The sequence below is a fragment of the Dreissena polymorpha genome, chromosome 3 (assembly GCF_020536995.1).
Source record: "Dreissena polymorpha isolate Duluth1 chromosome 3, UMN_Dpol_1.0, whole genome shotgun sequence".
Classification (NCBI taxonomy): domain Eukaryota; kingdom Metazoa; phylum Mollusca; class Bivalvia; order Myida; family Dreissenidae; genus Dreissena; species Dreissena polymorpha.
In genome coordinates, this window is record NC_068357.1 from 65,140,248 (window position 1) to 65,206,929 (window position 66,682).

The following is a 66,682-nucleotide window of genomic DNA, read 5'->3' on the forward strand; positions in this document are numbered from 1 at the left end:
TATTACCAGAAATTGAATACCGCCGGAAACAACAATGAGCTCACTTCGATTAAATATAAATACACTATATTCATTGCGTCCTAAGCAATCAAACATATCAACCGAAAATACCAGCGAATACAGTATTATATATGACATCGGTCTTATATATCGCCTCAGACATGCGAGAGCGCCACGATGAGTGAAGAGTGTGTGTATGAGAGTTTGTTTACAGGTCCTACTGGCCTCTTCACGAGATTTGTGTAGCCCGACCTGAATGTTGAATGATATGGATGTAGTAAGAGTTATATGAACACGATATATCCGTACCAATATCCATGCGAGCACATACTAATAATAATTAATTTTTTAATCGCCATTAACTTGAAAATAAACGTAAATAGATACAACAAAGACCAATTCGGAGACTTTAAAAAATTTAAATTACCTCCCCTGCAATAGAAAATATATATGGAGACTCGCATTCTATGGAATATCAAAATCTCAATATATCTTTCTCCGAATTTTTTTTCTTGTAAAAATCATCTTAAATTTAGCTGTATATTCGTATGTAATTAATTAAACAAGAGTTATAAAAAGGCATCGCAAAAAATATCGCGTTTTACTTGAATAAGTTACCTCCCTTAAGCCTATCGGAATATCAAAAATACGTATATAAACAAAACGCGTTCCTTGCATAAGTGATTATAAAGCGCGTGCCCGTGCCACTCGTCCTCCAAATACTTACTAAATATAGTACAACGTATCTACAATCATTGCGACTAACTCAAACCTCAGTAAATAAGTAACCATGATAAATATACGTTTAGGTAATTAAGATATAAAACATACATATAAAAATTTACATGTTCCCTGTCTGCCGAACCCGATCCATGGACTATAGCCACAAGAGGTTCCTATGTACCTATGTAGCCGGATTGCGCCCTCAGAGCGCCCAACACCGACACAGATCACGCTACTCTCCGGTCAAACACACTACTACATAGGACTGCTGCCTTTGTCACCATATTATCAGAATCATTAACGTGCAAAATGGAAACTTTCAACTGTCCTTTCACTTCATACATAAGCCATTGCCGATCTTCAATGATCGCTTATTTCCGAGAGATGCATTTTATTTTTTTCGAACTTCGAATTTTGATATATGTTTAACTTATTCATTTAGATTACATTATTTTCACTATAAATATTGACTTTGATCCAATTATCATCTAAAAAATACGATTTCGCGATTTCTTCAAAGATCGAGCGAGCCTTTTTACCTGTTTACTTATATATATATCTAATTTAAGGTTACACATATGTGAAGTACTCGTGGCCGAGTGGGTAAGGCGATGAATTAGAGATCTTTTGGGATTTTCCCGCGCAGGTTCGATTCCTGCCGACATCGCATACTTTTTGCGACGCGTTTTATTTCTTTTCCAACGTTATTTGATTTAATATAGCACATAAGCTATGTTTATTGTTAAATATGTTGAAAATTATATGCACATCCTTCAATTTTAAAATTAAAACAACGTTATGGCTAAATTGATTAATTTACTGCTGAAAATACGAATGATGCATGTTGCATTTTTATTTTTATTTCAAAAAGTAAACGGTAAATCTGTCTATTTTTTGGTATTTTTGCTGTATATAGTGTTTCTATGAAAACTTAGTTTAAAATATAACTTAAATGATACTATTTTGAATTTTATGACACTTTGTTTTTAACCGACCCAATTTTTACTTGGCTGAAATCACTTACATTTCATGGCGCTATTCCATAGATTAAAATTTGTAAAAAATAAATATCTGTAAAAGAATACTTATTTCATCTTGTTTAAACTTTAAACACCTTTACTGCATCTGTACACACCAACTGCATGCCCATATTTGGAAATTTGAATGAATTATGGAACTTTTATATACCCCAGGGGTGAAAATAAACTAGACAAAAGCCGAGCGTGAGGGTGGTTTTGAAAAAATCGGTTTATTTTTTTTTAAGCATGGAAAGCCTACCTACAAATTTGCATGTAGTTTAGTGAAATGATGCTGATTAGGAAATTAATTAATTAAATTATATTGGATAATTGCCCATTAGAGGTGCGCAAGCTTAAAAAGGTAGAATTACCGAAATTCCCGTTCTTACACGTTGTAGCATGGATCGGGTATTGAACACGATACACGTGTGTATTAGCACCCTACTGTAGTCCCGGCGGGGTTATCAACTGCACCAATACACCGGTAAGCAACCAGGGGAATATCATATGAAAAAAGAACTATCATGCATGTTTGATTTGTTAAAGTGTGTCACAAAATTTCCCTAACTGCCGATGTCGGCTATAATTTCGGTATAAACATGCAGAGAAATTAACATATATATAATGTTATTGCCGATATGTTATTGGACATTTTGTATGTCAAATGTTCATTATTTGTATTAAAATTAAGACGATTGTATTGAACACGATACACGTGTGTATTAGCACCCTACTGTAGTCCCGGCGGGGTTATCAACTGCACCAATACACCGGTAAGCAACCAGGGGAATATCATATGAAAAAAGAACTATCATGCATGTTTGATGTGTTAAAGTGTGTCACAAAATTTCCCTAACTGCCGATGTCGGCTATAATTTCGGTATAAACATGCAAAGAAATTAACATATATGTAATGTTATTGCCGGTATGTTATTGGACATTTTGTATGTCAAATGTTCATTATTTGTATTAAAATTAAGACGATGCTTATTTGCCAGAAAGCGTTTATTTCAAATTCAAAACAAGCAATAATCATACATAATACCAAAATATAAAACTAACAAAATGACAACACTCTCGCTTAACGCAACGTTCAGAAGCACGCGCACTTAACAACATTATTGCAACTAATGCAAGCTGTAATTAATATGTGACTACTTGCTATACAACCAGAATCATGCGAAAATTGATCTTATTTAATTGTGGTTCCCTCTTTGAATTTATGTTGCCTGTCGACTTTTAAAATAATGTGTCAGTAAGAAATGTATTGCTTGCTCTACAACCAGCATCATGCGAAAATGGATCTTATTAAATTGTAAATCCCTCTTTGAACTTAAGTTGTCAGTCGACTTTTAGAATAATGTGTCAGTAATAAATGTTTTTCTTCAGTTTTACATGTTTTTTTTAAGAAAATTTAGTGAAAGATGCAAATGTGTCTTTTTTTTCTGTGTCTTCAATGTATCTTATTTATATGTGACTGCGTGCTTATTTTTTTTTCAAGAAATGAAAGATGCAAATGTGTCTTATTTTAATTTTATCCATGTCTTAAATGTGGCTTATTTATATAAGATAAAATGATATACTGCCAGTGTCATGCAAAAAAGGATCTAATTTCTTAATATCCACATTCACGCTTCTTTATTAGCACCGTCTTTAATTAGGCTATCTATTTAAAGTACAGATTACTGTGAACTTAATAATTGTGCAACGGTGATGTTGATCCATTATCGTTGTTAATTTAAAATGTAGACAACAAGTAAGCAATTAATGAAATCAGTTATTTTGGAAGTAAATCTAATTTTTTCTGTACAGTAGCCAGGTGGATGTGTATTTAGCGGATAAGATAGGGATCAACACAACAAGTTTCTAATACACAGTATAGACTTCCCCTATTATTGTATTTGTTATTTACCTGATTGGAATAAATAAAGTGTTAAAGATCATTTCATGTGAAAAGCAGGATTTCTGACATAATTTCAATCGTTTTGCTTTTATACACAATTTCATGGAACAATGAATATATTGGCGCGATGGAACACAATTTATAAATCAAGCTGACAGTATAGTATCAGTTTTTAATTATGTGTAATTTAATTCGCATCTCTCCCTTAACTCGTTCAATGACACGTGAACTTATATCAATTATAAAACATCACGTGCATCATTAAATATTTTTTTTAATTATGAAAACATATTATATGTTCTACATGGTTTTGTTTAGTTTTTTTCTCAACCAGAGAGACATTATAAAACATTGTTATATATAAAGCGCTTTACTTTTCTACATTACATAAAGATATATCGATTTTTTTGTTAAGTGTACGTGCTTGACATATTTATAAAAAGGCAGTGTTTATTTTTGTAATAAAATCGAAAATTGACATTTAATTTGATGCAATCTACATGGTTCAGCGGCCAAGCGCAGTATTCCGCTCTCGGCGGCCGATGGTGTATTGCAATATATACAATGAACAGCTGGGTTTCTGACATAATTTCAATCGTTTTGTTGACGCGGAAGTGCTTTTTGGTGGCCAAAAATACTATTGTTCCCTTTATTTAAACCTAAATCAGTATTTTTTTACACTTGAAGGTTTGTACAGCGTGGATTTCGGTACCGGCGCGGGTTTATGTGCTTGTTAAGAATTACCAAAATCCCCGCTAAGAGGCAACATATGCTGATTTATGCTTTGATTAAACATTGATAACTAAATTGCAAAAGTGTATAGCATATTGTAAATAAGGTAGCACGATATCATTTGTTTCATCAGATTTGTTTGGAAAATACTTTCTGAAGACTTATTATTACTATGTCATGTTATATTTACATATACTTTTGTGTAACCAATGTTTTAAATGTACATTTTACCTTTTTTACATTCGTTTACACATTTTTCACATTAATAAACTATTTAATAATGGAAAAAATATTCTGATAAGAGTGTTTAAATGATTAACACTAATATGATTGTGTACAAATCAACATTAATGCAAAGCCAAAACCCAAACATAATGACATATAGACCCTTTAAGGCGTAATATGGGGGATTGGCGTAAACATGGGTGATTTCGGCTCTGGGCGTACGAATGTAGCAGTACCGAAATCCCCGCTAATTATTTTCCAAAAGAAGTAACCGAATGGGAGATAATACATGTCACTGGTTGCTAATGAAAAAAAACACTATAATAATTTTGTTGACACTTGAAGGTTTGTACAGCAGGATTTCGGTACCGGCGCGCGTTTAAGTTCTAGTGTAGAATTACCGAAATCCCCACTGAGCGGCAACTTAATGCTGTCAATAGTGCTTAATAATTAAAATTAATATCATTTTTTTGCACCTTAACATTCATGTGAAGTCAAAAACCATTCATACCGATGACCTATTGACCCTTTAAGGCGTAAATATGGGGATTTCGGTACTAGGCGGGAGAATGTAGAATTACCGAAATCCCCTTTTCATCATCGCACATTAGTGTAACATAAATTTTAACACAATATATGTAGGGAAACTCATATGATTCGCGTAATGTGAAAATGATTATTATGCTATAATTCGACCACGAAACTTGACGTGACTTAATACCGGACATTATGGAATGGAGCTACGCTGGCCGTATTTGACATAAGACCCATTTTCGCATATTATCTTATCAATGCTTATATGAATTTGATTGCTATAATCTAATGCGTATTCGACACGGAATTATTGTCAAGGTTTTTCATTTTGTCAATATTTATCATAGCAGGGGACATTGCTGACATCAATATGGATACTGTTTTCATTTTCTGTCGAGAAATGATATGACTTATTATCAAGATTATTTTATAGTACGATAGCGTTCTCTACACATGTGAGATTTATTTGTACTGGTAAATTGCTCTTATACTCACCATTCGGACTCGACGATCGGCTCGAATAAAAATGTTAGTCGCTTAAAAGTACAAATTCATCATATTTAGCACGATTATTATTATTATTATTATTATTATTATTATTATTATTATTATTATTATTATTATTATTATATAGCTTTTAGAAACTTATACCTTAAAAAAAATCCCATTGGAAAAAAAAATCCCATGGGAAAAAAATCCCATGGGACAAAAAAATCCCATGGCAAAAAAAATCCCATGGGATTTTTTTATTTTTTTTTAAACACGATTTAACGCGTTGAAATCGCGAGAAATGCTCATCATTTGTTAAAAGGTAGTGTTTCTGAAGGTTACATGAATAAATCTCTAAAAATCAGAAAAAAATGGGATTTTTTTTCCCATAAAAAAATGGGATTTTTTTTCTATCAAAGTAAATTGAACGAAAATAAGCACAAATGCTTTAACAATGCTTAAAATCGATAACTAAGCACAAACGAACGTGTTTTATGTTTTTGAAAATCCCATGGGATTTTTTCTCCCATAAAAAAAGCTGGAGAAAAATCCCATGGGAGAAACCGTAATTCCCATGGGATAATGAAAAATCCCATGGGATAATACAAAAATCCCATGGGAACCCCAACTTTGCAAATTTATCACAAATAAGCAAACCTTCAAGAAAAAGGGTACTTAAGTTTGCAAAATTTCGGTTTCGCAAAGTTTTTCCGGTGGCCGTTGCATGAAAAAAACGTGTATCGCTCATCTACACTCCACAGGCACTGTGATTACACATATTTGAAGCTTCACTTCAATAGCTTCAGAAATCACAGAAGTTTGATCTGTAAAATAAGAACAGTTATGCTTCGGTCGTAAAAATGGCCATGCTCAGAGCACTTAACTAAGGATCATCGGGAATGAAAAGTGTATTACATATAAAAAACCAAGGTGATGCATATATACACTCACAGGTGATGTCCACACACTTATGAGCAGACTATCGGTAACCGACAAACCATCCAACTGACCGATATAATTCCGTCTAAAACGGCGTTTGCAGCGGATGGGGTTGGGGCAACAAAAACACCACATACATGTATTTTTAATACAAAATAACAAATAGAAATATGATTGCACCACTTGATACACTAAGTAATGAATTGAAAGATATACGTGTCCTATTCTTGTAATATAAAGATTATACAAAATTACCAACAGTGTAGAAATAACAAGAAAAATCTCAAAGGAAAACATAATTAATTGTATACATAATTGTATGTCATTCATGTATACAGAAATTTCGTGTTGGATAAATATGATTAAGATTCATAGTTTCAATCCCAAACTCCCTCAATGAATGAACACATACAATTTCTTTCAGAATAACGTTAACTGTGAACATATCAGCATGACCATGTATATACTATAGCTGAACAATATTTTATTGTATTGAAAGATGGATTTTCTATAGATTTAATGTATTGAAATATGCTTTTCAAGTTTCATGCTTTACGGAAATATATGGTTACATATTTGATTCTCCAGGATTTCGTTATTACTCCCAAAGATAACACATTTTCACATATAATTGTTGCCTAAAGTAAGCTAATATAACTTACAATATAACATAAATACTGAGTTATTTGAACAAAGAATTTTAATGACGAACTATTACATATTATGTTTTATTTAACAATCTTAGTTTTAACAATCTCAGCATTGACAAAATGTAAACTAACGACATAAGCCATTTTATTTATTTCAATAGATAGCAATTATATAGCAATATATTGTTATTTCCTTATTGAAGCAGCCTTGGTAGAGATAAACATATTGTGGCTTTACGAGTTCTAACATAAGTATTACTTTTATATCAATTCATTAATACATATAATATGACACAACTTAGATATTATACGTTTTTGTAACATAATCAATAAACTCTACAAAAACATGTTTTTCGCTGGAGTTTATGTAAACCTGAAATATATTAAACATAATATTGTACTGCTAAATTGTTTAATTCTGAAAAAAAGTGATAAATGTTAGAAATACTGGAACATAAAAAATCTCTGATATTTTAGCATTTTGGTACTGCGTTAATTTGATTGTACTTAGTTTTTTAAAGTGTAATATATATCGGAGGTATCTAAAAAAAGCACCATATGCCAACAACAAGTAATACTATTTCTTGAAAAAATGGTCTCTAGACCAGGAAATATATATCGTTCCATTAAAATCTGTGTGAGTAATACCTGTATTGATCATCACATATTTCAAAGTGTTCAACATCAATATATTTTAAAGTTGTATCCCATGAAGACAAGTTTACAAGAAGAAGAGGATTTCCGAAAAGACATCCCTTTGTGCTAAACATGGGAACGTTTACATCAAATATACACTCTATTTTATACTATGAGAAAAAGAATAACATTATCACATTCGAACAACACTCTAATATACTACTTAACAAATAATTATTATAAATTACAAATTGCGCTTTATTAAACAAAATTATTATAATAGCTTCTTTTTTATTAATCTGTCTAGCTTTCGGCCAGTTATAACTGCTATGGGATGATATAAACAAAAGTTAGATATCAAATGTATAACTTCTGGGTCTTATACATCAAAATTTTTGCTGCATTATATTTTATACGATCAGGCAATATATATCCATATCACATTAAAGTACCTCTGTATCAGTTACAAGATTGTAAATATGTATAATCTACACTGCACTAAAAAAATATAATATCGCTCACCTCAAAGTCACTGCTAGTTAAGTTTGTATTAAACAACTATGTACATGTTTTGACCAGTTTTTACCCAATTGTATAATAAAAAAAAGAAAGACATCAATGTCCAAATATATAACTTATGAGTCTTAATGTTCATGTAGAGGCTTCATTTTGAAAAATGTGGGACCCCTAGCATTGAACTCAAATTTGACTAAACAAAGAGTGCCACATTGAAAATATATACATATATGCTTAAAACGATGTTTGTCCTTCAAACTGCTACCAATTTTGTACAGCAACGTCTCATACCATCGACAAAATCAATCAAAATACAAAGCGATTTGAACACAAAAATTTTTTTTTTTTTCAAAAATCTGAATAATGTTTATTCAACGTATTTCGGCGGAAAATTATATAACTAGTGAATAATATCGACATTGATGAGGGCAAGTTACGCTTAAATAGTAAACAAAAGTTTACATATCTAGAAATATCAAAACTCGAGCACATGTCATTTCATCACCATGGGGGCAGCCATTTTTAAATTAATAAAATATAAAGAAACATGCTAAAAACTCACTCATCGCCTGATTGACATTCCAAACGGTTGACGATGACAAATGCATTGGATTGTAATCTTTCCGTTATGTGTGCAAACTGCATGATCAGACCTCATAAACACTCAAAAAAAAATATAACTTTGTAAGAAGCATTTCACCAATGTTTACAATTGTTGTCGAATCACATGTACTTGTATTATTGCGCATAAAATAGTACGCTTACAGACTGACAGAAAGATCGATACGCAACTCCGTTCAAATCATCACGGTATACTATTTTATTGATAAAAATAATAATACATCGCTTCAACAACCTAAAAGTAAAAATAATTCTTTTAAACGGGGTTTTTAATAACGAAGTGAAAACAACGGAAATTGGATGAATATTCTGTGAGATGCACTTCGGCTCCAGAAAAACAATACAAAAACACTAAAAAAAACGTGTGGGGGACAATTTTCAGCTGGAAAATATTTGAAATGGGGTAAGTAATTATATATATGCGTGGTCATTTCTGTTATTTAGTGCGATCTCTTCCTGATTAATTTTAATAGTTGTTTTACTAGTTGCGACCCAACTGTCAAAATAATGATGTGTTTTCTCAGGTATGTGTATACACATACCCGGTTTTCTCACCACTTCACGTGATTTCGACCGATTTGTTTTGCACGTTTTTCTACGGAGCATAGCGAGTGCCACGCTTTCAAAATGGGTAGAAGGATTCGAAATATAAAATCAATCGGTTTGCCAATTTCTTTATATTCCTTTACAATTGTATATGTCGTCTGCAATCTATTTCAATTTGAGATGGTTTAAAATTTGCAATTTGGTTGAGAGGTATATAGCAAAATTGTAAAGCCTTTGAAATAGAATGGTGACTCTTATTATCCACCATACCTGGATTTTTAAAAAGTAGTTACGTTTTCGTTATTTTTAGAACTTTGTTTAGGAAATTTATCCAAAAATGAAGTTGAATAAAAACTCATTTGTTGTATTCTGACAATAATTTTCTGTAAAATGTTGCTAACTTGACCGTGTATATGTATATAGCTTTGTATTGATTCAACTTAAGGTAGTGCATATCCTTCCTAACTTTAGATTGAGATTTTGTAAATTAGTGTAAAAATGTATTGGTTTTTAACCAAAATATGAATATAGCACAAAAATATTGAATGTCAAAAATGTGTTTATGTTATTCTATCCGTCTTTAGCTTTAAAATGATATATAGTTTGACCATGTTGTACCACATTGAATGAAGAAAAACCAAAGCGAAGTTGTAATGAATTTTATTCCTCCCATGAACCTTAAAGTATGACAATTTAAATCAACATATACCAGATATTTGTGTAATACAGGGGCATCATATAAGAATCTTACAAGAGAACCTCTTTAAAGAGTACATATAAAAAAAGGTGCCAAAGGCACAACTTAAAAATATGCTTGAACAAACCCTGTGTATTGCACTGTTGAGCTCAAGCATGCGGTTAAAGCTAGAATCAATATGTATATATACATTTATGAAGCCATGGGAGTGTTGGGCTGAGTGTCGTACTTTATCATTCTGTCAATGCTGTATGACTGAAGTCAATCATTACTGAGCCAAGGGTGAACTTAGCCCCAAGGTGTCCTGCCCAGAACTGCATGTCCTTCCCCTTGTGAAAGAAGCCAATGTACCGCACACCTACCGGGTAGTCTTTGAAAACGTGCTCAGCCTAAAAACAACAACAATAAATAACAATATTTCAATTTAAAAAATATTATATGATAAAATATGCAATAGAAAGGACTAGGATTGTGTAGAATTCCCCATACGGCAGCTTACTACTTTATACTAATATTTGTTGGCAAGTATACAACTCAGACCACTTGTTTATTTCATCCTCATACCAATTGCAGTGGTCGAAGATGCATATGAAAACTACACATTTGTCTGTAGCATAAATAACAATAATTTATTGTAAGGCCACATTCCTCTTTTTCTTAGAATTTTGCTCCTGTTGAAATAAATGCGCCAAAATACCAAGGAGCGAAAGTGTACATGCAGATTTATATAAAGTTTCATCACTCTATCAGCTTTACTTCAGAATTCAATTCAGCATAACATTAGTTTTAAAATGTCATAACAATGTAAATAAGACTTTCTCTATGGTGGCCATGTTTTAACAGTGGGCAATCATTCCCAAATTCACACAGGATACCATCGAGACAAATAATCTAAGCAAATTTCATGTTGTTTGGGTAAATAGTGTCTTTAAGTGTTTTTGTTTTTACCTTGACCTAGTGACCATGTTTGCAACCCAAGTTGATCCAGTTTCGAAATCAGTTGAGTTCACATTGGGACAAATGTTCAAACAAAGATTGTATATAAATTTAAACGCTACAGTACTTTTGCTCACAATCTATTTAAAGATTTCAAAAAAAGCCTGATGTGGAACAGCTCTAACCCCTGGTGACCTGGTTTACAATATAGCCGAATCAGTTTCTAACTCTGTTCAGATATCTTTAATGATAAATGTTTTGATTTAGTTTCATGATCATTGGCCACAAAATCCGCCAAAGCATGCTTATTCTAAAGCCATATAGGAAAACTGCCCCACTCCCTTCGTGCAATGTTTATTTCTAAATGGAACAATTTCTCACATCTATTGAGATATTTCTGAGAAGTATATTTGTATAGTTTTATTTTTTTAGGCATAACATGTGACTACTAGATTGTTCATGTAATTTTCTTAAGCCATATAGGGAAAACTGCTAAGACACCTGGCAGCAATAAATTACAAATGAATGGATAACTTTTAAACTGCCCAGTCGGAGACAAAAGCCCGCCCAAACAGGACCTTGACACAGGATTTTTTGCAACAAAACTGACCATAAGAGTTAATCTTATCATATAAGTGTGACTTAGCCACTTAAATAGGTTTTGAATTGACACATAATTATGCACTTCTGTTTAATCAACCATATAGTAAATGGGTTGCGAATATTATAGTATTATAACTAGGAGTCATCTACTGTCCAAGACCAATGCACATGTGAAGCATCAAGCCAATCAGTCAAGTCGTTGACAAGTTATTGATTGGAAAAGATTTTCACATTTATTGTGACATTGACCTTGACTTTTGACCTAGTTTACCCAATTTCAATAAGAGCCATCTACTGTCCAATGCCAATGCACATCGGAAGTATCAAGCCAATCGGTCCCTCCGTTCACAAGTTCTTAATCGGAAACTATTTTTTCTCTTAGTCTGACAGTGACTTTGACAGAGTGACACCAATTTCAATAGGGGTCGTCTACTGTTTAAAGCCAATGCACATGGAAAGTATCAAGCAAAATGATCAATACATTCACAAGTTATTGATCGGAAACAATTTTCACTCTTAGTGTGACAGTGACCTTGACCTTTGACCTAGTGACCCCAATTGGTCAATCCGTATACAATTTATTGATCGGAAACGAACTGGTCTACCGACAGACCGACCGACCGACCTCTTCTTTGAAAGGGGCATGCATGTAATAATATTACGACAAATGTCTCAACTACATTTCATGTTTTTTGGACAAATATTTGTTGCTCACAAACCTTATATAAAGCCAAACTATGACAATGGCCATTTAATGTTAAATGTTCACAAGCTTTTCTTAAAGTCATTTAACTTGATAATGACAATAGACCCGTCCCAGGATTTTGTCAATGTATAAGCTGATTTTATTGCATATTTGGTAAAATATATAATGAAGGTAAGATAAATGTAAAATTGTATCAGATAAAAGTGCATCAAACCTCTCTTTTTAAAGCCCATTAATCAACAGCAATACATTAGCAACAAAGAACAGGCGGTTAGTAACAAACAGGCGGTGAGTTACTGCGGCTTACTTTGAACCAGTCTCCACCTGCGGAAAGAATTTCTTTGGCAACATATAAGCAGTTTTCTGGTATTGTCTGATTCCAAAACAACTTCTTATTGTCTTTAAACAAGGCTACTTTCTGCGCAGTCAACCCTTGCTGCATACCTAGAAATAGGAAAAACAACTATGGTATATTACAAGTAAATATAAAGCATATGAGGTTACCAAATTGCATGTGAAAAATGGTTAAAGGTTAATTCATAGGATCAATTAAATGTAAAACAAGAAACAAATGTGGATACAGTCTCCTATACTAATTTTTATAGTAGACATTATGAGTTATCAAACATTCCCTATGCCCTTGACTGTCCAGGATTTTCCGAGAATTTAATGACCCTCACGCAGTCCTAGAATTAGATATAATATCTCTGTGAATACAAAGTCTCTTATGCACAGCGCAATTTCAATTATAAATCAAGTGCAGCTAATAAAATCATCCACTTACACTAATATCTCACACCAGTAGCTCCAATTAAAACCATCATTAAAATAGTAAACAAATTTGTCAATCATATTATGCTGATACTGTAACAACAGTGACAGCGCCTATAATTATCTAAGGCCTCTAAAATCTGCATGCTGTTGCCCATAGCAACAGTGATTGTCAGGCCAAATTAGGACCAGGAGATGTCGCTTTGAATATGAGTAGAACTATTATCACGTATTTGTTGAAAAAACCTTCATACATATTAATTTCCTCGCCAAACCAAGAGAAGTTGATAACACATTAATAATTAATTTTCTCTAAAAATGTACAGTGTGTGAAAGAGTACCTGTAACAGTTTACCAATGTCAGTCAAAACAATTATTTTTAATTGTCAAAGAATGATATTGAAATTGCAAGCACTTCATGCTAGTATGGTAACATACCGGTACTAGCTACATATGATGCATTGATGTTTAACAGAAATGATCCCAGTAGTTCTACACCTTTTCAGTCTTATAAAACTGAAACAAGATGGCCATAGTTATCCTAGAGCGCTCACCTAAGTTCAAGGTATAACAATGTTTGACAACTTGACCTGGTGAACTTTTACCACATATGATCTATATTCAAACAAGGCATTTATATTCTAAACTCTACCCATGTGTTAAAAAATTGAGAAATTTTAGGGTGGTTTTATGTTTTTTTTTAATGATTTTACCCGGTGACCTAGTTTTTGGATGCACAGGATCCAGTTTTGAACTTAGCCTAGATATTGTTAAGATAAAAATTTTGTTAACAAAATGAAGTCATAAAAAAGAGGCTTCTTAAATGGTGACAATGTTTTCATAAGTTTTGAACAGGTGACTTAGTCTTTGTAGTTGTTCCCCAGATTCAACCTTGGTCTAGATATTTTAAAGATTAACATTCTGAACAAGCTTCATAAACAAGAGGGCCTGAAAGGCCCAAAGTCGCTCACCTGAGATAACAAGATGTCATTGGTACAAATCTTCTGACCAAGTTTCATGAAGATCGGAAAATAAATGTGGCCTCTAGAGTGTAAACAAGGTTTTACTATAGCAATTTAAAGAAAATGCCCCACCCTCTGGCAGCCATGTTTTTCAACCAACCGGCATCATTTTTTAAGTCGTCCAAGATATTATCGGGATAAATATTCTGACCAAGTTTTATGAAGATCGGACAGTAAATGTGGCCTCTAGAGTGTTAACAAGAATTTACTATAGCCATATAAGGAAAAATGCCCCGCCCCCTGGCGGCCATGTTTTTCAAGCAAACACAACCCTTTTGGAACTCATCCAAGATATCAATAAGACAACTCTTCTGACCATATTTTATGAAGATTGGAAATAAATGTGGCCTAAAGAGTGTTAACAAGGTTTTACAAAAGCCATCTTTAGCCTTATAAGGAAAAATGCCCCGCCCCCTGGTGGCCATGTTTTTAAAGAAACCAAAACCATTTTCCAACTCATACAAGATATCATTGGGACAAATCTTCTGACCAAGTTTCATGAAGATCGGAAAATAAATATGTGGCCTCTCGAGTGTTAACAAGGTTTTACTATAGCCATATAAGGAAAAATGTTCGGCCCCCTGGCGGCCATGTTTTTTAACCAAAGGGCATCATTTTTTAACTCGTCCAAGATATTATTTAGATGAATCTTTTGACCAAGTTTCATGAAGATTGGACAATAAATGTGGCCTCTAGAATGTTAACAAGATTTACTATAGCCAAATATAGCCATATAAGGAAAAATGCCCCGCCTCTTGGCAGCTATGTTTTTCAAGCAAATTTAACCATTTTCAAACGCATCCAAGATATTATTGGGACAAATCTTCTGACCAAGTTTCATGAAGATCGGAAAATAAATGTGGCCTCTAGAGTGTTAACAAGGTTTTACTTTAGAAATATAAGGAAAAATGCCCCGCCCCCTTGCGGCCATGTTTTTTAACCAACCGGCATCATTTTCAAACAGGTCCAAGATATTATCGGGATGAATCTTCTGACCAAGTTTCATGAAAATTGGACAATAAATGTGGCCTCTAGACTGTTAACAATATTTTACTATAGCCATAATAGCCAAATAAGGAAAAATGCCTCGCCCCTTGGAGGCCATGTTTTTCAAGCAAAGGTTACCATATTTTAACTCATTCAAGATATCATTAGGAAAAATCTTCTGAGCAAGTTTCATGAAGATCGGTAAATAAATGTGACCTCTAGAGTGTTAACAAGGTTTTACTATAGCCATATTAGGAAAAATGCCCCGCCCCTTGGCGGCCATGTTTTTTTCAACCAACCGGCATCATTTTCAAACTCGGCCAAGATATTATTGACTGAATCTTCTGACCAAGTTTAATGAAGATCAGACAATAAATGTGGCCTCTAAAGTGTAAACAAGATTTTACTATAGCCATATATAGCCATAGAAGGAAAAATGTCCCGTCCCTTGGCAGCCATGTTTTTTTAAGCAAACGTAACCATTATCAAACTCATCCAAGATATCATTGAGACCAATCTTCTGACAAAATTTCATGAAGATTGGGCGATAAATGTGGCCTCTAGAGAGTTAACAAGGCACATGTTGACGCCGCACAACGGACGACGGACAAAAGGCGATCAGAAAAGCTCACCATGAGCACGTTGAGCTCAGGTGAGCTAAAAAGGAACGTACTTCATTGCATTAGTCATTAGGCCAACTAAACTTAACAATTTGATCCACTCAACATATTTTATATCAACTTTAACAGTTAATAAACTTTTTTTCGGATCAAATCATGACGATTAGACAACAACTTTGGCTTCTAGAGTGTTAACAATGTTTTACTATAGCTATGTATGGAAAATACCCCGCCCCCTTGGCAACCATGTTTTTCAACCAACTGGCAACGTTTTCGAAAAAGCAACCAAAACCATTTTCGTAATCATCTAAGATTTCATTGGGACGAATCTTCTGACCAAGTTTCATAAAGATCGGAAAATAAATGTGACCTCTACAGTGTTTACAAGGCTTTACTATAGCCATATAATGAAAAAATGCCCCGCCCCTGTGGTGGCCATGTTTTTCAACCAACCGGCATCATTTTTTAACCTCGTCCAAGATATTATTGGGATGAATCTTCTGATCGAGTTTCATGAAGAGCGGACTATAAATGTGGCCTCTAGAATGTAAACAAGATTTTACTATAGCCATATATAGCCACATAAGGAAAAATGTCCCGCCCCTTGGCATCCATGTTTTTCAAGCAAACATAACCATTTTCGAACTCATCCAAGATATCAAAAAGACAAATCTTCTGACCATATTTCATGAAGATTGGACAATAAATGTGGCCTCTAGAGTGTTAACAAGGCTTTACAAAAGCCATATATGGAAAAATGCCCCGTCCCTTGGCGGCCATGTTTTCCAATCAACCAGCATCATTTTTGTACTCGTCCAAGATATTATTGGGATGAATCTTCTGACCAAGTTTCATGAAGATCAGACAATAAATGTCGCCTCAAGAGTGTTAACAAGATTTTACTACAGCCATATATAGCCAGGAAAAATGCCCCGCTCCTTGGCAGCCATGTTTTTCAAGCAAATGTACCCATTTTCAATCTCATCCAAGATATTATTGAGACCAACCTTCTGATTATATTTCATGAAGATTGGATAATAAATTTGGCCTCCAGAGAGTTTACGAGGCAAATGTTGACGCCGCACAACGGACAACGGACGACGGACAAAAGGCGATCAAAAAAGCTCATCATGAGGAGATATAGTTTCATCAAGATTGGGTGAAAATGTTGCCTCTAGATTCGTAGCAAGCTAAAAGTAAGCTTCTCATGGCCCACAACGCTGGAAACATACTACCGCACTAGCTCAAACTGAGCAGTTTGTTCTAATGCAAGCTGCAAAAAAACATGGCAATTCCATAAAAATAACAAAAGGTTTTCTAAATAACACTTATTAATATACTTAATAAAAATCAATGCAATCCTAGCTTAGGTCTGTGTGAAATGTACCTATACATGTACACACAATTATAACACTGTCAATGCAACACCTCCATCAGGATTCAAGTTATTGCATGAAAACATTTTTTCCTACTTTAAGTAATCTGTGACCTTGACCCAACTGTTTTATGGTGAAAGGTCAGTAAATCAAGCTTACCACTCCGATACTCGAATGCTGGGCCTCACAACGTCAAGGACATGTTCACTGCAGCTTCAAGTAAATCTATAATCTGGTATTCATGACAGGACCCATATGAGGTAGCCCAGCATCCAACTGGACCATCTGAAATACAAATGGGCCTTATGGGAAAACAGGGTTTAATGCATGTGCGTAAAGAGTTGTCTCAGATTAGCCTGTGAAGTTTGCACAGGCTTCTCATGTAGGAAACTTTTTTTAAACACAGAGAGGATCAAATGCATAGTTTGAATTATTTGTATGAACTTGTTTTCTTTTGTGTTCTGATTTAATCTACTGGTATATCAAGATCAAATAGTAATTTAGCAGTTTTTAATACATGTACAACACAGCCATTGGGATTACCTATATAAAGTTATATAAAAATCCAACTAGGAATAACGTAAAGAAACTAAATATTTTATTGAATGTTAACCATGACAGTTGATGGACAAAGTCTCAGGCCTTTTGCGGCAGATAAAAATATTAACCTAATTTGTGTTTTTTTTCTTTTTACACATAATTGGTATCTTGACCTCTCTTGGACAAGAATTGGTCATGTATGGCATACCCATTGTGGTCTTGGCGCAATAATAATCTTGCGGTCTTCAAAAAATGAAGGCACCGAGAAATTAACGGAACACATTCAAAATACAGACATCCTCACATTGATGTGTGGCGTAAAATGTGACTGACATACAGAGTTCATTTATGGTACAAAAACTGGTGCTATGGTCTGGCCTGAAAATGGTTTTTAATATCATGCTTTGAAAGTGGAATTTTTTTTGCATTTAATTTTTTTCTTAAAACCAAATACATGGTAAACATGTACTGGTGGCTAAGAAAAAGGCAAATGCTTTAGAGCTACGTCAAAGTTCACAAACAGTTTGTAAAATTGAAACAAAATAATGAAAAAGAAAAGTATTAATGATTTCACACGTTTTTATTCTTTATTGTGAGAATATATTTTTTTAATTTAATTTATCCAAAACTCTATATGAATTTTACCAAAATTACCACATGTTTCAGAAGCTTTTTCTTCAATTTTCAATCTTTATAAAGTTCTTGACACCATTGACAAGAAATATGTTTTGTAATAGAAGCATACCATGAAATTCCTTACTTTCTTACAATAACAAGAAATTTCGTCAAATTGATATCCCCCGCCAATTTCAAAATTGTGACAGACGGACAGACTGACCGACAACGCCAATTCTATATCCCTCCGCCTTAAGCGGGGGGGGGGGAGTAATTAGTCTTAATGTACAAGAAATTAAGAATTGGTGTACATGGGTCCAACATGTGTGAATCATTAGTATTTGGGAAAAAGAAAAACTTAAAACATTTTAGTATGGTAGAATCCTTACCAAATAAGGCATATTTAATCAAAATGTGTGATTTTGACCTTTGTGTGTGACTTTGACCATCACCCTAGAAACCTGGATCTTATATTTGACACTCAGCTAGATATTGGAGAACAATTGTGGACAGTTATTACAGAATCCCTTGATGCATAGTAAAGGAATGACAAAATAATAAATAATTCATCAAATTTGTGACCTTTGCCTTAAATGTGTGACCTTGACCTTAGCGCCTAGGATTATCGGTGTTGAATTTGAAGCTCTCCAAGATGATTTAGAACAACTATGGCAAGTTTCATGGCTCTGGCTCATGTGTTAATGGAGATAAAGCTCTAAGCTTAACTTAAAAAGCATTTTTCCAAGACACAAAGGACCATAACTCCGTTATTAACAGATGGTGTACAATGCCATTTGGCGTGCATCATCCTCTTATCCATGTATATACTCATACAAAGTTTCAATGAAATCCGACAAAACACTTCCAAGATATGGCTCCGGACACAAAAGTGCCGGACGGCCGGACGGAAAGACGGACGGACGGAAAGACGGACGGACGGACGGACAACGCCAAAACAATATCCCTCCGCCTATGGCGGGGGATAACAAAGTATGCGTATGAATTTGCAAAATTTTAAATCCCATAAACACTCAACGTCAACAAATATTTCGTACAATATTTCGAAAAATAAAGTTAACACATACAAAATCAATATTCCATACAGCAATAGCTAGAATTTAAAAGCTACATGTGTTCTGGTAACAAAGATTTAACACCATTAAAATGCTTGTATTTATTTTGTGTGTCACAATATATTCCAAGTGAATTTCCGGTTACGATATCCGAACATTAACGAGTGAACACGAGATTGGCTTCGGCCAGCTTCCGATGCACGATGTAGTTCTCATGACTACATCGTTCATCAGACAATTCCCGAAGCCAGTCTCGCTTAAGCTCGTAAATGTTTGGATATTGTTGCGCGAAATTAAAATGGAATATATTGTCACACAAAAATAAAAACAAGTATTGTGTATCTCATTAAATCTATGTTACCATACCACATCTAACGTTGAAATTTTGGCTTAGCTATAAGGAACACTGATTTTTTATGGGTTAATTTTATTTTGCCAAATATTTTGCGAAATTTCGTTGATTTTGAGTATTAATGTTACTTTAAATTGAAAATAAAATCAAACCTGTGTGAGTTAATTGGGACAGTGGATGAAGGCCTATAGGGGATTTTTCTACCTGCCAACCATTTCCCCCTGACTTTGTCATCTTCCAGTGCTTCATATCTGAAAAATAGACTTAATTATTTGTTTCTTGCTCATGGACCTAATGGCAAAGTTTTTAAACCCTTTCCCACTTATAAGCTTAGTGAAAATTGCTATGTGTAAACAACATAAAACCAGAACAGCCTGCAAGTAACTCGCAGTCTCTTCAGGTTTTTTGCTGTTTGCTGCTAATCAGTATCGAAGGTTTGGAGATGAAGCTTAAAAAACTTGAATACATTAAGAAAGGTCTTCAACTAAATTTAACTTTCTTAGGGACTAAAAGTACGAATCTAATAGGTAAATGGTTAAGAAACATCAAACGTAAATCTTAAATTGATAAAGCTATTCAAGCCTTATACTGTTCATGCATACTTGAAATATGTTTTCAGAAAATGCTGTTAATGTCTGAACAGTGCTTGGATGCTCAGTATTTTACATTTTGATTTAATTTTATGAGTGTATACCAAATGTTATGTAATGAAATGGTAGCCTTGACATAGTGGTTATAATGTCCACAATTAAATTTACGTAAGTGTTTACATAATTCCTTTTCTGACACTGATGACATAACATCAGATGTTTGGACACTGTCAAATCCAGTGCATATCTTACTGTGGACAAAAAGACAAAGATTCATCATTCAGCCAAAACTGTTTGCAATTAAATTCCTTTCTTTACGTATCGTATACACATTAAAGTGATTAAACTGTGTAAGTATGAGTAAGATTCACCCAGAAGTTTAATTGTTGTAAAAAATAAAATGGGAACTATATATTCTAATGCAGAAAAAAATAGACAGAGGGTCATAATTCTGCTCAACTTGTTGCAGCCATAATTCCTTCATTTCAGATCATCTAAACATTAAGGTCATTCAACTGTGAAATTTTGAGTGAGATCAACCAATAATTAAATAGGAGTTAAAAACACAAGCTTCAGGATATACCTACATGTGCATACAGTTGGACATAATATAGAAATATTAATACATAATACAGGGCAACAGATAAAGATCATTTTATCGTTTTAACGATTTGTAATACAGTATAGGACATAAAACTAATTGAAATAAAAAATCAGCTGTACTTAACACCTTTATGAAAATGGGAAAACGAATTTATTATTATTAGTCGTGTAAGTTGTATCGTTTCGCTCCGTATCGCATAACGATTTGAATAAGTATATTGTGAGCTTCAGTGCTGCCATAATATTTGTAGTAAGTGTATATAGACACAGGTTTAGCCGGCTTCTAAACGAGGAAAGGCTAGGAAACTTCCATTATTGGATTGCGCGCCCAGTATTATAAAACAGTATAGACTAGGGCTGGATCATGTAATATTTAAAAGGACACAATAGTCAAGCACAATAATAGTACCAAACACAAGGATGCAGAGGGGAAAATATGTAAGTTTTTATCAAATTGTCAAAAACTAATTGACAAATAGTTTTGAGGGAAAAAAACTACTTGTTACAAAATATCTTGTAGTAAAAACTAATTTACATGAAATCGTATCTGTTGCCCTGATATTATGCATGGACGCATAATAATTTGAAACAATGAAAATCTATATTGCAGATCTATAACTTTTTATTGTTTTATTGTCTCATGCATTTCTGACGAAAAGAATTTACACTGACCCACACTAATTAGACTAGTGAAACACAGAAAAATCCCCCAAATTACCTTGTGATGCATCACAATTCTTTATCAAGTTCCTCTCGTACGGTCTCTTTATATACAGCCTTCGGAAATCTTCCTCTTCACCCAATGAATGTAATAGATTGTTTGAAAACTTGAAGTCACGTACACATTTCTGCAGCCAAAAACCCCTCATGTCAAGAAGTGCTGCAAATCTCTTACAGACCTTGAAACATGATTTCAAGTCAGTGAGAGGAAGTCGAAGAAAAACTTCGAGTATAATGTCATCTGGAATTTCGTCAAATGCAGAATATGCACCATCAACATGGTCTGAAGACATATCACTAAAATAAATTCGTAATTTAGCCTGGACTCCTCCCATTCTGACCTTAAGAGTGTGAATGGATTAGGTGCTTTTCTGTCGTATTGTAAAATACCTGCAATGTTAAAAGAAACTAAAAGCAATAAGAAAGTCACACGAAGAAACATTAAAAAAAATGTTTTCACTCTTTTATACTTACTTTCCTTAATTAATTAACCCAATGTGATGTATTTTGTAAAATATTAAGGGAAAATTCTAGCTATAAAAGGCTCTTAATAATATTGAGCTACATTTTATATGGGAAATATTGTAACACAAGCCATGGTACTCATTAAAAATCAAAATGGGAATGTATCATTCTTAACAAATATTGAATTAACCAAATTATGGTTCCAACTTTTTAAGCTCCAAATAGGCATGTTAACAATAAGTATTTAATGGGCATGAACAAATTAAATTGTGAGTCATGAATCCATTAATTTGCAATTATTTTCCCCTCATCATTAGTGTGATATATTCTAAGAGGTATGTTCTTTTAAAAAATGATTTGATCAATAATACTGCATTTTATTCATCTTTAAAAAATAGCAAATAAAAACAAGTTTGGTAAGTCTGTATTTACAACAAAATCACATGAAAGTATCAACAAAAGAGGGGCATATTTTAAAAGGGTGCAGCATAAAAATGGAAGGTGTGAAGAAGTCTGACCTTGACCTTTGAGGAATGCAGACAAGTTTTACACACAATGTGTGGTCTCATTAAAGATTGAATTTTTGACAAGTGAATTCAAATCCATCAATATATGGAAAAGTTATGTCAGAGACAGGAATTTTCATGTTGTTTTATGGCCAAATTTGAATTTGACCTCTACATGCAACCTTGAACTTTGGATGGGGGACTTTTTTTTACACAACATGTCGTCTTATAATGCTTTACTTTTTTGCCAGGTTATTTCAAAAGCTCTCAATAAAAGGCAAAGTAATGGCTGAGACAGAACTATTCAAGCTGTATTATATACAATTCGACCTTAAACCACTTAGCTTGACCTTCAATGTAGGGAGACAGATGCTACACACGACACATTATCTCATGATGGTAGAAAGAGGATTTTTCACATTAATAAAAATTAATCAAGATAATAAAGCGAACCAGCCCAAGAATTGAACCTTGCGGAATCCCAAACAACACCCTCTGCCAGTTGTATTTCTATTCATCAATAACTACTCGTTGCTGTCGCATAATCTGTCCGTTCGTTCTCCCGTTCCTTCATTCGTCCGTTCGTTCCTTCGTTATGCCGTTTGTACGTCCGTGCGGACGTTTGTTCGTCCGTCCGTTCGTTCGTCCCTTCGTCCGTCCGTTCCTTCGTTCGTTCGTTTGTCCGTCCGTCCGTGGGTCCGTACATGCGTCCGTCCGTTCATTCCTTCGTTCTGCCTTTTGTTCGTCCGTCCGTTCGTTCGTCCCTTTCTCTGTCCGTTCCTTCGTTTGTTCGTCCGTCGGTCCGTAGGTGCGTCCGTTCGTTAGTTCCTTCGTCCGTTCGTTTGTTCCTTCGTCCGTCCGTTCCTTCGTGCGTCCGTTCTTTCGTTAGTCCGTTCGTTCGTCCCTTATTTCGTCCGTTCGTCCTTTCTACCGTTCGTCCGTCCGTTCGTTCGTCCGTTCGTTCGTCCGTCAATTCGTCCGTGCGTTCGTTCGTTCGCCCATTCCTTCGTTCGTTCGTTCGTTCTTCCGTCCGTTCCTTCGTGCGTACGTGTGTTCCTTCGTGCGTTCGTTCGTTCCTTCGTTTGCCCGTATGTCCGTTCGTTCCTTCTTTCGTTCATTCGTCCATTCGTGCGTCCCTTCTTCCGTCCGTCCGTCCGTTCGTTCGTCCATCCGTCAATTCGTCCGTCCTTTCGACCGTCACTCCATGAAAAATATCTTAAACACTATTTAAATTTGATTGTCATAGTATGCCAAGAGTAAGAATAAGTGCACTAGCTTAATTAAGATGCAGGGTTGCACCCCTTAGAATAGAAACAGGCAGATACGAGGAAGTACCCGAACATGAACGGACTTGCTTTCACTGCCTCATATATATGAAGAAAATGAAGAAATGTGTTAATGCACTGCAATTTGTATGACAGAATTCGCCAAGATATATTTGATAACGTTATGAATATTATACCTGATTTCTTATCGTTAGAAAATTCCGAATAATTTTGTCAGTTAATGTCTAATGAGTCCTTTGTTAAATACACTGCCAAAGCCTGCAATGACATTTTAATACATAGTAAACACTGTTTATATGTATGATACTTTTACACGTGTATCTATATGTACCTTTTAAAATGTTTTAATGATATTCGTAGCACGATAAATCTGTCCATAGTCTCATGTAACTCAAATTTAGTGGTTTTATTGTATGTATTTTAACTACCTTTTATTATATTTATTAAATGACACATGTTTTAATCAGATATACAATTGTATGTGCAGAAATGAGACTTTAATAAATTGTCTGTCTGTCTACAGTTTCGTACTACGGCACGTTTAAAAAAGTAATTAAAAGTATTTGAGATCGCAATACTTGTTTGCATCCGTATTGAATTAATATGATGATGCATTATTGTATTTCATTTATTTTTTTCTCAAAAATATGTTTTTATTGATTTGCATGTCTATGTGTTTTATGTGAAAAAATTGCGTCCTGTCACCTACTACATGACTTTACAGCGTTACATCAAATAGCTAGCTGTGTTGGAGTCTTTCTGTTAATCGATCAATTTTATTTTTGTCAGTCTTGTGCACAATAACACAAAGTCAACCATTCATAATTAATAATAATTAACACCTACACAAACCTAGCCCGATCACACAATTTCTCAAGTACATGTAAAATTGACATATACAGTTTGTAACGCGCTTATTATCTTCTACCTTCCACAATTAATTAGCGCCGTCTTTAATAATGGAGGACTCGATTTAAAAACGGATTACCGAGAACTTAAAGAGTGAAAGCCGAAGAATTTGAAGCATACGATAATATCACCTGTTTATTATAAAATTAATGTACTTTGATGTGCCTGTTTAAACTGGTTTTCGTAAACATGTTGTTTATACTCAATTCATTGTTTATATGAACACACAACAAATACTTATTAATATTTTAATTACTTTTTTTCACACATGTGTGAAAGTTTAATGATAGTTTATAAGTGTATTACAGTCTCATCAGCATATATACAATCACAACATACAATAAAACATAAGCATAATAATAAAATGCTGCCACTCGGAAGTATCGAGTTATAAGATACTAGAATATTACATCAACACAAGAGTCATCATACACTTATAGTGAAATGAAGGGAGCTAAACCCTGAATTCAATTACAGAAACTGTAACATGAACTACAGAGTTACCTCTCTTCCAAATACCGTAAAGTTATATAGTCTCCACTAAAGTCTGGAAATCAGTTAAAGGGGCCTTTTCACAGATTTTGGCATGTTTTGAAGTTTGTCATTAAATGCTTTATATTGATAAATGTAAACATTGGATCTAAAAAGCTCCAGTAAAAAATCAAGATTAAAATTTAAAGAAAGGGAAAAAAGTAGCCCGCAGCAGGGCTTTAACCAGTGACCCCCGGAGTCCTGAAGTAAAAACCAATTAGACCGCTCGGCCATCCTGCCAAGTATCTATAAGAGACGTATTTTATACTTTATATAAGCAATATTCGTAGTTTCACAAAATTAAACGACAACATCAGAACTCTCCAAATTATTAAATCGTTTCGCGTTGCAATGATTTATAATTTTCAGGTTTTAAATCGTCAAAAGATGCATATAATGGCTATATTAGACCATAGTAAATATTCAGTATAACTGTTGCCTCACAAATATAATAACTAAAACGAAAATTTGCGAATCTGAAACAACTTTTTTCAATTTTGTCAATTTACCAAAAACGTGAAAAGATCCCTTTAAAACAGCTTTGTACAAACTTGGAGTTATGAGACTAAATCACATATAGCACAGTACAGTTAAAGACTATATTACATAATAAAGGTTTGATTGCCCCCACTGACCTCACCTTAAAATTTGCCGTAAGAAATTAACCATAACATACTGAAAGCGAAAATAAAGCACTATTGCGCATAGTAAAAACATGTCTTACAAAATCATATATCGCCTTAAGTCCCTTTACACATTTCTTCAAGAATAAAGGGCGACAGTCATCAGAACCACAGGCTTTCGAAGCTTTTAAGGAGCTCAAATGTTTGAGCAACTAATCCTGTGAAATAATAATGTCTGAACAAAAATTTGTTGGTCCTATTTTTGGAAAAGTGGGTAATTTAGAATTATCTTCCTGCGTAATAATGAGATTTCATTTCTCAGAATAAGAGACTTATATAACATTCAAAGTACTTAATTGTTAGATGGAAGAATTATTTAATTTTCATGTTTGTGATTTCATATATGTCGAATACTATTACTTTTCAAACGTAAAATAAACATTTCCAAAAAAGTGACTGTCACTGATAGTTCGGCGACCAAACATCAATAGTCAAGGTAACCAAGCTCCTGAAGACTCCATCTAAAGTAATCAAGCGTTTAGGTAGCCACGATCAAATGTAGGGATTTAACAATGCAATTGCACAATTTTCGTTGCTGCGAGCCATCTTTTGAAGAGAGAAACAGTTTTGAAGAGAAAGAAACAACAAATGATACATCTATTGAACAGGTTTCTGAACAGAACTTTTTTATGTTGTTGTATTTACTTTTTTCATGTAATTTCGCGATCTTGAACAAATTGGTTACACACAACCAAGAATCGGGGGCTACTTTCGCACGGGCGTGTAGAAAAATCGAAATCTCCTTATAGTTTACTTATTTGCCTCAAGTCTGTACTATTTTCAAATAATGAAAACATAATTTACAGGCAAAATCTTATTTGACAGCTGCTAAAGATGACAAGGGCAGGGGTCTGCCACAATAAGATAACTTCACCTTGTTCAAAGAGCTTGGAGAAATATATGCGCCCTAATATTCAAGTCAATTCATAAGCAAAAAATACTTGGAAATCAACTTCCAGCAAATGTAATTTATTGCTTCAGACCAGTTTAAGATCAAATTAATCTAATTCAGTAAAATATCTTATATTTTTCACACATTATCAAGCTAATGCATAAATGCCCTAATAGGCCTATCAATAAGGTCGCGGTGGTGTAGTGGATGAGGTTTCCGCCTAGCGATCGGGAGTTCGTGGGTTCGCTCCCTACTCTGGGAGCGTTCTCATTATCTCCTCCACTGGTTCTTTTTCCCAGGCAACGGACTCGATAATGTCCGCTCTAAAGGGCGCATGGCAGTGTAGATAGATAGATAGAATAGCATTTTTCAGATAAATTGGTATTGATTGATGACTTTTGAAATGACCATGTTTGGATCGTGTTACACGCTCACGGGTCTATCTCTTAAGAAATTGGCCCCAGTTCGCCATTCACATTGAAGACCTTTAAGGTCAGACGGACACCATAGATAAATTCAAATAACACCTTTGAAGATTTTTTATGCACAGGTCTATTTATACATATTGCAGTCTTGAGGCTCAACAAATCAATCAAACGGAACCACTGTTGCTTTAGCCGAAAAATTACCTTAATATAAGACAATCAATTAAGATTATGTTTCTACTACTTTCATGTACGATTGTTCAATTTGTCAGGCCCTGTATAGTTAACAGAACTAGCATTACGACGCACATTAAGATCCGATACGAGTACTAGTAGATCGAGTCAAGGATGGTATGCAATTCTTTTTAACACAAGCAAATGATTCAATGATATAAGCATGCAGCAAATTGGACAAATACTGTTGAATGGGCAGCAAATTGGACAAATACTGTGGAATGGGCTACTATATAAAAGAAACTCTCAGTTCGTCGTAATATTCAAAAATAGTCTCAAAAGTTTATTATTCAAATACATGGAGTCATACTTTAAGTTATAATTATCTGATGGACTTGCTGACGAACTTCGAACTCGATTGAGATTACTGTTTATTTTTTTTTTAATATCCATATTTTCATATAGGCTTATTTTTTATTTGCCTTTTATCTTTATGGTTTTATTTGTGTTGATAATAAATACTATGCATTCCTTCCAAAGTAGCCACATACATGTATACGTTTTATTTACTGAAGTTTATCGAACCATCCGTGATACAATTTTTTTTTTAAATTTCGGCGAGTTCGATTTTTTAACCTTAATGTCTTATATTAAACGTTTTTATTGTCGTACATCAAACGTATTTAAATGTTTTAACCATTGTCATAAAAAACTAACCAGTATAGGTCGGCTTGAATGTTGTTGTTTTTTTGTAAACTTTTGTGTACGATTCCTAATTTAATAGGAATATTCAATGACATACGGAACTCATCAAAATCAATTTTATGTTTTATTTAAATAATTAAAAGTTCGTTAAGCCAACGTGATCGAATGTAGATGAAGCAAAACACAATAGTTATTTTAGTGAATAAAAAAATAAATGATCTGAAACTTAATTTTGACACCAAATCAAAATGTTTAGGGTCGGCACAAAACAGGTTCGACTGGGCTATCATAACATATTATCAGTATGAGTGTATAATAACATGTTTCAATGCAATAATTCGGTAATTATGCATTATCATTCCTGATATGTCCATATCAAAGAGAATGTGCATAAATATTGATAAACTGGTGATGACAAAAAATGTTGCAGATTATGCTTATATTAATCATGACATCATATTTTATCATCGAGAAATCTTGTCTGCCGTTAAATTTTAAGTTGATACAAGTATATTGCATAATATTACATTTATAAAAACTGAGGAACATGTCTCCAGTCGCCTCTTTCTCAAGCAATGCTTAACAAGTCTGATCATCTCTGAATTTCGACGTCCAAGTATGTTGACTCACATTTACTCTAGAATAATTATTTAAGCATCGTACCGTACCGATTATAATTGAACTATTATATGGACCATAATAGTTTCCAGAAAATACAGCCTGCAGATAGATTTCGTGATAACAACCGTAGCAGCAGGGATGGAAATTTCTCAAACAATGATAGGCCGGAGAGAAATTCCCAGAGTGATCGACAGGGGGGAAATCCCAACAATGACAGACGGGGTTTGAATAACTCCAACGACAGGAGGAGAGGGAATAGTGATAATGATGGGCTAAGGAACAGCAGATAAAGTGACAGGCGGGGTGGGAATAATGGCCGCGATATGCAGGAAAAAAGTGATCGTGTTGTGCATGAAAACAACAGATATAGTGACAGGCTGGTCGGGAATAATGACTCTCCTCAGAATAGGGGAGGATGGCAGAGGGGTGGAACAGGACGTAGAAGAAGCCGTGGTCGTGGGCACTATAGAGGTCAAAACAGAAACAATCATTAGTTAAAAGCCGGGTTTTGGAATGACAATTTTAACTTACGCTATTCATGTATTATTAAGGAAGATTTTGACATTTTAGGTTTAGCAGAAACGCACCTGTGAAACAATGATGTTTTAAATGTCGATGGTTTTATTTGGTATGGTTTAAATAGAAAACAATGTTCATAAAAATGCCAGAAAGGCTCTGGTGGAGTAAGGTTTTTATTTAAAAAGGATTTATTAGATTTTTATAATGTATCTGTTTTAGATGATAGTCATGAGGGGATTTTATGGATTAAATTACAACATAAATATTCAGAGTATGAAATAATACCGTGTGTTTGTTATTTACCACCTGAAAACTCATCTCGTCCCTTTGATGTAAATTCTTTTTATGATCAATTGCTGACTGGAGTGTATAAGTACCAAAATATGGGCACAATATATATATGCGGGGATTTCAATAGTCGATGCGGGGAACTGGATGATTTTATTTCAGGTGTGGATGATATTCCACAGCGTAATATTGTTGATTATGCCACAAACAAATATGGAGAGCCATTTGTAGATTTTTTAATTAATACAAATATGTGTATGCTAAATGGCCGTAGTAATGGGGAGAATAATTATACATCAGTTTCTGTAAATGGAGCATCTCTAGTGGATTATTGTATTACTTCTCATGAGCATCTGTGTATTTTCACAAACTTTAAAGACACCTTCACATCAGATCTGATCATAGCACTTGATAGTATTGTAAACATTACTCCTGTTGGCATACCAGACCACTCGCTGCTGTCTTGGAATATTGTTACTAACTTAGAGTACGAAGGTAGCCGTGGTGCTAATATTGTTTCTAGTCATGTAAAATTTGATCTGGAGAATGTACCAAATGATTTTTTAAATGATCGGTGTGTTTTAGAAGATGTAAATATTTAAATAAATAGATTGGAAAGTAACGAGGTAAATAGCAATAACATTGATAATGTTTACCAAGATTGGTGTGATATTGTTAGAAATACTATGTATAAGAGTGTTCCTCATAAAATTATTGTAAATAATATGTCTAGCAAGTTTAGGAAACATAGACAAGGCAACCTTTGGTGGAGTGTTTTACTTACAGATCTGTGGTCTAAATTATGTACTGCTTAAAATAAATGGTTTAGTTGTACTGTTCGTAGTCTTAAACATATTTTTAAAGCTGATTATGTTAAGTTACGCAAGCGCTTTGACCGTGAGGTAAAAAAAGCGAAGCGTACATATTGGTTTAATTTACAGAATAAATTGTTGGAGGACTATGAAAGTGATCAAAATAACATTTGGAAGTCTATCGGAAAAATTGGTGTAAATAACTCAAAGAAAAAAGCTGATCCAAGAGCAAGTTGTTTTGGACAATTGAACAGTCTCTTCATCAATTTCAGATGTGTTGAATAAATGGAAGCATGATTTTAGCTCACTCTTTAATAATAGAAATGTACAAGACTTATCTGATGTTGATAGCGATAATACTAATCTTGGTAATGAAAGTAATACCCATTTTAATAATGATATAAGTATTGCAGAAGTTAAGAAAGCAATATGGAAAGCTAAATGTGGGAAAGCTTATGGGGTGGATAAGATACCCTCTGAAGTACTTTTTAATGATACATCCATTTATTATTTACATGTGTTGTTCAATGTATGTTTTGATAATGGAATTGTACCATCAGTTTGGAGTAAATGTATCATCAATCCTATCCCCAAGTCTCCTACGCTAGATCCTAGAGACCCGGTGTCATATCGAAAAGTTGCCCTTGCGTTTGCAATCTACAAGGTCTATTGTAGGATACTTGATGATAGGTTGAGCACCTATATTAAAAGAAATAGTATTCTAGTAGATGAACAGAATGGCTTCAGGAAAAAACGTAGTACTGTTGATCACTTACCTTCTCTAACAAGTATTATAGAAACCCGTAAACAGCATAAATTAGCAACATTTGCTGCCTGTATTGACTTTAGAAAGGCGTATTATTCAATAGATAGAACAAAACTTTGGAATAGTTTTTTAGTAATGGTGTGTCAGGAAAAATGCTACAGGCAATCAAACCTATATATAATTCTGTTTCTTCCTGTGTTAGAGTTAACTCGCATAAAACGGATTGGTTTGAAGTAAAATGTGGTTTAAGACAGAGGTATATTTTATCCCCTATTCTGTTTAATATATTTATAAATGATTTAGCATTGCCTTTGAAATCGTTAGATATTGGTGTTAAAATTGATGATGAGATTGTATGTGTTTTATTATCTGCTGATGATATTGTACTTCTGGCCGATAATGAGCAAAACCTTCAAACACTATTAAATGTACTAAGTGAATTGTGTAATAGAAATAGCATGGATATTAATGTAGGAAAAAGCAATATTGTTCACTTTCGTACAAGATCTATGCCGAGATCTAATGTTGTGTTCACATGTGGTGACCAAGTGATAGAATATGTAAATCAGTATAAATATCTGGGCTTAGTTTTGAATGAGTTTTAGGATCTTGATGTTACTGCTAAGATGGTAGCTCAGAGTGCTAGTAGAGCTTTAGGTTTACTTATTGCCAAAGTTAAAACAATTGGAGGTGTACCATTCGATGTCTTCACGAAGCTTTACGACTCCGTTGTTTGGCCAGTCATTGCTTACGGGGCGGCTATATGGGGGCCTAAATCCTTTTCATGTGTAACAGCTGTCCAGAACAAGGCAATGAGGTTTTATCTAGGAGTGGGTAAATACACCCCAAACCTTGGTGTTTCTGGAGAAATGGGTTGGACACCAGTCCATATCCGCCAATGGAAAGTAGTGGTAAATTACTGGGCCCGTCTTTCCACTACCAAATCCTCTATATTAAACAAGCGCATAGCACTCTGGGCTAGCACAAAATCAGAAAGATGTAAAAATTGTTTTTTCTTTGTGCGAAAGCATTTATCTCATTGCAATCTTAGACATTATTACGATGTTTCTATTTCCAAAGGTGTTATTGTTAAGGCCATGGAACAGTTTATGTTAAATGAATATAAAGTAGATTGGCTACATAGAATTAACTCTAGTAATGGTGTATCAGGTAGAGGTGGTAATAAGCTTAGAAGCTACTGTATATTTAAGCAGAACTTTGGTGTTGAGATATATTGCAAATAAATAATCCCTAAGAGTCATAGATCGGCCCTGTGTAAATGTAGGTGTGGCGTTGCTCCGATTCGCCTTGAGACAGGAAGGTATGAAGGTCTGCCTGCTGACAGACGATTCTGTCCATTTTGTAGAGATAATACAATTGAAAATGAATGTCATGTATTATTAGAATGTAGCATGTATAATGATATCAGATATAATATTGTTGAAAAAGCTGTTGATTCTACTCCAAAATTTATGAACATGTCGAATAGCGATAAGATGAAATCCCCCTTTATCAATGAAGGATTAACAAGAATCTAAGCCAAAACCTGCTTTTTAAAAGAAGACAGTTTTACATGTGTAAATAAGAAGTAGTGTTGCATGTTTTATGTAAATAGCAGCGATAGTATATTTATTATCTTTGATGTATAATATACGTGTGTATAGTAAGAAATTCTAGTCATAAGTTGATAGTGTATTGAGCGTCTTTGTGTATAGAATCTATTCTATAGGATTAAAGGTGATACATTTTGTGTAACGCTCAACTATAGATCTTTATGTTTTAATGAAATTAGTTGTTTATTATAAAAATGTCTCCTATTATTTAATCATCTAAAATAACTGTTTTGTTAAAATACAGAAGGCCACTGTTAACCAGTCCACTAATGATCTGATCCTATCTGGTAGTCACTCTTTAACTTCATTTTTCACTTTGCGCATTAGTGCCCTGTTTTACAATCACCAGTGTTTTATCAACTTCAATATTTTATTACAGGTGTTTAACAAAAGGTTAACAGGGGTAATCTGGTTTTAATGATGTATGTAAATGAAACATGTACCTGTTAAAAAGGCAATAGTTTTAATCGTAATATTACACATTTAAAATGTCTATTACAAATCTATAAGATTTGCCATGCATGTTTGTATATTGTGTTATTTTATGTATTTTATTGTACATGTCATGGATTAGACAATAAACTTTGAAACTCTCTACACATACATACAAATCTAGCACTATTTATTTGTAGCATACATAATTGTCTCGGTCTTAAGCTACAATTAGTTAATGTTTATATTTCCGAGATGTAATATATTGAATTGAAATTTTCTTTATGTGACTGACTACTATGTCCTTGTGTTTTAAAGACCCTTAATCTTCAATGGCATTCTTAAAAGCATTTCAAAATATATGTTTATATATTCAAGTAACCTAAATTTGTTATCCAATTGTTCTCTCACAACAACTTGTGAACTCCTACGTCTAACTGATCTTTAGCAACTAAACGCACTTGAAAAACACAGATGGAACTCATGTTTTTTAACTTGGGTTACCATCTAAAACAATCAAAGCACATGAAGCTCATTCAAAATTGATTAAAAAATTTGCCTTCAATAAGGCCTGGTCAGACCGACTAACGAATATGTAACGGAAAAACGGACAAATATGTTTGGTTATCCGGTGATAAAATTTTCCTGCTCTGCCGCTCCCCTTACAGAAATCTAAGGCCTCTGGCTACCTATAGCGGCTACCTAACTGCAACCTAGCGGCTACTCAGCCGCTACCTGTAGCGGCTGAGTAGCGGCTATTTAGTATTTCGTATGTAAATTAGTTTTCCGGCTACTTAGTAGCGGCTATGTAACGACTACCTTTTGTGGCTACTTTTCCGCTACCTGTTCTGGCTACGTAGCGGCTACCTTTTCTGGCTACCTAGTAGCGGCTACGTAGCGGCTACCTTTTCTGGCTACCTTCCTGCTACCTAGTAGCGGCTACATTACAGTTTTTTTTTCAAATCAAACACATTTTTAATTCCAAATTTAAGGCAAAAATGGTATAACACAGCCTTATCAATAGAAATAAGTGTTCCAGCAAATGCTTAATTCAAACATCAAAACAAGGGCTGTTTGTAAAACATGCATGCCCCCATATGGGCTGTCAGTTGTAGTGGCAGCCATTGTGTGAATGCGTTATAGTAACTGTGACCTTGACCTTTTACCTAGTGACCTGAAAATCAATAGGGGTCATCTGCCAGTGATGATCAATGTACCTATGAAGTTTCATGATCCTAGGCCTAATTATTCTTCAGTTATCATCAGGAAACCATTTTACTGTTTCGAGTCACTGTGGCTTTGACCTTTGACCTAGTGACCTGAAAATCAATAGGGATCATCTGCCAATCATGATCAATGTTCCTATGAAGTTTCATGATCCTAGGCGTTAGCATTCTTGAGATATCATCCGGAAACCATTGTACTGCTTAGTCATTGTGACCTTGATCTTTGACCTTGTGACCTGAAAATCAATAAGAGTCATTTGCCAGTCATGATCGATGTGCCTATGAAGTTTCATGATCCTAGGGGTAAGCACTCTTGAGTTATCACACGGAAACCATTTTACTATAATATTTCGAGTCACTGTGGCCTTGGCCTTGGCCTTTGACCTAGTGACCTGAAAATCAATAGGGGTCATCTGCCAGTCATGATCAATGTACCTATGAAGTTTCATGATCAATACACAATTGATTATTCTGCCACTAGAATGGTTTAAAACTGATTTAAAAGCACTTAAAAGTATGTATTTCTGATGTGTCCAAATCAGAAAAAAATAAAACTGCGATCCTGAATGAAACGTCTGAAGTGGTTGAATCCTAGTCTAATGTTTGCTAGCACTATAACAATGTCAACAGCTGTATCACGAACACGACCCGCTCATTTACACCGACTCTCTGCATACTCGACTTGTCAACGAACCCGTTGGACGCCATTTGTAACTCTACGTGTTTTCCAAACAACGACGACAGTTCAGGTTTTAACGGGGGTTCTTTAATGTTGAGTAACATCAGTATGATCAACTCCAAAACAATCTGTGTGATGGATAGCCTTTATAGGTATCTGAAATTAACAAAATTAATATACCAATGCATAATATAAATCACATAAACTCTGAAATAAGAGTTTACATATTAATCACATTTACAATACTAAATGCACAATAGTTTCAATTGACATTCTAGTGGCAAAAGTTTATAATTTACCTAACGAAGCATCAAAAAGTAATACAAACATATAAAACAAGGTAAGACATACACAATGGCATTGAATGAACATTGTTCACATACAATCCATAAGCTAAAGAAACTTCAGCGTACAGTTTATATAGTATTGACATACCTGTACGCTGAAGCCATCCCCGTATCGAAAGTCAACTAGAGTCGTTACATATTGATGTCACGTTATGAATCAAAGAAAGCTCATTTTCTTGGATACATGTCTACATATATTGGTGAATGAATATAAATTACTGCACCGGGGAATATTTTAAGGTTCAAATGTTTCGAATGCATCTTACAATAGATGAAAATAACTCTCATTAGTCTGAAATTCACAATTCTGACACCATTGTTGCTTTGTCACGTGACGAGTTTTCATTTAGATACTTTCGGATCGACCTTTACATTTTTTGCTGAAATTGTAAACATTACTTTCGTTTTCTGAAATCTATTATTTGTGATTAACAACTTATGTCTGGTGGATTATAAGACTGATTTCAGTGTGAATCAGGTACTTTTAAATATTATTTACTTAAGAGTTTATATTTACACTACAATTTATTTACAAAACAAGCCAGAATAATCTAAAATACCGGGAAATGTCATTCTGAATTTGAAAATACTTGAGCACATGGTATGCTACTAAAAATAGAAATAATGTCATTTGAAATCTCGGGTGATTCGCATTTCAAGAAAGTCTGTCACATCGCTGTTTTTCTCGATATGTATGAGCAGAATTGATAAATTTAAAATGTTTAAGAGGAATTGTGTGAAAGAATACATCAGTTAACTGTGAAAAATGTCAATCTTTCTGATAAAGTGCATGGTTGATTTGGGCCAATAACTGCATTTAAAAGCTGTTTTAGACCGGTCTTTGTTAACTGTAAACATTTCGGAAATTTCTGGTTGACTTTCCTAATGGGGTTGGTCCATAACTATAAAGTCGCGCCAGTCAAAAATTCATAAAAAGCGACATTTAAAGTTATGGTAGTCAGAACTAACAATACATAATACATTACCGATTTAGGGAATCGAACATCTCTTCCTTCAATCCTCTCACTTACACATCTACATGTGCGGCTGCTGTAAATTAATTACATGCAAACATTAGTTAGTGCCATTTAGTTCAACTGGTTTAAAAATAAAGATAAGAAGTAAAAATCATTGAGCCGCTAATTATGCAGTCGCGAAAACATGTTATCCAAATTAGAAACGTGTGAAATCATTCCAGAAATACAAAACAATGTGAATGCAGTTCACTACAAACATCAATAGACAAAGAACTACTATGCATACCTTATAATCAACGCATCTTATTTCAAACTATGCAGCACCATGGCCTCAAATGTCAGTCCAGACGAACTTGTAGTAAGAATCCACTATAGCCATCAATAGCACCAAGAGTATTGGGGAAATTCCAGCTGTCTCTGAAGCCGTCCGCTATTCGAGTCCAATGGGCAGCTGTTGTTGGCGACGGCATCACCTCGTCAGCATACTCATATATGACTGCTCTACAAACCTGACGTGTAAAAGATAACAGTATGATAAACTAGCGTGGATTACAAGTGTATGACACAGTAGATAATCCATGGCGAGTGGATGCTTAGGTCAATATACTACTTGATAAACGGTGCTTATAATTGCGTGCATTTCCAGATATGCAAACAAGACAGTACTAATGGTAATGTACATTTTAGGAGGTTAGTGTTGTAATGATGATAGAAGTAGACATTAAAATATATGAATATATTAAAATGACTAACAGAAGCCTTTTTAAATTAATTTTAACACTTTAGTAAATTAAGCGGTACTTACTTCTGGCACGAGAAGAGAAATAGTGTTGTGTAGTACCTTCCAGCCAAATCGCAGGGAAATAACAGTGTACAGGTTTGGAATATAATGTGTATTTTTACCATTTGAAACCCATAAAGAGCGGGGCCATTTTTAATCCCAGAAACATGAGTTGAACAAACTTTGTACAGGACTGATATACAATGTAACATACTTAATACTACTAAACTAAATATTTAATTTAAGATGCATGTTTAAAGTTATTTAGCTAAGTAAGTCAGTATTTAAAATGTGAACCCTAGTGTGTAGTTGGGAATTTGTTTTTCTTAACTACCATAACGATTTAGTCAAAATTTTGAAGACTGTGAAAAACGTAAAATAGCATTTTCGTATCCGTTACGGATAAAATATATTGACATAGAACGAGTTTCAATCTTTCCTGATATATTACGCCTAAATTGTCTTTTTCAAAGTTTGTTTTTACAAATTGGCTACATTTTTTTATGTATAAATTATTTGTTTTCATATAAATTAAGGGTAAGTATGATAGCAGATTTAAATACCCAAAGTTCTTAAACAGTTGACGACCCAAATACATTTCAAAGTCGGTTTAGTTTAAAGCCTTATACCTCAGCTGCATTGTTTGAGGGGTTGTTGTGTCAGATAGAGGTTTAGATTAGTCGTGCCTAAACTGGCAAGGACGATGATGTTGTACTGTACATGTTAAATAAAGATGAATTGCTGTGTAATTTTGTAATTTACTGTGAAACATAGCTTACAATTCAATATACACAGATTAGCCTTGACCAGAGTTAGCATAAACATCACAATGTAAACATAATCATGGCAAAGTGAAAGCGCTCATAACTCAGAAATATGCGGATCGCTACACATGAAAATTGTGATTTGCACATCTACAGTTTATGGTGATTACCTACATTTATGTTAAGTGAATGATACGGGTGTATAATTGGCATGAAAAAAGTGTATCGCTCATCTACACTCCATAGGCACTGTGATTACACATATTTCAAGCTTCAATTCAATACCTTCAGAAATTCAACAGAAGTTTGCTCTGTAAAATAAGAACAGTTATGCTTCGGTCGTAAAAATTGATATGCCGAGAGCACATAACTGAGCATCATCGGGAATGAAAAGTGTATTACATATCAACAATCCATGGTGATGCATATATACACTCCCAGGTGATGTCCACACACTTATAAGCAGACTATCGGTAACCGACAAACTATCCAACTGACCGATATAATTCCGTCTGAAACGGCGTTTGCAGCGGATGGGGATGGGGCAACAAAAACACCACATACAGGTAGTTTTTAATACAAAATAACTAATAGAAATATGATTGCACAACATGTAACACTAAGTAATCAATTGAAAGATATACATGACCTATTCTTGTAATATAAAGATTATACAAAATGACCAACAGTGTAGAAATAACAAGACAAATCTCAAAGGAAAACACAATGAATTGACAGTTGTATACATGTATACAGAAATTTTCGTGTTGGATAAATATTATTAGGATTCATAGTTTCAATCCCAAACTCTCTCAATGAATGAATACACACACATTATTTCAGAATAACGTTAACTGTGAACATATCAGCATGAACATGTAAATACTATAGCTGAACAATATTTTATTGTATTGAAAGATGGATTTTCTATAGATCTAATGTAGTGCAATATGCTTTTCAGGTACGGAAATATATGGTTACATATTTGATACTGAAGGATTTCATTATTACTCCCAAAGATAACCCATTTTCACATATAATTGTTGCCTAAAGTAAGCTAATATAACTTACTATATAACATAAATACTGAGTTATTTGAACAAAGAATTTTAATTTCGAACTATTACATATTATGTTTTATTGAACAATCTTGGTTTAACAATCTTGGCATTGACACAATGTAAACTGATTACATACACCATTTTATTTATTTCAATAGAAAGCAATATTTGTTTTCCAACTTTCAATACATAGCACAATATATTGTTATTTCCTTATTGAAGCAGCCTTGGTAGATATAAACATATTGTAGCTTTACGAGTTCTAACATAAGTACAACTTAAATATCCATCCTGTAATACATATAATATGACCCAACTAAGATATTTCAAGTTTTTGTAATATCATTAATAAACTGTACTAAAAAATGTTTGTCGCTGGAGTTTATTTAAACCTGAAACAAAATATTATACTGATTATGTGTTTAATTCTGAAAAATAGTGCTTACTGTTAGAAATACTGAAACATATGGGGGGTTTTAAATCACTAATATTTTAGCATTTTGGTACTGTGTTAATTTGATTGTACTTATTTTTTTTATTGTTATACATAGAGGAGGCATCTTAAAGAAAGCACCATATGCCAACAACAAGTAATACTATTTCATGAAAAAAAGGGTCTCTAGACCAGACAAAATATAACGTTCCATAAAATTTGTGTGTGTAATGACTGTATTAATCATCACATATTTCAAGGTGTTCAACATCAATATATTTAACAGTTTTATCCCATGAAGACAAGTTACATGACAAAGAGGATTTCAGAAAAGACATCATTTTGTGCTAAAAAATGTGAAAGTTTACATCACATATTCACTTTATTTTCTACTATGAGAAAAAGTATAACATTAACACATTCGAGAAACACTCTATAATTTACTACATAACAAATAATTATATAACATATTGCGCTATATTTTCAAAATTATATATTTTATAGAATTTAAAAAACAAGATATGTGTTTGTCAGAAACACTATGTCCCCTTCTGCGCCGCTTTGATTTTTTTAATTTGTGTTATCATTTGGCAGGTACAGATAATTGTTTCCCTTTAAAGCCTATTACTTCCCTTGGTTTTTTTACCTTTGACCTTGAAGGATGACCTTGACCTTTCACCACTCAAAATGTGCAGCTCAATGAGATACCCATGCATGCCAAATATGAAGTTGCTATATTCAAAAGTTATGGTAAAATGTTAAAGTTGGAGCAAACAAACACACAAACAAACAAAACAACAGACAGGGCAAAACAATATGTCCCCCACTATAGTAGTTGGGGACATGAAAACAAAAAAAAACTGATTCTAGCTTGTGGCCAGTTCAAACTGCTATGGGATGATATAAACAAAAGTTACCGGTAGATACCAAATATATCACTTCTGGGTCTTGTGGGTCTTATACACCAATTATTCATACTGAAATCTATGTTATACCATCAGGTGATATTATAACTATATCACATTTAAGCACCTCTGTATCAGTTACTAGACTGAAAATATCTATAATAAACACTGCACTATATTTTATAATATCGCTCACCTCAAAGTTGTTTAGTTTTTATTTAACATCTATGTACATATTGTGACAGTTGTTCACTCAATTGTTTTTCATGAAAACAGTGAGACACCAAAGTCCAAATATATATCTTATGAGCCATATAGTATGAAAAAAACAACATTTACCAGATAGTTTTGCAATACAGAGACATCATTTAAGAATCTAAGTAGAGGACCTCTTTAAAGAGTAACATAATATAAAAAACAAAGGGGCTAAAGGAACAACTAGAAAATAGGCTCAACCACATGTTTGAACAAACCCTGTGTATTGCACTGTTGAGCTCAAATATGTGTTAAAAAGTAAGTTTAAAGCTAGAATTAATATGTATATATATACATTTATGAAGACATGTGAGTGTTGGACTGAGTATCACGTTCTTTCATTCTGTCAATGCTGTATGACTGAAGTCAATGACAACTGAGCCAAGGGTGAACTTAGTCCCAAAGTGTCCTAGCCAGAACTGCATGTCCATCCCCTCGTGAGAGAAGCCAATGTACCGCATACCTGCTGGGTAGTCTTTAAACACGTGCTCAGCCTAAAAAAACAACAATAGGAAAATTGATGATACAATATGTAATAGAAAGGACAAAGATTGTGTAGAATTCCCCATACGTCAGCTTACTACTTTCTACTAATATTTTTGGCACATATAAAACTGGGACCACTCGTTCATTTTAATCTCATACCAATTGCAGTGGTCGAAGATGCCTATATAAACACAAAGGACAATAACAATAATTCATTGTAAAGCCACATTCCTCTTTTGTCTCAGAATTTCGCTCGTGTTGAAATCTATGCACCAAAATACCAAAGAGGAAAAGTGTACATGCTTATTTATATAAATGTAAAGTTTCATCACTCTATCACCTTTACTTCCGGATTCAGCACAACATAAGTTAACAAATGTCATAACAATGCAAATTAGCTTTTCTATATGATGGCCATTACAGTAAGCATTCATTCTCAAATTTACACAGAATATCATTGAGACAAATGATCTGATAAAATGTAATGTTGTTGGGTAAAACAAGTGTTTTTCATTGTTTTTGTTTTTAACTTGATCAAGTGGCCCAGTTTGCAACCCTAGGTGATAGTTTCGAAATCATTGTTTTACATTGGGTGAAATGTTCTAACAAAGAAAGGATGTAAATGCTAAAGTACTTTGTCCTGACTTCATTTCATGTTAATTAAATATGTGCTGTTCACAAACCTTATCTAAAGCCATATTTTGAAAATGGTCACTTACATTCAATGATCACAAGCTTTTCTTAAAGTCATTTTACTTGTAAAGGACAATAAACCCGTCCTTCTTGTGAACTGTTTTTTCAAACGTATAAGTCGATTTTATTGCATATTTTGCAAAATATATAATGATGGTTAGAAAGATGAAAACAAAATCAGATAAAAGTGTATCAAACCTCTATTAAAACCCATTAAACAACAGCGGTGAGTTACTGCAACTTACTTTGAACCAGTCTCCACCTGCTGAAAGAATTTCTTTGGCAACAAAGCAGTATAAGCAGTTTTCTGATATTCTCTGCTCCCAAAACAACTCCTTATTGTCTTTAATCAATGCTACTTTCAGAACATATTTGGTTTCGCTACCCAAACTTGATGCATACCTAGAAATAGGAAGTACATGAGTTTACCAAATTGCATGTAAAAACTTGTTACAGATCAATAGGATTAATAAAACATAAAACAAGAAACAAATGTGGATACAGTCTCAAATTCTAATTTTTTTAATAGACATTATGAGTTAACAAACATTCCCTATGTCCTGGACCGTCCAGGATTGTCCGAAAAACAAATGCCCCTCATGCAGTCCTCGAATAAGATATCTTTACATTCGGTGTATACATTTAGCCTTTTATGCACAGCACAATCTCAATAATCAATCAAAGGCAGTTGATAAAATCATCCTCTTACGCATATAATTATCATAGACTTCTAAAATCTGCATGCTGTTGCGAATAGCAAGTGTTTGTTCTGTTGACAAACGTTTTTGAAGTCACAGCCAAATTAGAGCTAGATAATGTAGCTTTGAATGTGAGTAACACTATTATCAAGTAGTTGTTGAAAAACCCTTCAAAAATATACATTGCTTCATCAAAGCAAGTTCAAAACACATTAATAAGTAAAGTTATCTAAGAAATTAATAGTGTGTGAACAATATCAGTTAACCAATGTCAGTCAAAAAATTATGTTTAATTGTCAAAGAATGATATTGAAATTGCAAGCACCTCAAGCTAGTAGTACAGTAAAATACCGGTACTAGCTACATACATGTATGATGTTTGACAGAAATGATCACAGTAGTTCTACACCTTTTTCAGTGCTATAAAACTGAAACAAGATGCCCTTCATTATCCAAGAGCGCTCACCTAAGTTCAAGGTACAACAATGGTTGACATCTTGCCCGTGGTTTTAAACACATACGAACCATATAAAAACAAGGCATTTATACTCTCAAGATTACTCTAACCATTTTCAAACAAAATTCGGGACTTATGAGGGCTTATAGGGTGGTTCTATGTTTTTGTAAGATTTTACCTGGTGACCTAGTTTTTGGATGCACATGATCCAGTTTGGAACTTAGCCTAGATGTTGTTAAGATAAAAGATAAAAAAAAATAAAAAAATTGAGTTATAAAAATGTGGCTTCTAAAATGGTATCAATGAGACCAATGTTCTGACCAAGTTTCATGAAGATCGGACAATAAATGTGGCCTCTAGAGTGGTCACAAGGCAAAATGTTGACACCGCAAGACGGACGAAGCATGGCGGACAAAAGGCGATCACAAAAGCTCACCATGAGCACGTTGTGTTCAGGTGAGCTAAAAATGCAATCCTAGCTTAGGCTTGAGTGAAATGTACCTATACACACTATGTCAATGCAATACCTCCATCCGGATTCAAGTTATTGCATGGAAACATTTTTTAATAATTTAAGTAATGTTCGACCTTGACCCAACTGTTTTTGTGAGAGGTCAGTACATCAAGCTTACCACTCCGATACTCGAATGCTGGGCCTTACAACGTCAAGGACATGTTCACTGCAGCCTACTTCAAGTAAATCTATAATCTGGTATTTATGGCAGCACTCATATGAGGTGGCCCAGCACCCAACTGGACCATCTGAAATACAAATGAGCCACTTTCTGGGAAAACAGGGTTTAATGCATGTGCGGAAAGTGTTGTCTCAGATTAGCCTGTGAAGTTTGCACAGGCTTCTCATGTCAGACACTTTTTAAACACAGCGAGGCTCAAATGCATAGTTTGAATTCTGTTTATGAACTTGTTTTCTTTTGTGTTCTCATTTAATCCATTTAATCCATATCCACATTTATGGTAGAAAAACTGGTGCTATGGTCTGACCTGAAAATGGTTCTTAATACCATGCTTTGAAAGTGTTTTGTATTTAATTTTTTTCTTAAAACCGAATACATGGTAAACAAACCTGTTAAACGTGTTAAACACTGTGTGTGTGAGGTTGCTAAGAAAAAGGCAAAGGCTAAAGTTCACAAACAGTTTGTAAAATTGAAACAATGTAAACAATAAAAAAGAAAAGGATTAATGATTTCACATGCTTTTTGTTTTATTCTTTATTGTGAGAATATTTTTTTTTTCATTTATCCAAAAGACCACATGAATTTTACCAAAATGACCACATGTTTCAGAAGCTTTTTCTTCAGTTTTGAATGTTTATAAAGTTCTTGACACCATTGACAAGAAATATGTTTTGTAATAGAAGCATCCAATGAAATTCCATACTTTCTTACAATAACAAAGTATGCGTATGAATTTGCAAAATTTAAAAGCCCATAAACACTCAAAGTCAACAAAAATTTCGGTCAATATTTTGAAAAATAAAGTTAACACATACACAATCAATATTCCATACAGCAATAGCTAGCATTTAAACGCTAGATGTGTTCTGGTAACATTGATTTAACACGATAAAAAATGCTTGTATGTATTTTTTGTGTCACAATATATTCCATGTGAATTTCCGGTTACAATATCCGAACATTTATGAGTGAACGCGAGATCGGCTTCGGCCAGCTTCCGATGCACGATGTAGTTCTCATGAATACGTCGTTCTTCAGACGCTGCCCAAAGCCAGTCTCACTTTAGCTAGTAAATGTTTGGATATTTGTGCGTGAAATTAAAATGGAATATATTGTCACACACAAAAAACAAGCATTTTTTATCTCGTTAAATCTATGTTACCATACGACATCTAGCTTTGAAATTTTGGCTATAGCTATAAGGAACACTGATTTTTTACATGGGTTAACTTTATTTTGCCAAATATTTTGCAAAATTTTGTTGGTTTTGAGTATTTATGTAACTTTAAATAGAAAAAAATCAAACCTGTGCGAGTAAATTGGGACAGTGGACGACAGCCTATAGGTTCTTCTTCTACCAGCCAACCAGCTCCCCCTGACTTTGTCACCTTCCAGTGCTTCATATCTGAAAAATAGACTTCATTATTTGTTTCTTGCTCAGGTACATGTACATAAAGGCATAGTTGTTAAAGAAACATAAACCGTGATTCTTAAATTAATTGATAAAGCTATTGAAGCCTTATACTGTTTCATGCATTCTAAAAATTGGATTTTAGAAAATTCTGTTAATGTCTAAGCAGTGCTTTGATGCTCAGTATTTTACATTTTGATTTCATTTCATGAGTGAATATCAAATGTGATATAATGCAAAGGTAGCCTTGAAATAGTGGTTATTATGTCCAAAATAAATTTTACATAAATGTTAACAGAATAATTCCTGTTCAGAAAAAAAAACACAGAAATGTGTCACAGACACTGATAACATATACAACACATGTTACACTATTGTTTGGACACAGACAAATCCAATACATACACTTACAATGTATGTGGACAAAAAGACAATTGCTTTCATATTGTAGTCATAACACTGTGAAGTATAAGCCAGATTACCCCAGTTGTTATATTGTAGTAAAACAAATAATATGGGAACTATATATTCTATTGTGGAAAAATAGACAGAGGGCCATACTTCTGTTTAATTTGTCACAGCCATAATTCTTTTTTTAGAGATTCTGTTCACATTAAGGCCATTCAACTGTGAAATGTTGAGTGAGATCAACCAAAACTTAGAAAATTGAAAAAAAAACTTCAGGATATACCTACATGTACATACAGTTGGACATAATATTGGAATATTAAGACATTATTTGCGTGGAGGCAAATTTGAAACAATGATCTATAACTTTTTATTTTCTATAGCATTTCTGACCAAAAAGAATTAACACTGACCAACCCACACTAACTAAACTAGGGAAACACAGAAAAATCCCAGTAATTACCTTGTGATGCATCGCAGTTTTCTATCAAGTTCCTCTCGTATGGTCTCTTTATATACAACCTTCGGAGATCTTCTTCTTCACTCTAGGAATGTAATAGATTCTTTGAAAACTTAAAGTCCCGTACACATTTCTGTTCCCCAAAACCCCTCAAGTCAAGAAGAGCTGCAAACCTCTTACAGACCTTGAAACATGATTTCAGGTCAGTGAGCGGAAGTCGAAGAAAAACTTCCAGTATAATGTCATCTGGAATTTCGTCAAAAGCAGCGTATGCACCATCAACAGTGTCTGAAGCTACATCACTTGAATGCAAATTCTTGTTTCGTGATTTAGCCTGGACTCCTTCCATTCTGACCTTAAGAGTGTGAATGGATTGGGTGCTTTTCTGTCGTATTGTAAATACCTGCAATGTTAAAGGAAACTAAAAGCAATAAGAAAGTCACACAAAGAAACATAAAAAAAATGTTTCACTCTTTTATACTAACTTTCCTTAATTAATTAATCCAATGTGAAATATTTTGTAAAATATTAAACGAAAATTCTAGCTATACAAGGCTCTGGTTGATAATATTGAGCTACATTTTATATGGAAAATATTGTATCATTCCTTAAAATTAAAAATGGGAAATTATCATTCTTAACAAATATTGAATTAACCAAATTATGGTTCCAACTTTTTAAGCACCAAATAGGCATGTTAACAATAAGTATTTATTGGGCATGAACAAATTAAATTGTGAGTCATGAATCCTCTAATTTGCAATTATTTTCCCCTCGTTAGTGTGATATATTCCAAGAGGTATGTTCTTTTAAAAAGATTTGATCAAGTAATACTGCATTGTATTCATCTATAAAAAATAGCAAATAAAAACAAGTTTGGTATGTCTGTATTTACAACACAAACACATGAAAGTAACAAAAAAGAAGAGGCATATTTTAAAAGGGTGCAGCATAAAAATGGAAGGGGTGAAGAAGTCTGACCTTGAGCTTTGAGGAATGCAGACATGTTTTACACACAATGTGTCTTATTTAAGATTGAATTTTTGACAAGTGAATTCAAATCTATCAATAAATATGGCAAAGTTATGTCAGAGACAGCAATGCCCCAGATAATTATTTGGGAAATAGGGTTTTCACCCATTGATTCTGAAAAATAGGGTGATTTCATTCTTGAAATAGGGTGAAATGATTTATAAAAATGCATACCTTAAAATCATTGCTGCTTTACTTTTGTTGAAGCTGCACACTTGTATTGATTTAATAAAACTGTAAACTATCATAATTAACTTTAATAAACTGAAGTTTCATAACATCTTTAATCCTTTAAACTGTCCTCAATATACACTTTAAACTTAAAAAAAATCAATAACACGAATTATTCTGCACTTATTGGCTCTTGCTTTCTTAGTTCGAAAAAGTTTGCAATCGACTGATATTTTGGCGCAACAATCGCGGACGTCTTTCAACCTCTCTTAAACATTTAGATTTCGCATCCTAATAGAAACTGAAAGTACAGACGCTTTACAAATACATGCACAATGAGTGACGAATTATGTCAGATTGAAAACGCATGTATGTCTTCGTCAATTATTTGGTCAGACGCTTTATTTAACCGTGAAATCTAGTCTGCAGAGCGTTTTAATAATTTTGACCGCTCCGTTATCCGTGCGCTTGCTGAATGAAAGCGTCGCCGTGTTATGATAATAATTCCAAAGTTAAGAGAAAATTCCGAAAACGAGCAAAGCATTTTCGATCGAAGCTATTGCATCGTACGCATCAAATTTGACGAATTTGCGTAAACGTCAAATTGGTTGCGTTTTCAATACGCATGATATTGTATTTCTTTGCGTTTTAAAACATTTTAATAGGGTGAAAGACGCAGATACGCAGCTTATCTGGGGCACTGAGACAGGAATGTTCATGTTGTTTTATGGCCAAATTTGACATTTGACATCTACATGCAACCTTGAACTTTGGATGGAGGACTTTTGTTACACACAACCTGTCGTCTTATAATGCTTTACTTTTTTGCCAGGTAATTTCAAAAGTCCTCAATAAAAGGCAAAGTTATGGCTGAGACAGAACTATTCAAGCTGTATTATAGACAATTCGACCTTAAACCACTAAACTTTAGCTTGACCTTCAATGTAGGGAGACAGGTGCTACACAGGACACATCGTCTCATGATGGTAGAAAGAGGATTTTTCTTAAATTTAACCTGATGACCTGGTTTTTAAACGCACATGACCTAGATTCACACTCTGCCGCTATACTGATAATAACATTCTGAAAAAGTTTCATCAAGATTTAATTATAATTATGGTACTAGATTGGTAAAAAGTTTTTCTAAGATTTGAAATCATGACCTTATTTTTGGATGCATGTGACTTTAGTTATATTATAATTCAAATAAACATTATGAGATTTGTTTCAAGATTGAGTCATAAATGTGGCCTCTTGAGTGGTAACAAGGTCTTTCTAAGATTTGACCAGGTGACCAAGTTTTTGGAAGCACCTTACCCCAGATAAACTTGACCTAGATATTGTCCAGATAAACATTCTGACCATGTTTCATCAAGATTTGAAGAAAACTGTGGCCTCTAATAAATTTATTTAAAAAAAATCAAAAGTGGTGACCCATTATTTTATTGCCCACAAAAATTCATTAACCAAATAATCCAATTAGTTTAATTTGTTCTTAATATTAATTGGGAGAGAGCCATTAAACACAATTTTAATTCAACAATCAGTGCTTTTCAGCTTACGAAATCAAATGTTTGCATCATGGTTGTTCCAATATTTTATCATTCTTCTATGATATGTATCTGGCAAGAGTATACCAGTTTATACACATGTATTTACTAATTACAGTTATGTTAATGGGTAAATGCATTATTAAAATAATAAGTTTATGTTTAATCCTTCTAAAATTGTGCCAAAATTTATCCTTTTCACGATCAATGAAACAGTTTAGAACACTATATAACACTCGTTAGAAGGAAAAATATCTTTATCTAAAGGGACGTGCCTCGCCTTCCCAATGTTGGATTATGGCCAAAGCCCTTCATCCAAGAGAATCCAATTTGATTGATAAATAGTGCTCTGTCATAATTTTGAAATGGCATTTGAAAAAGCATTATTATTTTTACATTTATACTTGTGTCTTTATAAATATTATATCATATCGAATCTTTTGCATCGAAAGTCCATTTAAAGAAGAGATAATTCAACCAAACTATATAGTTCATGGATTTAGTATACCCTGGTTTTTCTTAGAATCATCTCTGGTAAGATTATGAGCATTTCCATCTCCTTCCAATTTGTTACAGTTAAAATAAAATTTATATTTTCAAATTCAATACGGCACAATTTTACATTTGCTACATTTGAAATTTTAACAACCAATCCTTACTCCATTGGCAAAATTGATAAATAGCTGCTAGAAGTTGGGTTTGTTCATTGAAGGAACCATTACTCTTATAAATTTTTCAAACATCTTGCACAAACAGCCCATATTAAGAAAATAATTAATCAAGATAATGAAACAAACCGGCCCAAGAATAGAACCTTGCGGAATCCCAGAAACACCTTCTGGCAGTTGGATTTCTCTTAATCAATAACTACTCGATAATTTCCTGGTTCACATTTGTCTTCTTTGTTAATTAACCAGTATAAATCGATTTATGAAACATTTCACAGAGGGTGTACAAGCCTAAATTTCATCTACACATTGCTTCAAGAATAAAGGGTGACAGTGACAGTCATCAGGACCACAGGCTTTCGAAGCTTTTAAGGAGCTCAAATGTTTGAGCAACTAATCCCGTGAAATAATAATGTCTGAAAAGAAATTTGTTGGGTTAAATTTTTAGAAAAGTGGGTAATTAAGAATTCTCTTCCTGCGTAATATTATGGTCGTCACTAAAACGCTTACGGATTATGCATACAATATAGATAACGTTGAAAACTGCATACGATATGAACAAAGAAGGAAATTGCATACGATATGGACAAAGAAGGAAAATGCAGACGGGATACCGCTTTAATAAAATGGATTTAAATCATTATTAACACGTCACTAAGATGCGCAACACTTCTAAATATGATATGTTATTATATATAATAGCATTATTATCCATTATTATCCATAGTACCGATAGTTTAATCAAAAAGAAAATATTTAAAACCGGTTGAAATCCGTGGGTAATATGTTACGGGTGTAATTTTTCGGGTTTTTTTTCTTTGCAATTTCATATACAATTAAAAAAGACATGAAACATATAGGTATTTCTGCGTTTTTATGTAAATGACACGATTGTCAAATCTTAAATGTAACGTATTTACAGAAATATTCATAAATTAGTCATTAGTCTGTTAATTGCAAATAAATATGTGTCGTGGTAAAAATAATACTCGTTAAAGAAATAAAAATATTTGCTAACATTAATTATTATATTCTTGATATATTAACGGCGCCGTGAATAAAAAATAGAAGGCGGGATTTTTATTTAAAGTCCGCGTGTAATGTTATATGGGTGTAATGCTAAGTTTTAGGTGTTGAAATGACGTGTAAAATAAGCAAATTAATACTTATATTTGTGTTTTGTTACAAACAAAAAACTTTAAACAACTATTAATATTTGCTGAAATTATTATTTCCTTGGTAATGCCACGGCGCTGTTTGATTGTTGTTTGCGTGTTTCTTCTATGTACATATCGTATGCAAGAAAACGCAGACGATATAGACAACGCTGAAAACTAATATATATTTCCACTGTTTTTTAAGAATTAACGCACACAATCCATGTTCTAAGAAAAACAATACAAAACATCTAGCTTAATTATTAATATCCGGTCACACGTGTCATATGGCTTCAACAGGTGTTAACATTTTATATACTGGTCTCGAAAAATATCCACAATCCCCCTGCGCGACACCATAGCAGAATTGTAGAATATACTTACTCTGCAGTACTTGTGTTTTTATAGCAAAAAAACATTGTTCCACTTTTGTCCTTTATACACAAGTTAAGTGTCAGCAGAGCTGGCAGGTGGACTCCATCAGTTCAAAACTTGTACAAATACAATCATTCTGTACATTGCGTTCAGAACATCCCATAAAGCTCTACTGTTTAAAAATTGCGTTGCGATTGTCAGCAATATTGCCTTTTTTGTAAATTTATTCGAGTATTTATTAGTTAATATATTGTTGATACTTTGTGTGCTTTAAGAATGCCTCTGGTAATAGGTCATAGTCAGGCAAAGTATTTGTCCGACTATCTCAATAAGAGTGAATTCAGTGTATTCGCCTATCCGGGATACAAGACTCATGAGTTCGCGAAAGAAGATGCCATCCAAGAGGTGCTACCCTTTTTTTCCGTAAGTATTTTTTTAACTATATTAGTGTCACTGTTTATACAGAATCTTCCTAAAAACTCTGTATATATATATTTGTCATTTACATGTATTTGGAAATACACAATAATTACATATCGCATATGTATACTATATACGATTCCGTTTAAAATAAAATAAAAGATAGAAACGTTATCGCACACCTATGATAACTAAATGTGCTTTTATTTGTGAATTGAAACCTCGAAATACATAAATGAGATTAAGGGCGACCCGAGTTTAAGCAACGTAAATTACTGCGCTATAATATTTATAAAAAAAAAGGCGCGGGAATGTGTACAATACAAAGAGTTCACCGGCCCAATTTTATTAAATATACATTAACGAATATGTTATGAGATTGTAAATGGTATTAAGAACCGAGCACGTTTTGCTATTTAGTGTTTTTCCCGATATATTGTTGAACTATATTAACTTAAATATAAGCCAATCGGCCTACTACAAACATTAAAAATATAATAATTAGTAGTAGTAGTATTCGAGTTAAGAGACCCCGTGCTAATTAATGTCCATCAATTTTCGCAACAATTATCAGTTTGATGTGACGATAATCTAGAATGTGTTACAAATGCTGTCGTTATTTAACAACTCGATTTGTATCTAAGAACAGAGTTTAAATGTATAAATAACTGTAAATCATTGTAGTTATTATTTAAATAAGAACATAAATTAATTTTGTATATAACTCGCCGACGGGAATAAGTTAGACGTACATTGCTTATACATCTTCTCATTATTTATACACACACAATAACATTTATCTGTCAACAAAATAATTGGTTAGATTTACAGCCACTAAAAATAAAATCTTAACACAAAAAGAGAAGTGCCGTCTGTTCGGAAGTGTGTAATGACCGTACAATATGATGTATTTGTTTAAAAAAAAATATGTGGTAAGAATCCGAGCACCTAGGACTATAAAACAACAGAACAGCTACGAGAATTTAAATTCCAGTTAGAGCATAATTTGCTTTATGTTATAAGATATATGTATACTATAATATAACATTTTTAGCAGTATAGTTCTTACCCCGCACGTTTAAAACGACATTCAATATATATTTATTAAATGAATCAATATTAGAACGTTGGAATGATGATACACCGGTTAATAAAATACGAGAGACTCGATCTGTGAAAAGGGGTTTAATGTACATGTGCGTAAAGTGTCGTCCTAGAATAGATTGTGCTGTCCGCACAGGCTAATTAGTGACGACACTTTCCACATAAACTCGATTTTTGCTTAAAAGAGACTTTCGTTAAACGAAAAATGTCATAAAAGCGGAAAGTGTCGTCCCTGATTAGACTGTGCGGACTCCACAGGCTAATCTGGGACGAATCTGTACGCACATGCATTTAAATTCCTTTTCACAGAGCAGGGCTCATTATGTATTTGCTAATATTTATTTCAAATGTTACGAATGTGCATTTTCCTGTTGCTCATATGGAATAATAAATATAATTCAAAGTTTTCAAAGTATATCGGCAAGCAAAACATGGTAACTAATTGAATAAGGGCATACTTGAAATGGTAAAAAGTATCTTCATGCTTTAAAACGTAAAGCATTTGGTGTAAACTTTTATGTAAAAATGAGATAATTAAATAAGATATTGTGAAAAAGAGTTGTTACATGAAAAATTTCCAGTATAGGGTCAGTAACATAAAGGTGGGATTATGATAGTGATAATGATATTACTAATAATGATGATTATATCAATCACGGTGATAATGATAATGATGATTATACAGCTAGGAAGAGCAAATAGTACGATAACACTGAACATTAGGCGTGGTGCCTAAGTTATTAGTCTACAAATACAGTTTATTTTACACGCTATGACATTTCCTATGTATAATACATACATGCACATGCACGTGTGTAGTGATTAAAAACTATTGCAATATCCGTTTCAAAATTGTATTATGATTGAACGTACGTAGGTCCCCCAACTATAAATAGGGTACTCGCCCATCGAAAGTTTGGGAAGGTAACCGTAGGGAAACTTTTAAGCGATTAAATAGTACGATTATACGTTTTATCGATTACAGTTCATAAAATTGCTAAACACTAATGTGTACAACTCTTTATGATAGAAAAAGTTTTATAAAATTAAACAAACGTCTATATTATAGAACTATTCCGACAATTCGTAGAAATTCTGATGGGTATTTAGGCCAAACAATGTTATTAATTTCCACTTACATAGACAAAAAGAAGGTGAGATAGGTCGTTAACTTGTTTTTACTATTCAATTGAATAAGAATTATTTATTAATATACAAATGACATGAATTCAACTTTCAAATCTCTGTATAATCTCTTTCGTCACTTGTTGGCAAATTACAATTATCAAATTTAGATAATATGATCGCAAAATATACAGCTGGTTAATTAAGTGTAATAAGCAAAAATGATGAAAACTTAACATGGTATTCCAAAATAAAGTTTGGGGTTCGTTGGGTAACCAGTAACTTGTTAACCTCTTATACTCCTCGTAAAATTAGTGATAATTGATGTTTTTTAGGGTTCACTAGAAATAATGTTTTATCTGTCTAATTTGCAAATGTAATACTTTATGTGTATAAAACTTATCATAAACGTAAATGTTACCATTTGATATATGTTTATAAAGTTTTAGTGTGTAATAGTAAAAGTAATTACCAGTAATTGTGACACAAGTAATTTAAATGTACCTTATTTTGATACAACCTTAAACGATATGTATCTAGTGTCTTGTATTATTTTAATACTATTTTAATACCCGATATGTATCAGAAATAGACACAGCGTTTTTAAAGAAGACAGATAAATAAGCATGAGATCTATCAAATTCAACAACAACATTTATTTCAGCAATAAAGCTTACAATAAAGCTTCTAGCATACAATAGTAAATGTCTGTTTTTAGATATATTCCGTAATGGAAAAAACTACTGATTGATACTGCTACAAAAATCAAAAAGTAAACTCACTGATCGCCTTCCCTAAATAATTCTGTAATTGTTGCTACTTCGAACTTCTGTTTTGAGAAATAAAATTTGGTGAACTAAATGCTGTTACAATTTACGTACTGTTTTATGTGGTGTTTCTGTTCTGTTCTATAAATATACCTCTGGTTCAGTTGATTGTATTTATTATTTGATAAAGGAGTCAGCAAACTATTAAAATAAAATTGGTAGATTTTTGTATAAGCGTTTACACGCCAAATTCGATTTTTTAAATACACGGAATAAAATTCTAAGTATATTATTCATTTTAAAATGAGCAAATAAAGAAATATAGAAATGTAATAATAATTGTATATTTGGTAAAGATATTTCATTCTCCATTTATGTAATACCACTTATGATGTTGTGGTTGTTGTTGTTATAAAACCATTTGTTTACAATGTATTTAATATAAGAGAGACGGACATACTTTATTAACTTATAGTGTTAATCAGTTTTCAAAAATACAATTTGAAGATCAGACGTAATGGTAATATCGATTCTTTAAGCATTCTTACGCGATTTACATATCGTCAAATATTTTATGAAAATATTAAAGTAATGTAAAGCTGTGTGATTTAAATCAGAATGAAGATGTATAACATATTCCTGCCCGTTGATATACTTTACAAATGCTTTTATTTGCCTTTATATATATATCAGCAAAAAGAGTTCATTAATAAAGTATCAATTTATTAAAAATACAGCGTCAATAAATGTCAGACCCCAGCATATGCACATTATGTGTATAATCCTCATAAGCTCTCGCAACGGACCTACCACTGGGTTAATGCATTTTTTTCCTGTGCACCTGTTAGTTTTGATCACCGCTGATAATGATCGCTGCTCTGTGATCACAGCAGGATATCAATGAACGGGGATAATAAACAGGATTGGGGCCAAAAGTGAACCCAATAAAGTACATTATTGTTGTAACTATGTACTGCATAGCTATTGAAAATTGCAAAATGGGTCTTTCGAACTGGGATTCATGTGTATTTTACTGTAAGGTAACTTCTAAATGATTTTGGGGTTTCAGATATAGTTTTATATTATAACAAACTAAGTAGTTCTTTGTCGTTTATACTACATATACAATATTATCACATTCTATATACACTTATACAATTACTATTGCCAATTCATGATTTTGCGATATGTTGGCTGAGGAAGGACATTTGTTGCACGCTTTAGGATTTTTGCATCCTCTTTAAGTATGAATATTTAGATTTTTGCATCCTCTTTGAGTTTCACAGTGAGTGATTGACTAAGTATGCGATTTACTTTTCGACGGTGTGATCGACTGACTGCGCGACTGTTTATGTAAGCGAGTGACTGACTGTAAGAATGTTTGAGGGACGGACTCACTCCGCGAATGAACATGCGATTTACTGACAGTGCGAGTTTACAAGTGCGCGATTGAATTACAGTTACACTGATTGAATAATTTGGCTATAACTTTTTTTCATCAAACGCCATAAAACTGATAGAATGTAAAGAATGTATGTGTTCTACCGTAAATTCGGCTAATGAAAATATTGAGCCGGAGGGAACTCACTAATTGACCAATGGTGCTAGTGCAATGGGCACACGCACTTCTGCGGTCGCGGTCGCCTTTAGTGCTGATCTGGATGGGGAACTCGTCTGTTCGTCCGTTTGTTCGTGCGTGCGTCCGTCCATTCCTTCGTTCGTCAGTGCGACCGTTCGTTCGTGTACATTTTACAGTGCGCTTTCGGTACTGACAATGCGCTTTCGATACCGATACCGAAGGCGCGCGCTTTCGGTAAATATAGTAACCGGTGACAAGTGTGGTGGATTGACTTACAGTATAACATGTGAGAGATTGACATACTGTAGGAATTTACCAGATTTACCAGTGCTTCCGATTTGCGAGTTCATAACCACGCATCTTACATTTTAAAAGGTGGGCTGATAAAGGCACTGTAACACTGACTCTTTATAACTCGCTTAAATATTTTCCAATACAATCGAAATGAATCCTTAACTTGCCAGCAAATGTTTATTGAACGTATTTTTCTTGGAACAATCGGCGCTATACTTTTAATACCATCGTTCAAATGACTTCCACATGTGGTGGTTTACGGCTACGCACCAGTTCATTAAAGTTTTAATATATATATGTTTTCAGAGCGTTATTATTATGACGGGGGCTAACGACATCGGCAGGAAAAGTCCCGGCGACATAGGTCGTGCGGTTGAATCATTGTGCCGTCACGTCCGTGACCTGTCACCGAGTGCCACAGTTTTTGTTTCGCACGTGTTGCCTCGGTGCGAGAATCGGTTCGACGGGTCCCTAACGCAGAACTTCATCTGTCGCTGGAACAGAGATGCGGAGGCCGTCAATCAGGAGATCGCCACACCGTCATCTCCTGAGCGGCACTGCATCAACACCTCACTACTGTACAGTGAAGTATTAATGCTTACAACATCTCCGCCTACATCCACCACAAACAAGCCACCTATATTCACCACCACCAAGCAGCCAACACCCACAACCACCAAGCAGCCCACATCCACTTCACCCATCACCATCAAGCAACCACCAACCACTTCATCCACCACAACTACCCAGCAGACAACACCCACTTCATCCATCACCATCAAGCAGACAACACCCACTTCATCCATCACCACCAAGCAGACAACACCCACTTCATCCATCACCACCAAGCAGACAATACCCACTTCATCTATCACCATCAAGCAGACAACACTCACTTCATCCATCACCACCAAGCAGACAACACCCACTTCACCCATCACCACCAAGCATCTATCACCATCAAGCAGACAACACCCACTTCATCCATCACCACCAAGCAGACATCACCCACTTCATCCATCACCATCAAGCAGACAACGCCCACTTCATCCATCACCACCAAGCAGACAACACCCACTTCATCCATCACCATCAAGCTGACAACACCCACTTCATCCATCACCATCAAGCTGACAACACCCACTTCATCCATCACCACCAAGCAGACAACACCCACTCCATCCATCACCATCAAGCAGACAACACCCACTTCATCCACCACCACCAAGCAGACAACACCCACTTCATCTATCACCATCAAGCAGACAACACTCACTTCATCCATCACCACCAAGCAGACAACACCCACTTCATCCATCACCACCAAGCATCTATCACCATCAAGCAGACAACACCCACTTCATCCATCACCACCAAGCAGACAACACCCACTTCATCCATCACCATCAAGCAGACAACACCCACTTCATCCATCACCACCAAGCAGACAACACCCACTTCATCCATCACCATCAAGCTGACAACACCCACTTCATCCATCACCACCAAGCAGACAACACCCACTTCATCTATCACCATCAAGCAGACAACACTCACTTCATCCATCACCACCAAGCAGACAACACCCACTTCATCCATCACCACCAAGCATCTATCACCATCAAGCAGACAACACCCACTTCATCCATCACCACCAAGCAGACAACACCCACTTCATCCATCACCATCAAGCAGACAACACCCACTTCATCCATCACCACCAAGCAGACAACACCCACTTCATCCATCACCATCAAGCTGACAACACCCACTTCATCCATCACCATCAAGCTGACAACACCCACTTCATCCATCACCACCAAGCAGACAACACCCACTCCATCCATCACCATCAAGCAGACAACACCCACTTCATCCACCACCACCAAGCAGACAACACCCACTTCATCTATCACCATCAAGCAGACAACACCCACTTCATCCATCACCATCAAGCTGACAACACCCACTTCATCCATCACCACCAAGCAGACAACACCCACTCCATCCATCACCATCAAGCAGACAACACCCACTTCATCCACCACCACCAAGCAGACAACACCCACTTCATCTATCACCATCAAGCAGACAACACTCACTTCATCTATCACCACCAAGCAGACAACACCCACTTCATCCATCACCACCAAGCAGACAACACCCACTTCATCCATCACCATCAAGCAGACAACACCCACTTCATCCATCAAAGGCGTCGATGATACCAGATTTATAAAACACGTTTTCAGGTTCACAAATACTGACTATAATCAAAAGACGGTAATTATGTATTACGGCCAGAGCGACGCTTATTTGGGACTATCGCGCGGAAACCGGAAACGAAATGATCGCGAATACAAACGTACAAAACCATCCGTTTTGCAGAAAATACGAGAATTTGGTTTAACCGACAAACCAAAGCATTTAAATGACATGATAACAAGTCAGAAATCACCGGAATCTAATTTGCTGGGCGTAAGCGTGCCGAGAAATGACAAGCAAATCCATAACATACAATCTAAACTTCGTAAAGAAGCTAAATTATCGCATGATGCACTGTATGGGTTGCATTTGTTGGTTGACCAGCTAGAAAATTACATTCTTAGTATAAAAACTACTCCAAATTTAGAAGTCGTAATAGGCAACGCTGGAACATTTGACGAAGTTAACCGATTACTTAGCGTGCCGGACGTTTTCAGTAGAATTCTACTACGATACTACCTTTAATCTAGGGGATTTTTATGTTTCGACCTTAGTGATTCGACATCCAATGTTTACAAATAAACCAACACTGCCGATAGCATTCATGCTTCATGAAAGAAAAATGCAAATATGTCATGAGCAATTTATTTCCATTTTGCGCGAGAAAATGCCGAAACTAAGACAAAGGGCTGTCACTGTCATAACTGACCGCGAAACAGGTATAATTAATGCCTTCGAACAGCAACTCGAGAATTGCAAATTACTTATCTGTTGGAACCATATTTTGAACGACATAAAATTTTGGATAAATAAGCATGGGGGTACAACCGATGACAAACGTGTTTACGATATACAAGTTCGTGAATTACTACATTCTGAATCGGTCGAAACATTTGAACGGAAGTATTTAAGTATGAAGCAAAAATGGAATGAAGCGTTCGTTACGTATTTTGATCAAAATCTATTGGAAACAATTAAGAAAAATGCGGGTCGATGGATATTAGAACCACTAGGGATGTACAATTAATATTCAGGCGTAACAAATAATGTAGTTGAGAGTTTAAATGCAAAACTAAAACGACTTGTCGAATATAAAGAAAAACGTATAGACGAAATTGTTTTATACTTACATTATCTTCAAGGAAATGACTTGTTAGAGATTATGAAGGCCTTTTGTGGTGAAAGCGAATGGAGTTTGTTGTCCAATTTTCATTACGCAAAACGCGACCCGGAAACAGTAATGGTACCTAAAAACGTGTGTCATCCTGATAAAATGATCGAAATTGTAAATTCCGAATAAGCTGCATTAATTGACTCAAAGGAAAAGTCTGAACAAACGTTCAAAAGCTGTGATGTCAATGATAATCATGACGAAAAAAGCACCAAAACAAACGTTAACAATGCGCTGAAAACCCAACGTGCCATGGCCATTCAAACCATTAATGATAGGGGCATTCAACTTGTACCAGAAATGGGGGCCTTTATGGTTACGGGTAGTAAGGATCGCAAATATTCGGTCACAATTTTCCCAAAAGAATTATGTTCATGCCCTGCAACAACGCGATGCTATCATATAATTGCCGCTATGCTCTCTATAGGAATGTCTATTCCAGAAGACAAACAAGTATATACTTTAACTCAGCTCAGAAAAAATTGTCGGCCGAAACACATGAGAAAATGTGGTACAAAACGCGGCAGGAAGGGAGATCTTGATAATGTCACTTTGGTAAATGCAGCTCCCGACTCAATTTTAAATAATGTTAACATTAGCCAACCAATTGAAACAACATTAAGCAATCCGAATGCATCCTTTGGTACTAACTTAAATGGCGATATTGCGAAAAAGAAACTGCGAGTTGACGTCTTAACACCCAAGTCCATTCTTAAGTCGAATTTACCAAAAGCTAGTTCACCACTGTTTGAAAACGAGTTAGAATGCATTCGCGATGACGACTCTCACGCTAATATATGTAATTCGAATGTTCAAACTAACAACATTTCAGTATCGACGCCTTTGCCGGACAACAAACGTAAATTAAACTTTTGCGAACCAGCAATTACAAAAATACAGAAAGTTATAAAATCTTCTTTACATTCTGCATTTGATAAGGAAAACCATGCGTCCATTTGCGAGGACCGTTTGCAAAATAACGCAGACAACAACGAATTATTTTCAAATAAGGCTTTGAATTCAGATCACATAGACGCCGCGCATACATTATTACAAATGCAAACACATATGGATTTGCCTATTGATGTAGAAAGTTATTCACATACTGAATCTCATGATAAAATCACTACTGCCACAAACAAAGACTGGATAAAATCTTTATGCCTTAGGATGTCAGACAAAGACGCTTTAATATCAAATGATCAATTATATTCAAGTCACATAGAAGCCGCTCATATATTATTGAGACGCAAGGTAAAGGGTGTTATAAATGGGCTTCAGTTATCTGAATCCGTACCTATGTTGTCCGAAGATAAGAGTCATTGGCATGTGGAAAAATTAATGGAACCAGCAACACAGCCTGCTTGCCAAATTCACTACACCCATAATTACCATTGGGTCGTGTCGATTTTGCATGATAATCAAATATTTCTATTAGACAGCTTAGGTAACGATCGTTCTAGAGACAGATTAATACCACATGGCCTTCAAATACAACTTTCAGTATTATATGGTAAAGACAAAGAATACATTGATATCACAATTCCGACCGTGATGAAACAAAACAATAACGTTGATTGTGGAGTTTATGCCATTGCCTTTGCTACCCAGTATTGCCTCAATAAGCGATTGGAATTCGAAATAATTTTTGATTCTTCTAAAATGAGATCGCACTTGATGCACTGCTTCGAGCAAGAAGAGATATCTCTTTTTCCGGTCACCCAAAAAACGTTAAGTAAACGTAGTATGCTTCATGTGAAACGCAAACGGATAAATAACTACTGTTTGTGTAATCTTCCCGAATGCGTTGACAATATGATTCAATGCGACCGATGTCTTTCTTGATATCATAGATCGTGTATAAAAATACCATTGGATGTGTCAATGAATGATAAAGTTTTTGTTTGCATTAAGTGCAATGTAACTGACTGCTCAACTGACATACCGACCGCCTCCATTTAATCTAATACCGACTAAATAATTGTCACCGTAAACATAAAAACATCATTTTAAAACGACCACATCAGTCTAGCGCCAGTAAATAACAAATACCAAAAAATCGCGCGATCTATATACTTATACAAAATATAAGTACAACCCTATCACATAGCAGGAATTCGGTGACCGGTTGCCTTTGGTATTATGCCGTAAGCCGACTCGCCAACGTTCTGCACTATCTCTACAGGCTAGTGTACATAACATGTGACTTATAATTTAATAGTTGTGCAATATAACTGTTAATGCATTTCCTTACTAACCTCTGTGTATCTATATCTATCCAGTAGTCGAACTCAAAATATCTAGAGAAGGGCGTACCAGTATGCATTTGTACATAATAAGGATGTTTCAAGTTATGTCAACATTGTTTCAGTATATTTTTATACTTAATTGTATCATGACATCAAGTTATACTGAAGTCGTAATTCTGCGTAAATTTCTTGTTCTGTACAGTTTTTGAAAATTGTTTTTTTCCATAGTAATGAAGTAATGGTAAGGAGAAATACAAACTTGTTAAAACACTGTCATTTGTTAGACTTGTACTCGCGCGTTTCTGTTATGTTTTGCAGTCAAACCCATGTGTTGCTGTCGTGCCATTCCAGTGGTGTCACGAGATTTCGTCAAACTACAAGAATGCGACAGCACGAAGAAAATACCAGAACATTGTGCTCATAATTTTCATAAGACAATTAAATGATTTTCACTTTTTCCATTCACCTATATTTATACTCGAACTGTTATTGTTATTGTTGATGTTTGCTTACAGTTTATACTTAACGATTGTTAGTAGCATGAATTACCATATATGTTTGTACTGACCGTATATTTTAATAAGACTAATACTCAAATCCCATAAATTGTTGCTTGTTGTTTTTACAGCTTATTATTAAGTTATCTTTATTGTCGATTATGAGCCTTTGCACACACTTTTTCGAGCAAATGTTTGAAACTTAAACGGAAAAAAACGATCGCTTACATGTAATTTTACTTTGATTGTTCGTGTGTTCATACTGTTAAATGACAAATGGTCGATAAAGTGAAGTAAGATCAACAAATAATACCCACTGTAAGAACGTGACCGTCGCGTTCAAACGTGAACTCAACGAACGTTTCTATTGTGGTTCGCGAACGTTATCTACATTGTATGCGTTAAAACAATTTCAATCAATAACTGCATTAACCAAAATTAAAGTAATATTTTCATAAAATTATAATAGTTGATGACTTATTATGCATTTTTCAAAGAACAGAATTTAAAACAAAGTACAATAAAAAAATCTTCGTTTATATGTTGCTTTGAACCAAAACAAGAATCATTTGTGGCTTGGCATGAGATCAGGACAGCACCATCTTGTCAAGAGATGACTTCTTCATTATACAAGTGTAAAATCTGACACATTATAATCTGAAATTTGAGCTCTGAATTCCCAGGTGGGGACGAAGTTGCGACACTTGTCATGTTTAGTCTTTAACACCGATTTCGCAAATTTTGTCAATAAAAGCCAAACGATTTTATGATATGCAGTGCATGTAATGACCTACCTTATGACTGAAAGCCTCGCCACAAATGCCGTTGTAAATGGTTAAACTGCTTAACACGTACATTGGGTCGCAAAATGTAACAGGCAAAAAAAAATGATATCATGGATGAAATGAAAAGACAAATCCAGCGTATTTCATAAAAAATAAGATGATTGAAAGGCCATAACATAACATAACAAGGTATGTGTTTGTAAAACACAATACACAATGTCTCCTTTTGAGCGATTTGGACCCATATATTTGACCTTGAAAGATGATCTTGACCTTTCACCATTCAAAATGTGCAGCTCCATGAGGTACTGATGCATGCCAAATATCAAGTTGCTATCTTCAATATTGCAAAAGTTATGGTTTTGACCCATATATATTTACCTTTGACCTTGATGTTTTTGTAACAAAAGTGTGACATGTGCATAATACGCCCCATTTAAAATCAATGGATGCAATGTAAAAAAGTACATTATTCACAGGGAGCTAGAGACAGACAGATTTGGAAACTAAAACAAGCAAATTCATTGACAATGTGAAAACAGTGCTGAGTGAGCATATAATTTCTTGTATTCAAATGCTTGTGCAGAAACAACATAACATGTCTACATTATATTCCCTTAAAATACTTTATCATGCTTAAAATTCATAATTATGGATGAAAGGCTGATTAAAAAACAGACACAAGATATACATCAATGCCATTATAACCACATATTCACCCTTATAAATAAAACTGTATTTTAAAATTCTTTGATGAAAACTGACCTCTTAAGTCTTCAATTAAATACTTGATATGTTAAAAAAGTCCATCACAAGACAATAACTGGGCAATACATGTATATAGTCCGTGTTACCACCCACACACAGCTCAAACTGACGGTTAGATGTAAACATGGTAAGGTAAGGTTCCACCAGGATCTGCCAGGTTCATTGTGAAGATCTGCAATGAAAAAATAGAACACAACACATTATTAATCAAATGATACACTGTTATCAACATGAAAATAAGATTTTTGTTTTGTACATAATTTATTTCTGTTCCCTCCAGATATGCATAGTGAAAAGAGCTAAGGCATTTTTGTTTAATAAATTCTGTAAGTTTGTTTTCTAAACATCCGCATGCCATGGATAAGATAATCAATAAATCATATGTTGTTTTTACTAATGGAAAAAATAGAATAAATACTAAACACAAATGAGGTAAACAATACATGGTGTGCCTCATACCATACTTGCTAATTACAGTATAAGCACATCTTTTGGTACTATGTCATTATTCCCAATCAGTATGTTATGATGTGGATCAGCTTTGGACACATCCCTCTACATGTATATCATTGGAGTTCTTCACTGAAACAACAAGATACAGGCCTTAACAAAATTATTGCAAAATATATATGTGTGGTTTTAATTATATTTAAACATAATATATTACAAATAAAAAAAATGCCCGCACAAGTATTGAATCTGGTAACAATCTTACCAATATTCCAAAACATATGAGCAGACAACCTTTAAATTGTCTAAAACTGGAAACTATAATCTCTAAAGTGACTTCCAAATTTGTGTTGTTCTACATTCTATATTTCTATATTTGTTTTAACGAATCATTATCTTTGCGCATCACTGTTTTAATTTCAACTTGATCATGAACACTTAACTGACATTGATAACGCATTCATTAATTCTGGTGTTACAAATAGAACTGCGATTGCTTACAGATTTGTAACACAAATTTTGTTATACATGTACAGTCAAGTTACCATTACAGGATCAGTAGCGTAATAAAGTTGTTCTGGTGAAAAGCAATAAATGTTTTGAGACTTCTTTTACATCAGTTTGATTAAATATTACCTTTGCTCACTGATTCAGCATATAGTCTTATTTTAAACGCAGGCAAAATGTATTTGTGATACCTTTTTTTCGCCGCAGAATTCATGCATTAACAGATCAGTTGTAGCCATAACGGATCACGTGATCGAAACCACTCAGGGGGCCTCTACCACGCTATTTGAACTGTCGAAACATGAACTGTGTTGTTTACAATGCCCAAATTACATTGCCAGTTATAAATTATATTCATTTGTTTTTTGTTATTAATTTTTTTCTATATGTGATTGAAAATGCTGTGTTCAAAATATCATCCAAAACTGACAACTATTTATCGGGAAACGCAGTCTTGAACATGAAAGTGATCCTCTATGGGTAATGATCCGGTAATGGTAACTTGACTGTATCTACTACAACCCTAATTCCATATTCATTTGACAGTCTTTCAGCTATCAATTGACCAACAGTTATACAATCATCTTAAAAATAAATAAAGTGAAAGAAGAAAACTTTGAGAAGCATATAAGCACTTAACTTTATCAAAGATGTGTTACTACAGTTGATGTCATTTTAAAATCGTATAATAAGAAATGATTTGACAGATAAATTGTGAAGCGTTTAAGATTTTGACAACTGTGTAACAGACAGAAATATCCGCTTAAAATCGTCATTATGAGAGCCAATACGTCTCATAAACACGTTATGATTGATGAAATATATTCTTTTTACAGGAAATGTTTTTTCCACATACTACTTCTTGAAGCAAACAAACTGAAAATCTATGAAAAAATATACCTTGGCAAAATCCAAGAAGTTTATCCGAAAATTAACAATGTTGATCTGCCGTTCCATGCCCTACTGTTTTGATTGTCATATTAGGTTACGCATGCGCAATTAATTTCCTTCTATATTACATATAAAATAGTTGAAGTTCGATATCATTTTTTACCATGATCAAGCAATGACCCACTATATCATCATACATCATTGGAAAGATAAATGCATAATCTTTTGAAAAAATGGATGTCATTAAATTATATACATTGTAACTCAAAATATTCATCTTAGAATAGGCAAACCGGTTTTGACAGCTGTGCAGGCGACCATTTTGGGCTCAAATAGTATGACCTACTTTCAAAGCCGGGAACCATCAACAGAAAAAGTAGAGCACAAAAATGGCTTTTTTTCTTATTGCTTACAAATATACCTTCAAATTGATACCAAAACATTCCAGTTGCAATGTATTTTACAAATCCTATGCAGCATGCACTGAACAATGTGTGCTAAGTATCAAACTGACTGCATGTAACCCTACAAACAGGAGTTCCGGTTTGGGGTTATGTGACCTAGGGCGACTTCGATCACAAACCATAGTTTCCATGGTCTGACTAAACTGAGATCGAATTCACTTTGGTTCGACTAATCTGGTCTCATTGGATGAACTAGACAAAAACGGCCATTCCTCTGGTTCAAAGATGGCGGCAAATGGTAAGATGTGTGAACGCTATTTTTATTTTCGTTGAAATTTGTTCATATGTCTTGCATCCAGAGATAATTAAGCTGTTCATATGTCTTTATCGATGTTTTTATGCTATA

The 66,682-nt window shown here is 34.2% G+C and overlaps 1 protein-coding gene and 1 long non-coding RNA gene across 2 annotated transcripts; both read right to left on the bottom strand.

The window, feature by feature from the left end:
• Positions 1-19,983: 19,983 nt before the first annotated feature.
• On the bottom strand, positions 19,984-26,428 carry LOC127874512 (uncharacterized). Its single transcript, XR_008046961.1, has 3 exons — positions 26,166-26,428; positions 21,743-21,923; positions 19,984-20,082 (listed from the first exon to the last, which is right to left on the bottom strand). It is a non-coding gene; the product is annotated as an uncharacterized LOC127874512 (long non-coding RNA).
• Positions 26,429-41,137: 14,709 nt separating this feature from the next.
• On the bottom strand, positions 41,138-45,231 carry LOC127872292 (F-box only protein 2-like). Its single transcript, XM_052415622.1, has 4 exons — positions 45,135-45,231; positions 43,766-43,895; positions 42,224-42,380; positions 41,138-41,293 (listed from the first exon to the last, which is right to left on the bottom strand). Exons 1-4 carry the CDS (start codon positions 45,229-45,231, stop codon positions 41,138-41,140), a joined length of 540 nt encoding a protein of 179 aa, XP_052271582.1.
• Between the last annotated feature and the right edge of the window lie 21,451 nt (positions 45,232-66,682).

Bases quoted from the DNA above. Each gene is read 5' to 3' on its own strand.
- LOC127872292 (XM_052415622.1), bottom strand. From the start codon at position 45,231: ATGAAGCACTGGAAGGTGACAAAGTCAGGGGGAGCTGGTTGGCTGGTA. The intron at 42,381-43,765 runs GTAAGCTTGATG...TCCTATTTCTAG, and splicing joins AGCATTCGAGTATCGGAGTG to GTATGCATCAAGTTTGGGTA. The intron at 41,294-42,223 runs GTAAGTTGCAGT...TTGTTTTTTTAG, and splicing joins CAGGTGGAGACTGGTTCAAA to GCTGAGCACGTGTTTAAAGA.